This window comes from Helobdella robusta (assembly GCF_000326865.2).
Source record: "Helobdella robusta unplaced genomic scaffold HELROscaffold_4, whole genome shotgun sequence".
Lineage (NCBI taxonomy): Eukaryota > Metazoa > Annelida > Clitellata > Rhynchobdellida > Glossiphoniidae > Helobdella > Helobdella robusta.
This window is the reverse complement of record NW_008704902.1, coordinates 2,026,404-2,087,151: the sequence shown is the minus strand read 5'-3', so window position 1 is coordinate 2,087,151 and position 60,748 is coordinate 2,026,404. Positions and strand designations below refer to the sequence as shown.

The window sequence follows — 60,748 nt, the reverse complement described above, 5'->3', positions numbered from 1 at the left end:
TATATATATATATATATATATATATATATATATATATATATATATATATATATATATATATATATATATATATATATATATATATATATATATTTACAATATTCTATAAATTCTACCGAAGTTTTTTGGTGAACGTTCACCAAAAAACTTTAGTGAGAAAAATCGAAAAAACGAACTACAAACATATTAACGCCAAACATTTGGTAGAATTTATAGAATATTGTAAAAATCATGGTCTATTACCAACATATATATATTTAAAAATAAATTCACTAGACAAATTTCAAACATGCCGTAGTCTTCCCGATTTTATAAAAAGTCAAGTGTGATGGTAATTATGTCGCAAACTACTGACCGATATCGAACCTTCTGTTCATTTCAAAAATCATGGAACGTGTTGTTCTCAAGATTCTGCTAAACCATTAGACAAACAACATTCTAATGCCTTTGCATCAATCAGGTTGCAGGCGGTTTCATTCAACAGAAACTGCACTACTGCATGTCATATCAAATTTGTTTGCTGTTACAGACGCTCAGAACATATCATTACTATCGTTTCTGGAAATGTTTTTTAACAAAGTTAAAATTTGTTAAAATCATAATTATGGCCGAACAGATAATGCACATAAATGGTTCAGATCGTACCTATCAAATCGCACACAACAGGTTTCATTTAAAAGTTCACTGTCTGAAATTTCAATTACTGCATCAAGGGTACCTAAATTAAACGAATGCAAAACTCAGTTGCTTCCGATTGGAACATGGCAGCATTTGTCGAAGATTGATTTCAGCTCTGTTAAAATATGAGATATTGATATATCATTTATCTATACAGTTTTCAACTTAGGTGTTCTGCTGCATAGCAAATTGTCAATAAAGGACCACATCAAAAAGATTTGTGCCTCGAGTGTTATCTACCTCAGAAGCATGTATCGAATCAGGCAGTCAATAGATAGATCAATATTGAAACGCTGGTTCGTGCCCTTATTACATCTCGTTTCAATTATTGCAACAGCTTACTTTATAAACTACCAGACAAATCAATCACAATCCTCCAGTCAGTACAAAACCAAGCTGCGAAACTTGTTATTGGTGGCCTAAGATTTGATCATGTGACACCGATCTTGAACGAGCTTCACTGGCTGACGATAAATAAAAGAATAGTCTTCAACATTGCAGTTCTTACGTTCAAATCATTAAATGGTATGCCGCTAGAATACATGACGAGTGAATTCGCCAAAAAACAAGCTACATCGGTTGTTCATCTCAGGTCAGATGATTTGAATTTGCTGTCTGTGCCAGTCACACGCTTGCAAATTGGTTCAAAAGACACTGCAGTTGCTGGTCCCACTGTTTAGAAAAGTCTTCCACCGGCGATTAGAAAATCTGGACTTTCATTGGAATTATTTGGGCAAGAATTGAAAACATTTTGTTTTTTAATGAGAGCTCTCACGCTACAGTTTTATTTAGCGCTAACAAATTGCTCTTAATATATATATATATATATATATATATAATATTATTGTTTACATTTAAGCATATCGGACGCATTTAGATTACTCGTCGTATTTCTTAATTTTCAGCGTTTTTTTTCAAAGTTAAATTGCTAAATTTGTGTTCATTTTATAGACAAAATTAAGGGGATTATGAATATATAATTTATTTTTTGAATAATATAAAATTTAGTTTTAAATTTAATCTTTAATAGTTTGAATTGAAAGGCAAATAATTTAGGCTGGTTATTTACTGTGGCTGTTTATAGTTCTGTACATACACTCCTAAGAGTTGTGAAATTTGTTCTGATTGTAGACTGATACTAACGTTAAAGTCGAACATAAGTGCAGTTTAAATTTGCATGTCCAGTGTTTACGTTTTGAGTTGTTTTAATTGATGGCAGGCAGAAATAAATGTCAGAGTTGCAATGGAAATGCGACTTTAAAGGATTCGTTACAATGTAAATTATGTAGTTCAGTGACTATGCATTGGAAATGTAGTGGAGTAACTGAACCAACAACAAAAGAACTCCTGCAGGCTGTTAATTTCGTCTGGATATGTAAAAACTGCCTTGAACATATTGACATGTTTAGATCGAATAAACAGCTAAGTGAGTTGACAGAGGAGATAAGAAAGTTGCAAGAAAGCAACGTCTCACTCAGTAATCAGGTAAAGATTGTTCAAAAAAAAATTGACAGCAGAGATGATAACGAAAGTATTGATGACAGGATTGTGGTGCTGCAGGAAAATCTTAAAAAATCTTATGCAGATACTCTAAAAGATGTTGTGACTACAAATGTTGTGAAGTTAAATGATGAGGTGATAAACGACTGTTTCCAAGCGTTAAAAAAGGAGATGATCGAGACGAAGGAAGCAGTCAGCGTTGAGTTCAAAAATGTGCAGAAGACACTGGTCGAGGCATCTGAGGCTAAAGAGAAAGAAAGAAATATTATGTTGTTCCGACTGTCAGAACATGGTGATGACAAAAAGCGCATCATTCAAATATTTAAGCATTTGACAGATGATGCTGTAAATGACAAGGATGTCATTAAAATATTAAGATTGGGGAAGAAAAAGAAAACTCAAATAGGCCATTGCTGATTAAAATGGACAACATAAAAATTAAAGCCCTTATAATGAGCAATCTCTCGAGACTAAAACTGTTAAACAATGAATTTGGTAATATTAGCCTCAGCCATGACTTAACCAAAGATCAAAGAATTGAACTAAAGAGTTTGGTGGACGAGGCTAGAAAACAAGAGGCAGCAAGTGGTGATTTTTTGTTCAAGGTGAGGGGTCCTCCAGGAAGATGGAAGATCATGAAATTACCGATGGTCAAGAAATGAATATGAATCCTGCTAGTGGTAGAGCGATGAATTGGTGTGATGCGGTGTCTTATGATGTTTGTGTTGCTTCTGATGTCGTTGATATGGATGATGCAGATGAGGATGAAACTATGCCAATTGTTTTGGATGTTGATGGATCATGTGTGTTAAACAATTTTGATGATGTGGATGCTATTGTAAATTGTGAATACTATATGCCAAATAACATTAGTCATTATTTTGTTTTCTGTGAACTTATCGATTTTTTAAATGTTTCAGCTAACAATAACTCTAATTTATTTTTACTGCATATAAATGTCAGAAGTTTGACTGCGCATGCTGATGATTTGGCACTGTTGATTAATGGTTTTCAATTATATGTTAATATCCCTCAAATTGTTGCTTTAAGTGAAACATGGCTAAATGATGACACTAACTATGGCCCTATACTATCGTATTTTCCATGCCATAGTCTAGTTGCGAAAAATAGGGTGGGTAAAAGGGGTGGGGGTACTGGTTTTTTAATTGATAAAAACTTAGCGTACGAAAATTTAAATTGTAATTTTTCTCTCAGTTCCGACCTGTTTGAATGGGTCGGAATTAAATTTGCCTCTGACAATAAAAAAAATATAATCATTTGTATTTATAGGCCACCAAATTATAAATTGGATAATTTCTTATCTAAAATGCAGGAATTTTTATATGAACTTTTAAAAGACGATGTCGGTAGTGATGTTTTTATACTTGGGGATTTTAACATTGATTTGGCTGTAAAAAACCAGGCATCATTATCGTTTTTAAATCTTATGGCTCAATTTAATTTGCATCCAATTATCAACCAACCGACTAGAATAACATCAAGCTATTCGTCAACGATCGATAATGTTTTTACTAATTATGGCATCGGCGGCTGCCCTAAAGGAATTCTATACAGCGATGTTTCTGACCATTTACCTATTTTTCTTTGCATACCATTGAATGCTAAGGCTGTCGGTGGCAAAAACCCTTACATTAAAACCCGTTTGATTAATTCTGAGAACCTAAAAAAAAAGCAAATTGTTTATTACAGAATATCCAGTGGAACATGTCTGATTACGGGTCCGATTTTGAATCAAATTTTAAGAAATTCCTAAAGACTTATTTAAACTGCATCAATCTAGCTTTGCCATTGGTGAATAAAAAAAATTGCTTCCGAAGGCCATGGATGAATATCGATCTTTATAATCTTTCCTTGTATAAAAATGTTCTTTACAAAAGGCATCTACACAATCCATCCCCTGCAAATAAAAATGCATATAATAAGGTTAAAAATAAATTTATAAATGTCAAAAGATTCACGGAAAAAAAATATTTTGAAAATAAATTAAAAAATCAACCTGGAACAAAACACAGATGGAGGATAATTAATGAAATTTTGGGGTCAAAAAAATCATGCAATAAATTGTTCTCAAATGATGCCGGTGAAACTGCTAAATTGAGCACCGTTACAGGGTTGAATAAATTTTTTGTTGAGATAGGTAAAAATATCAATAAAATTTTAGGCGATGGTCAGTTGATCTCAAATGTCGGTCCATATTGGTTTCTAATAACCCAATATTTATTCCACGAGACACAACTCCGGATGAGATTGTCTCGGTCGTTGGCAATTTGAATTTGAAAAATAGTTTTGATTGTGATTTTCTTTCTACTAAGATCCTCAAACATACTGTTTTTTATGTTGCTAGTCAAATCTCAAAACTATTTAACGATTCTATTAAAATGGGCAAATTCCCTGATGATTTAAAAATGGCTAAAGTAATACCGTTTTTAAAGGTGGTGACCCGACTCTTTTTGAAAATTACCGTCCAATCTCAATACTGCCGGTTTTTTCCAAGATTCTTGAAAAGCTAATGTTCAATCGTATGTGGGATTATCTGATTGAGCATAGCGTGATCAATAGACATCAGTATGGTTTTGTCCCAAAATCTTCAACTGAGAAGGCCATTGCCGAGTTGCATTTGTCTCTCTTGGAGGGTTTCGATAAGAAAAAATTTAGCCTGGGTGTTTTCATTGACCTAAAAAAGGCTTTTGATGTAATTGATCACGAAATTTTGCTACAAAAGTTGTCGATGTACGGTTTTCGTGGAGTTGTGTTTGACTGGTTCAGGTCGTATTTATCTGATCGGAGTCAGTTTGTTTCAGTTGATAATGTAGTGTCTCCTCCGTTTAAAATTCAAACAGGGGTGCCCCAAGGTTCGATACTCGGCCCCCTATTATTTATAATTTTTGTAAATGATATTTTTTCAATATCAGATAAATGTACTACAATCCTGTTCGCCGACGACACCAATATTTTTTTGAGTACTTAAGTAAATCATGTTATATTATATTTGGCCCTAAAATAAGTACTAATAACAAAATTCTAGAAAAAAATAAATTGTTCATTCAGGGCACTGTGCTCCCAAGAGTGCAATCGATAAAATTTTTGGGGGTTATACTTCAAAGTGATTTAAAATGGACCAATCACGTTAACAAAATAGTCAAGAAATTGTATCAAGTTATTGGAATATTATTTAAAGCGAGAAACAGATTGGATACTGAAACAATGATGATGCTTTATTATTCTTTTCTATATCCCTATCTGCTGTATGGGAATGTTTTCTGGGGATCCGCAAGTAAATATCTAATCAATAAGATCATTGTGCTGCAAAAGAGTTTTATACGCCTGTGTTTCTCCTTAAGTTATCGTGATCACACCAATCATTTGTTCCGAAGTCATAAAATTCTTAAGTTTGATCAATTACACAATTACATTCTTCTGATTTTTCTTTATAAAATTCTTTCTTATAACGATTATAAGCACCTAAATGTTTTTTGTAAGATCACATCGGCCACCAGACAACATGGTATGTTGATGTCAAAAAAAGTTAGAACTTCTACTTACGATAGAAGTTGGGTTGCTAAGGGAGTTAGACTTTGGAACGTTTTAGCTATGCAATTGCAACTTACAATTGAACACTTTAAGCATTATGCTAAGAGCGAAGTTATGTCCATGTCCGTCGATGTTTAAGATGTTATTATATATATGTATGTGTGTGTATATGTGTGTATGTGTGTGTATGTATATATATATTTTTATTATGTTTAATTCTATTTAACGACTTGTCTACTTTGTGTTTTGTACATTGCACACGAACTTTAATTAGTTAAGGTGGTCTGCACAAGTAGTTTGTTACTTTTTTGTTCTCCTGACTTATTTTTTCTGTCAAATAAAATTTGGATTAAAAAAAAATATATATGTGTGTGTGTGTGTGTGAGTGTGTGTAAATATATATATATATATATATATATATATATATATATAATCATCATGTACGTTTATAGGCGCTAGACCCTGGGAGGCAGAGCCGCCCAGTGTTTGTTCCAGGGTTCGCTGGTAAAAACACCGAGTTGGCCTTTGTTATATAAATGTATTAATATGTATATATATATACATATATATATATATATATGTATATGATAAAAAGTCTAATATAAACATCAACTTAGTGCAAATGCAAAAATGATATTGAAAAAACAACAATCATAGTGAGATATATGATTCAATTAAGAGGAAACATAATGAGAGCATTGTAATGCATGGTGCTATCTCTTGTTAACACACACACACACACACACACAAAATAGTTTTTACAATGCAGTTTTGTTTGCTTTTATTTTTATGTCATATTTTTGATTTTCGTAATTTTTAAACTCGAGTACCTACTGGTTCATTTGTCCGTGCTGTTCATAACATTTATTCATTTCGGGTTGTCTCATTTCAATTCTTAACTAAATTTTATATTTGAAGTTGAAGGTCACACATTTACTTAGTAACATCAACAAAAATTATCATATATAACATAAGGCATAGTAATAAGTACGAAGCGTAGAATGAATTAATAGAATTTAATGGCGCCTGTTACAACAACGATAAAACGTCAAATAGATTACATATTGATTTTCAAAATACAACAGATGGTATTTTTTAATTTTTTTCTCTAGACGCCAGTTAAAACACATCAGAGACAACAATTTTTAATAGCAACCATTAGTAACATAAATATTATTGTACATTAGATATGCTTGTTATAATACATAGGATACAGGTATATTAAAAAAATGTGTAAAAACACGAGACCAACACGCACATGTTCAATAACTTACGGCTTTGATTAATCTCGATTTATCTAGAGAACCCCTGTATCTCCCAAGTGCACGCTCGTCTTGTGAACGAATGCAGCAACACACATATGTGCAAATATTGCGTGAAACTTTCAACAAATTTGTTTACGTTCATGGGATTACGTTTTTCGTAAGCTTGAAACTATTAAAATAATTTTAAATTTGAATAATATGATTTTAAAAATGATATCACGTGATAGTGTCAAGAATACAGATCTATTTAATTAAGTTAACCTAGAAAGAAATCATCAATTTCAATTAAGTTCACTTTTTACGCCATCTCCTCTGAAACAAAAGAACTTTCTTTATTTTAATCAAAAGTGACAAATGTGGTCTACATTTGAAAGCACGAAACGTGGATCATCATTTGGTCAGCCCACCTTAACGCTTCAGCTTGGTAGGCATGTTTTTGTGTTTGGTTTATATGATGTGTTGTGTTATGTTATATGAGTGTGTATGCATATGTGTGTGTCTGTGTGTGTGTCTGTGCATGTGTGTGAATCTACGGTTGATATATTGTTGAAAACCCACATGAACAATAAAAAGAGAGCGTTGATGAATCTACGAAAGAAATTGTGCAGAAAGCAGGCTGATGAACGATGAAATTCGGATGACATTTAAATGTCAGGCCGACAACTGATGCAAATCATTTCCTACTTTAAAATCCTCTTTAAATCATTTTCTCCAGTAAACTTTTTTATTGAAAAATTTACAACAGCAACGTCACAACAACGTTAACAACATCACAACAACGCAACGACTTGATATTGCAACTTGACAATAACTCAAGATGGCAACATGTTAACACCGTGCATTTTATAAAACAATACGCACGTATTAGTACCTAAAATGAAAAGAATGAGTAAGTTTTATCAAGAATAATCAAATGTAGCATGAAAAAAGGTGATAAAATGTATTACATCATTTATCAGCATCATTTATCAGCATTTAAGTGCCTCCCGACGTCTTCTTAAATTTTTATTTAATTTTTTTTTTATTTATTTTTATATTTTGTTTCTAGCCATCATTTACCTAGCGCAGAGCGTTTTGATGTGTTTTTAGATTCGTTACTTTTTAATGAAGGACTGCATGCGATTGTTTAAGTAGAATTATTTTTGCGTGGTGTGTTTCTTTATATCTTGTAGCACAAGTTTTGGCTGTCGCTGCTGTAGTAACGCTAGTAGTAGTAATAGCAGTTGTCGTAGAAGCTTCAGTTATTGTAGTAATAAAAGTTGGTTTTTGGCTATGCTTTGCCTTGCACAGTTATTTCTATATTAGTGTTCAATACTAAATTTCAATTTTTATTCAATGCATTTTCGTTCATATTCAATAAATTTAATTTTTCTTTCCGAATATATCACTGACAATTATTATATTTGAATGATAGGCAGCGAATTGGGCGCCACATAAATAACTTAAAAATATTTCTAACGTTATTAAATTTGCTTTTACAACATTCATAATTGTCTGTAGAAACTTAGGAAGCAATATTTTACATGTTATTCGACAAGATGATCGATTGCCTCGTCTTTTGAAGTTAAATTGAGATCACATTTTTTGCTCTTTCTAACTTTTTATCATTTTTTGGGGTAATAGCAAAAACGTTTCAACATTTTTGTCGTAATTTAAAACTGTTTGCTTTCATCTGAATGTACTGTACAAAAAAATTTTCGTATAATGCAATTTGTAACCAACAAATATAATAACTTGTAAAATTTTCTTTAAGTTGAAAACTTATTTAACCACAAAAACTAAGAGCTGTATCAGAAAAGTACATTTAGCTTTAGTTTTAATCGGAATTAGTAAAATTTCTAAACAACTAAACTGAACATCTTACTAAACATCCATTTGTTTTGAAAAAATTTTCCAGATCGTTTTTCATGAGTAGAAAAACTCAACCATCCTTATCGCTTCTCATCTTAAAGTCATTAGCTGTTTTTAAAGAAACATTCAACGTATCTAACTTTGAAAAACTACGTTAGAAATTAGTTTATAAATATCCTGATAATATATTAATATATTTACCAAATACGTGTTTGCTAAACAACTATTTTTGCCGCAATTCATTTATTTTTTTAATTTTGAAAACACTAACATTGAGTCAAATATAGTAAAGTCAAATGAAGCATGCAGCGAAAAAAGTTTTTGTGTTGAGATCTCCGTTTTTTTCTGCTCGATGTATTTTCATTTGTTAATTTTGTTTATTGCGGTTGTTCTAGACGTTAAAACGTCAATACGACAACCATTCCAAAACCAACTTTAAACTTCCCTATTAAGCACAAAATAAACTGTTTACGTTCACTAAATAAAACCACGCTCATTTCATTCAAGCCTGCACGCAGTTCATTCTAACGGTTCTTTAAATTTTTATAAAAATAAAATTTTATGGATTTGGTTTTTTTCAATATGAAGAAAACAAACTGTTTTCTTTTTAAATTGAAATGACAAAATTTTAACATAAATTTTTTCGTTTTTGTTGATAAAAGTTTTAAGAAGTTGTTCATTGATATGCATATACCTCACTAAAAAACATCCCCCGATGCTCTGCATATAAACATTTCCAGAAGAATGAAGTCTATTTCTTTGCCTGCTTATCTTTTTATATACTTTCATTTATATGAACCTATCTAAGTTTAGGTCGTTAGGTATAAACATGAAAACATTTTACATTAAAAATTATCAACTCTGTGACAAATGAAAAAATAGTAATGTAATGACAGTTTTTATTTTATTGAATTTTCATAAAAATTTTATTAAATTGTAAATTTGTAACATGTATATTTATACATTGATTGTGTCTGCTACGTGCATCCCAATTTATATCTCTTCACGCGATCAGCCAAACACTTGAAGCTGTTGAATGGCTGAAGAGACGGTGAAGATGAACAAATTGCTCTGTCCCATGTTTTTGATAACAACATATTTTAACGAACATTGATGCTGTTTACCTGGCTACGTGTTTTCATTTCTGGAAGGTTTTTGTTCTTTGCCGTACCTCAGTCATCAACTGCCTGTTTGATGCTCTCCTTTATAAGCATTTTTCAATTTAAAATGTATCTATATTTTTTTATTCTTTAAAAAATCAAACCGACAGACGCAGAGAATAGCATAACAACATGTGAGGCATTGCATGGCAGGTCAAAAACTATTAAAAAAATTGAAACAACATTTTGGACCAAAAAAATTATTTAATGTTTAAAACTAAATAGTTCAATAAAATAACTGAGAAATTAAAAGCAATCGGTTAATAATAATCATCATTGTTATTATAACCTGTAAAATTTCAAAAATATCATTATTAAATTATTAATAATATTAAAATAGAAAATGACAGTAAACTTTTTTTTCAATTTTAAACTCTTGCATGGACCTAAAAAAACGAACAAGTTCAGAAGAATATTAAAAGTTTTTCGTAATACCATAAACATGAGCATGGTCTCACATTTTTCAGTACAACCGACCAACGAACCAAATCAACTGCTGGGCATCGATAGAAAAAAGAATCGCAATAAAGACGCGGTTAATGCAATTTAAAGAAATGAGTTTCTGTCCACAACTCTACGCATAAAAATTAGATGAATATTTATTTATTTATTTTTCACCACATAGCCTCATTTGTTATTTAACAATAAAACGCTTAACAAGTGAACAAATTTCAACACTAAATATTTATTTTAATATTATGTGGAAATCAAAAAAAAATCCTTACCAAACCTCTAGAAAAAGTGAGATGTTAATCCGAAAGTCTCATAGCCTACCTATTAATATCCTATCATCTCTTGAATAGTCAAGCTTATTTTTTATTGTTCATGTTTCTACCAAAATACACTTCAATTCAGAAGCAAGATTTTGTTTCAAACTTTGAAGTAAAATAAATAAAATTTATAATAAACTATCTTACAGAATTATTTATTTGAACATTACATTTAAATTTTTCGGAACATGAACCTTCATGTATATATGCCAGGGTTTAAATATGACAAAGGCATATATATATATATATATATATATGTATATATATATATATATATATATATATATATATATATATATATATATGTTGGAATAAGACCATATTGTATACAGTATTGTATGAATTCTACCGAATTGTTGGCATTAATCAGTTCAAAGTTTGTCTTTTCAATTTTCCTTACTAGAATTTTCTGGGAGTTGCTCAATTTATTGAAAATAGAATTATTATACAAGTTTTGATAATTTGGATAACAACAGTTTGATTAAATTTTCATGATGAACTTGGGTAATAACTCTATTTTCAATAAATTTAACAATTTCCCAAAAATTCTAGTAAGGAAAATCAAAGAGACAAACTTTAAATTGATTAATGCCAACAGTTCGGTAGAATTCATACAATACTGTACACACACACACACACACACACACACACACACACACACACACATATATATATATATATATATATATATATATATTTATAAATTATTTATTTATGAATTATTTATTTATTTATTTATATAGACACACACATGAATATAAATAAACATAAACATGTGTACGTATAAATATAAAGGTAGATGAATTGGATGAGATGGGATGTGTGTACATCTGCGTACCCGCACCTACATTCTAACGCATGTATGCATAATGCACTGCACGCACATCCACCAATACGAACGCAACATGCGCGTACACTTTTATTCGTAAATTTTAATGTACAATTGAGACATTTCATTGTGTAAATATTTCTAGGAACAAACACAAGTATGTGGTGTATGTACTAACTACAAATAGTTAACCGGTTAATAGTTCTACTTCTACTTTCCACTTCTAGGCATGTATGTATGTGCCTTAAGCTTATGCTTAGAATATATATATATATATATATACAATACAAGCCACCATCATTTTTATAAAACAATTATCGGTTGTATAAACTGTTTTTTGAATTTCTTTCAAATAAACAAATTTAACTAACACGTCAAGATACCGTTTGTAAATCAAACCATCGAGATATTAACACAGTTAATGTCAGTGCGTCGGAGTCAGATAAAAATATCACTCCTTCAAAATCCCCGATTCCGACCCTCAAATTCTTGTTCTTGCAATTCAGTATTCATTGTTATTACCCTATTATTAAATTGTACCTACAGAATAGGTACAATATAACTAACTTGAAGACTTTCATCGTTGTTACAAATTTGAAGTGAACTTTTTAACCAGATATGAAGGTTTGCAAGTCCTGGGATGACCGAGAAGTGGAGGACTTGAAATATTTTATTTTTATTTCTAGAATGAAAAAGCTATTTTTATTAGAAGTTTTTCACAAATTTATTGCCAACAAATAAAATTAGTTCAGCGAAGATTGTAGTAACTTGTTAAAGTTAAATAAAATTTATTAAGAGTAGATTTGCACGTTGACGAATGGCACGATAGTTACGTAATTTATTAAACAAGTAGGAGAATGTTCTATTGCAAACATTGTCTCAGCTTTATTTCAAGCAGCAAAATTTTTTAACTTTGTTTTATTCCAAATATTTTATTATTATTATTTTTATTTATAATAGCTTGTGACGATCTTTCGAAAACGTATACATGCAAAAAACTCGCTTTGTGGAGGGAGACGCTGATTACTTGCATATGAAAAAAAATGCATGAATGCAAACTTCAGTAAGAGCCAGAGAGTGTTTGATTCATGGGATGTAATTTTATACGGATTCTCTTTGTATCCGATTCATTGTGTTCGGCTTCTGTATAAATATTCTCTCGTTTTATCTGCAACATCCTGCATTTGCGGTTGGCCGCTTGAAATACACCAACCACCTCATCCGGATATCGCCACGTAATAAACACATAACATGCTTTTCTCTTTCCAGTTTTATTCTAACGAGCTGATTTGTATTCTGTTGACGCTTTTACGTTTTTATGCAAAAATTTAGCCAGCGAAAAAAAAAATTTAAAAACGTTAAATGCACTCCTCTAGCATTTATAAAAAATTGCTGTCAATAACTGGCAGTACTTGCCTGTAAACAAACCAAAATAAGAGCTTGTGGAATAATTTCCAAAACAATGAAGAGAAAATGACTAGCATAAAAATAATGAAACATGTACTTTTTACGCGTTTTCAGTCTACCTGGAAAGCGTAAATTAAAAAAAGCTCTTTATCAATTGGTAATTATAAACAGAACAAAGGATGAACCTTGCACGGACCTCCCACGGTTGTGTAACAAAAAAATTTTAATACCATCACGCCAGGATTGTTAACATCAGGCGAGCTCTAGTTTTTTCATTAAAGTTGACTGCGGTGCCTCCACTTTTGTTCATTCATTATTTAAGGAAATTTGTAGCGGCGCTTCTTGCGAAACTGAAATAAAATGGCTACTGGCTACTTTTTAATTTCTGCTATTAGATCTACGTTTTGATAAATAATTAACAAATAATCTTTTTGCCATTGTATCTCAGATAAAAAGAATTAATTTGATTTTAAATTTTTTTATCGCATTATTGTCATGTTCTTTTTTTCTTTTTTCCATCGCAACTTTAGCATGTTGTTATGCATTATTGTTGGTCTATTTTTACACATTTTTGTGATGAATGCTTTGCTATTAACGTTGTGAAATGGTGATGTCTATGCGTTCACCTAATTGTTCAAGGGTTTCCTTTAGACTTTTATAATGCAGTGATGTTGATGGTACATCAGCACAACTTCGTAACAGTTTATTAGTTGCGGTAACTATCGAGTGATAAATAATGACAACTTTGCCAAATAAAATTTTACGAATTAAGTAAAAATGTTGAATAGAATTTTGACTTATGGTTTCTGTAAATATTGTTTATTTATGGATTTATTTTACGGCATCTTAAGAAAGTTTTCTCTAAAGTAACAAAAGTTGTGGCGCTAGTAATTTTTGACCCAACTGTTTTTGCATCAGTGTCGGCAGAATCTAAATAATTTTTTTGTGAGTGTGTTTGTTTCTTATCATGAATCTTACAAGAAGTCGCTAAGAATATCATCACACATATTCACAAATACAGTAAATGCAGTAGGCCAATGGATGACAGCCAATAAACTTAAACTGAATTTGAAAAGTTCTTACTCGTTTATTTGTCATGAATTTATGAAAAAATAGAAAATTTTTTTCGAAGAAATATTTGAAGAATGGCGAAGTCAATCTGCCATCAAATTATAACAAACAAAAAAGATTCATAACGTGAATTTACCAAAGAACCATTGACAATTAAAATCAAATAAACATAATAGCAAAAAAACGATAAAGAAAATATGATGGCGAAGTATTCATAAATACATTATCTGGCATTACAACATGTACGAAACCAACAACAATCAAAAGAACCACCACCATTTCAATTCTTCACAGTCAATAAATTGAACTAAACAATTGTTTTATTAATTTACTCATTTATCTCTCAACAATAGTATCATTTGAAAATATGGCAGAAATGAACGTTATATATATTTGTAGCACGTATAAACACATACATATATTATTATTTATTATTATTATTTCGAAGAAATATTTGAAGAGTGGCGACCTCAAACTGCCATTAAATTATAACAAACAACAAAGATTAAAAACGTAAATTTACCAACATAAATTTACCAAAGAACTAGTGACAATTGAAATTAACCATAATAGTAGAAATCGATAATAGATACGATGTCGTACTTTATAAAATGTAAAAGTATAATTTTATTTTATAATTGTAAGTAATTTGTGAACATAGGACGTGATACACGTTTTTAATATTGGCCATTTATTACAAAAATCCAGAAACCGTCAACAAAATTTTGCTCATGAATAGTAAAATGTAACGTACATATTTTTATTTTTAAAAGTAATTAATGACAATCTGCTCCATAAAAAAAATCAGCGAATCGAAATATATAAAAAGTTAAATTCATACCGAAATCAATAAACATTATTAACTTCCCATTTTCTTCGGAAAATTTACATGAAGCCTGACAACGATGGGACAAAATCCTAAAATGATCTCCGTCACTTTAATTTAAACAGATGTCCGTCCATCAATTACCTGTGTGTTGTGTGAAGAAATTTCAATAAAACTGTACAACGTGAGAATGGACACACATCCAGGCATTTATTGTTACATTGTAAACAAAAGCGCTTATAAAAAAGATTAACGCGAAACTCTTGAAACGACACAATGTGGACATTCTGAAACCGAGGCGAAAGAAAATGATTAAAATGAAGTTTGTTACATGTTTTATAGAAAATTTTTATTTGCGTGTATCACGTTATTTAGTGTCTGTATCACGGGCCAAACGGGCATCAGGTAATAAGCGTTGTGGACTTGAAAGATTTGAATGGTGGATGGACGCCAAGTGCAAACTGATTGTTGGTACTCCTCAGAATACAAGTAAACTGACACAAGAATACGAGCAAATACATCTTTCGTACTTTACAAAATGTAAAAAAATATACGACAAAAAATTGTAACACGGATAAGGCAACCTGTGTCTGTGTAAAATACAGTAAACAAATAAGGAAATGTGCGCGTGTTTAAAATTGCAATGTGCGTGCAAACATGCACCGTATATGTCCGTGTTGATGCTCAACAATTGTGAATATTTCTACCAACGTTCAAGTTAACATTAATGATATGCTCTAAGTACTACAGTTCAAAAATTTAATTTTTCATGACAAGAAAAAAAAATTTAGCACATCTTATACACTTACGAAAGACGATTAAAATAATAGAGTACAAGTAGCAAAGTTTAATATACCAAGAAAACCTTACACTCCTTATGGTATTTTAAATTTTCTGAATTGCCCGTGATTAATGACTCACATATAATAAGCCGACATTAGAAACATTTGACACGTTAAACAGAGGTATAAGCAGCAATGGAAAGTCTCTCAAAGGACTTATTTCCATACGACCTATACTTGTTTTCAAATGCAAAGTTTAAGTACCAAAAATCTTTTCCAATGATCTTTATGTTACCGTTTATAAATTCTATATTAAAAAACCCGTGAAGTTACATCTCTTCAAAATCAATAGGCCTGTAATCATGACATAGTCAACACCATCAGCATTTAATTCAATTTATACCGGCGTTTTCATTATCTTGATTTAAAAAATCATGTTTTCAAACCATTATTATTGTAAATTAAAAACATTACAAAATTAACAAAACGTAGGTTTAAAACATAAAATTCACAAAAATATTATATATATATATATATATATATATATATATATATATATATATATATATACACACACAACACTCACACATGAACATACTTGTGTGTTCATGTGTGAGTGTTGTGTGTGTGTGTGTTATGTATATACGTGCGTGTGTCTGTAGTTATTTCATCTCTGGATCTCTGGCAGAGTTACTACATATATTACCACTCTTTACAAATGTTACAATATTGCTCTCATTAGCTTAGTTAACGTTTAAACTTTCTAAATATTCAATCACTAAAAATGGATAACTATTGAAACTGTTTAGTTGCGTTACATTAAGAAATGAAATCTAAGAATAATAAAGAAGGCATGAACTAACAATAACAAAAACAGCTGAACAATAAAGAGCCTGCTGTTTCCCAGTGAATGATTGTAGTTGAATGATTCAGAGCAGTCAATGTCAGACATGAGTGTGGCGTATGAATGAACATTATAACAAAAACAACGCAAACATGCAATCTCTAGTTGTCAACTTATTTGTAAATTGAACAAATTTGATCAGTTAGGGTTGTTATCCAGTTTCTTATAAACCTTCAACATAGATTACCAGTTAAATAATCCTTTAAAATTTTAAATTGAACATTTTGTAAGGTTTGTGAGTCAGAAAAAAAAATACAGTTTTAAAATAAAGTAACCAAAAACTATCCCATGTATGAGGAGGAAAGGAACATTGCTAACATGAAAACAATGAAACAACAAAAAAACAAAACAACAAAAAACAAAAAAACAAAACAACAAAAAACACAAAAACAAATTTGAGTGAATTAGACAATCAGCACCAGCCAATCCAACCAAGAACAAATATGGTACATATTCAATGATACAAGCAGCATTGTAGTGTAGCGTTGTTTTGCAGCACAACCAACAAATCTGTACACAAACAAGTGTGTTGCGGCATGGGGATGGAAGCACTTTTTTGCGCATATGATGGTCAGAAGAACATGTGATTGAGTTCATACATTCACTGTTAACAACTTATTTCAAACATCAACACCAACTGAAATTAACGTTATTAAGGACTTCTAACACTAAACTAAATTTATACAAATCATTAAAATGATAAACGAAAATTTGAACAAATGAAAGAAGTAACAAAAAAGCAAAACATAATTTATCAGTGATCCATTTTTTCAGACTTAATAGGAGTAAGGGCGGTAACAAAAGATTCTTTATTATTATTATTATTATTATTATTATTATTATTATTATTATTATTATTACTACTACCACAGTTTTCAGTATCATTTGTCCTGATGGCACTGAGGACATTATCAAGTGGCAGGGACATGATGGGCGTGATGAGGAGTTGTGATGGTTGACCTGCAAATGGTGAGAAGCCAGACATTGGGGTCAGTGCCGCCTGTCCATCAATTATTGAATCAAGTCCAATTGCTAAGAAAGTTGGAGTCGTGGCGCTGGTGGTATTGACGCTCGAGCTGGTCATCATTAAGGCAGAATGTGAAGTTTGAGTAGGCAAATAATTTGGTCTCACAGCTGTTAGCGGTCTTGATGAAGCTAATTTTTGTTGAAGCTGTTGTAGTTGATCTTGCTGCTGCTGTAAAAACTCATTTATCAATCTAGCATCAAGTAAATTATTGTCGCTGTTTGTGGGATTAATAATGTGTGTGTCTGATGTCGAAGTAACATTTCTTGCACTTTCACTTAAAAGAGAATTTGCAACTACTGAACAATCATTAGAATTGTTATTGAAACTTTCTGATAAAACATTGTTGCATGGCAATATTAAAAACTGTTTTCCATTCTCTGATTTCAAAGCAAGTGTTGGATTGTTGTCACTGATGAAGTTTGGTCTTTTACTGTTAATATCAACTTTTAACAGAGTTTCATCATCTTCTGACTTGACTTGCATGGATGCATTAGACCTCAAGTCATCTTCATTATCAAGGGCCAGTGTGTTGGAAGTCTTGCGAGTGTTGCTTGCAGAATATTTTGGTTTCATGTTGCAATACAACAGATGAGAGTCCATTATGAACTCCAGTTCCTCCTTTTGCTTCTCGTAATTTTGAATTTCCTCCTTCAACTTTTGTTGTACTGCTTCAAGTTTTTTTGTTTCCTATAAAAATAATAATATTCAATAATAAACATAAACAAAAATTATTTTTTGAAGAAATTTTATCATTTAGGCTGTTAATATAGTAGATAAAAAATCATTTAAATATTTTATTTAATCTTCAAAAGTAATTTAAGAAACAGAAAAGTATTATAAGCAACTGAGAGCAGAATATAACTGACAAATAACTGAAAGGGTCAACTTTTCCACAACCTACAGCTTTATGTCAACCCCACCACACCATCTCCTACCATCATCTACCATATTTTACCATCACTATAATCTGCCTGCATTTGACAACCTATATTTTTAGCCTTCTATTACAGCACATTTTAGCAATTTCACCTTCTAAACCTGTCTCAAGAACGGAACCGAACCTGATCCAGTTTTCAGTTGAAGCCAGCAAGATATTTTATTTAATTTTTTTTTACATCCACTGGGTCTAGTTTTATTTTATTTAGGTTAGAACACATATAAGTAAAAATAACTTTAAAAACTGAAAAAATTTAAAGAATTATGTTACTTCTAAGAGACTATTTGTCTGGTCGACTCTTTTTTGTCGACATTTAGCAGCTGCCATCTTGTTTCTTTCACGTCTGATTCTTCTTCTCTCATCTTCTTCAAAATTCTAATCAAAATCACAACCGAAAATCATTTTTTACAACACGGAAAAGTTTTTAAAAAAAATTCAACAGGTAACAAAATATGAAATAAGGTTATTAAAATTAATTATTACTGTAAAAAAAATTAACCAAACCTTGGTTCCATGATTATTTGAACGAGAATGTTTAGCATTGGTAGGCACTGCAGACGTAGAAGATGAATTTGAATGTTGCTGGACAAATGTACCTGAATCAGTGCTGCTGTGATCTGAAGCAGCTGAGTAATCCAATGCATTGTCAGAATCATTTTGAGAATTGTGCTTGTTTGATAAATCACAATCTCCATCATCTGATATGTTTCCACTATTGAAATTACGCTTCATTATGTATGAAGGTATGTGAATGAGATCATCAATTGAATATAAAAAGTACTAATTGTTGTACTACTCCAATTCAATTAATAACTTGCTCATTTAGAATTTTCAATTTTAGATTTAGTTAGATTTTTTTAATATTAATTTTTGTTTATTTAACAGACCACTAACTACAAGCCAAAGTTGAGAGTAAAGTAAAACTATTTAAGTATTTTTATTTATAAATATAATTAAATTTAAAATAGATGGTAGAATAGTAATTTATAAACATAAGATTAGCTATTAACTAAGTAAAAGTACATCATAGCGTTTTATTTAATTAATTTAAATCTAAGTTTCAAAGCAAGCATGCAAGGAAAGTAAGTAAAGTAAATCTTCTCAATTCTCTTCTCAGACTTGAATGTTGAATTGAGGAGTGGATGAGTGGTTGTGATAATGAGGTTTCATAATCTTTTATATGTCATCGGTTTTAATTGTACCAAATGAAACTTTCTGATAGTTAAATTTATTTATTTGCGAGCAAAAATATCAGATAAGTAACACTGTATAATAAAAATCAACAACAAAATCCACCGACCAGAATAAAGTTCCAAAATAAAATTAATCACGAAAGATAGTAAATACAGTTTATGAAACATTTAAAAGTTGTCGTAATAAAAAGTTATGGAATCTCCTGGGCCATATATATAGAAAATATTCTATATGTCGTGGCGTAAAAATGTATAATTTGGTAATGGAAATCTCCTAAATATAAAAAGGTATAATCTGTTATTGGAAAATTTAAAGTTTTTTAAAAACAATATTTTGAATCGACCAAGTAGTTTTATTGTTATATTTTATACTAAGCATTATAAAGCCCTGTACAAAACCCTTGTCGGACCTCATCTGGAGTAGTGTGCTCCAGCATGAAGCCTATATATGCAGAAAGATAAGAAAGTTTTAGAAAAAGTACAACGTAGAGCCACAAGAATGATTAGAGGTTAGAGGAATCGGGAAAATGGAATACGATGAGATTGAAAAAATGCGACTTAACATCATTAGAAAAATAAAGATGCAGAGAAGAGGAGATCTAATCCAAACATACAAATTGATCACGAACAAAGAAACAACACCATACTCGAGATTTTTCAGGCTAGTAAACAGTGATAAACTACGAGGACACAAATTTAAGATTTTCAAAAACTCGGATGGAAAAATAAAGAGCAGATTTTTCAGCAGTAGAGTGGTCAACGCATGGAACGAGCTAAGCGATGATGCAGTCTCTGTGAATTCACTCAACAGCTTCAAAGCCAAATTCGGACAGATAGGATATTAGGAGATCTAATTAGTCTTACACAGATTATAATCTTCTGAACCACTTTAAACCCCGTTAATAATAATATAAATAATAATAATTCTATTTTTTGGAATATGGAGCTGATAAAGTGAATTAAGCTGGTAGTCTCTTAATAGATTCATATAGTACTCAATCTCCTGAACATGAAAATGTATATTTTGGTAACGGAGATTCCGAAGATTTTTTTATAGTATCATGAATCAATCGAAAAGTGTTCTTTTTGCATTACTAAGCACGAACGTTAATTTTTTGGAATGTGGCGTTACTGTAATGAATTAAACTGATAGTTTTTATACTAGATCCATGTAGCACTCAATCTCCTAAACATGAAAATTTGGTGATAGAAATTTTGACGTTTTTGATATATTGAATTTTTAATTGGTCAAAAATATAGCATTTTTAATCACCACTATAGTCTATTTTTTCTGAATGTGAAGCTGATTATTTGAGCTGGAGCATATATAGTGCATTAAGCTGGTAGTCTCTTTATAGATCCTAATCTGCTGAATATGAAAATTTATAATTTGGTAGAAGAAATCCTTACGGTTTAGATATGTAGTATCTTGAATATTTAATAGCCATCATGATGCACTACTGAACACACCGTTTTTCAATTTTTTTTAAATGTAGCGCTGATAAAATGAATCAAGCAGGTAGTTTCTCACTAAATACATATAGACTCATCCTTTGAAACAAGTTTTGCATTTTGTTAAAAAAAAGAAGCTGGATGACCAGATATGAGTCTCGTGGTCGAGTGGTTAGCGTGTCCGTCTACTACCCCCACGTCCCGGGTCCGAATCCTGTAGTTTCTGCAGTATTATCCGGTTAGCCGACCTCCGGCCAACCCAGCCGTCCATCCTTCCTAGGTCGGTAAATGTGGGTACGACGTAAGTTGTCGCATTTTGGCCGGCTAGATGGCTCAATGGTTCAAATGCAGGCAGAGACAAACATCTCAATGGCTATCATATACTCAGCGTATATGATGTTGTGTGCTTTCGGCGAAGATGGCTGCTTCAATTCAGTGAATGAAGATATGAAGATCACAATAAAAAATAATATATATATTTATATCAATCAATCAATCAATCAATCAATCGATAGGAAACTTATATGCACCAATTAAATGTTCTCAAAGGCGCTATCGTAATTATATAAACATAGAAGTCCTCAATAAAATTAATAAGAAAATAAAATTAACTAAAATTATCAAAGTTTAACAGTGAACAAACATGTTTTTAGTTCTTTTTTAAATGTTCTAATATATATATATATATATATATATATATATATATATATATATATATATATATATATATATATATATATTGGTAACAGACTGTTGTTAACGCAACATTTCAAAAATTCAACACTACTTTCAACATTGTTCAACTTTTTTATATTTCTTTTTAATTTATTAATTTCAGAGAAATTAGACATTTTATTATTTTTTAAAAAATTTTTATTAAATAAATTTGCAAATAGCTATTTCGAGCTATAAATAACTCATCTTGCCGTTAAAATTTTTTAAAATCGCGTTTTATATTGTTTATAGTTATTAAATTTATTTTATTGGTTTTTTGTTTTAATTAAATAATTTATATAAATTAATAATTACTTGTACCTTCTTATCAAATATCTTACATATTTTATATATAATGCACTGAAGATGAGTTATCTATAACTCGAAATAGCTATTTGCAAATTTATTTAATAAAAATTTTAAAAAAACAATAAAATGTATATATATATATACAACAATATAAATAAATATACAACAAAAAATGACAACCTCACTTCCAGCTCGGCGCTTAACCAACAACGAAAACAAAGAAGTAATTGTAAATAGTGACAAAGAAGAATATGATGCTATCGATGAAGAAAAGGAGACCAAAGAAGATGACCAGCCAATAAAGAAACCTGACACCTAATTCGCATCAAAGTTCAATTTTAAAACACCAAAGTTAATTTTTTACAACGTCAAAGTTCATTTTGACAAAGTCAATATTTCCCTATATATACAGCAAGGAGCACTGATGATGATTCATTCGGAATCGAAATATGGCCTTATTTGCAGCATGAATTCAAAAAATAAGTTTATTTTGAATTTTAATAAACTAAACGTTCACCAAAAACTTTAGTGAGAAAAATCGAAAAAACGTATATATATATGTTGGTAATAGACCATAATTTTTACAATATTCTATAAATTTGAACGAACTACAAACATATTAACGCCAAACATTCGGTAGAATTTATAGAATATTGTAAATATATATATATATATATATATTATCATATATAATATATATATATATATATTATCTATATCTATATAGATAATATATCCGTAGCATTGTAAGTGGTTCTGCGTATGTCAGAGCTGCAATAATAAAGATTAAAAAGAAAATATACGGTTACGTTAACGTTAAACCGCTTCACTTAAAGATTTTTTGATTTCGCTCACATCATTTGCAGTAAATAAAATATTTTCAGTCACCAAAAAAAGATATCTGCAATTATTTAAACCATTCGTTTTTACGTTGATGAATGGTTTGAAATTTAATGAGTCACTTTATTTTTCATTTACATCGTTTCAAAATTGGTAAACTACTGTCAAAAAATGATGAAATAATATTTTAAAAATATGTACCGCCATGGTCGTTCACCAAAATTAAGCCATTTAACAATTTAACATTTAATCCTTTTCCGTTTCCCACACCATTCAGGATACTCCTCTAATTATTAATTTCTTTATTCCCAGCTTTTTAGGAAACAAATATAACGAAAAACAATTGAGCTTCGTTTTAAAAGTACAACTGTACCACTTCTCGCCGATTTAGTTGCCATGTGGGCTAGGCTGCACTGACAAAACACATTTTTAAATTATATTTAGTTATATACGCATAGTATATACTTGGCTATATATATATATATATATTTATTTATAATTATATAATTAACATATATACATATGTATTATAAGTACGTGATATAGCATGCATCACCGCAACATAGCATTCCATCACATTAGCTTGTATATGAGCAAGTAAGTATAGTGGTCTGACACGCACACATTCACATGGTTCATATGAGGAATGCTTCGGTTGGGTTTGTTTAATTTAAAGGCATCGCTGCGAAACAGCTGATTGTTGTATGTTTATATTGTTGTTTATCGTTATTTTAATTCGGCATTAATTGTTTGTTAAACAATTATGATGTTTCTATTTGCTTTATTCGTTTTGTCATATTTGAATCTGCTCCGAGGAGAAAATCTAGATAAGGCGTCAGGTTGTTATTATTTATCTCTTTCTAAATATTATTTTGCATCAGTTTTTTATATTTTTTGTATAAAAAGATTAAATTTTAGTACAAATAAAACTTGATACAATTAAAAACAGACCACACAATTAAAGTTTGTAACTCCAACGTTCAAATTGCTCGACGATTTTGATTAATTCATTCCTTGTTTGTTCAGCTGGCAATTGTTTACCGACATTAACATAATTTTTGAACAAAAGCAGATAGTTTGAAATTTGTTGATATAGAATCTTTACATTTTTTCAATAGAACGGTTTTCAGTGACTGTATCTGCTTTTAGAGTCTGTTGTCTTTTGTTAATATAATTTTTACAAGATTGGTTTAAAGATGATGTATGATGATTTTATAAGCGATGTAAATATGATGGCCACTGCTACTCCGACTTCTTTACAGAATTAACAGAAATAAAAATGTCTTTCGAAACAAAACACAGTTGTCAAAGAAAAAACAAACTTTATGAGCAGGTTGGCTTTTTGAGAGGGTGCAATGGTTAAAGTTTCCTTCCTGCTTTGCATTGACCAGCTTCGAATGCAAAAAGAATTTCTACCTACCTATCGTATGCATGTGTAAGATGCGAGGTTTAATGTTGTTGATACGTGTAAATGTAAATCATACAGACGAGATTGAAGCCTTGTGCTTTTTTACATTAAGCAATATAACAACGTCTGATGTTGTTTATTTATGGTTTTGTTAGAATTTCCTCGCGTAATCTTCGTCCATCCAAGTGAAAATTTATCTAACTATGCAGAATTTCATGTAAAACGCAGAGTAAATTGGTCAACTTTATATCTTAAATCTAAGTAAAATTTTAACATTTAAAGTTTTAAACACATTAAAAAAAATTCTACCTCTGAGTTTCCATTTTTACTGTAAAAATTTTCAAGTATAATTTTTAGATTAATTTATACAAAAAAAAACAAATTCAATACTTTGTATTTTTTCCAACAAAAATTATTAATGGAAATCACAACTTCGTATTTTACAAAAGTTGGATAAATGGTGCTTAATTTATTTGAGCGTCTGGATCTTGGTTGCATTGACCAGGTTCAAATGTACAAATTCTGGTCACAATATTTGACATATTTCTTCCTTTCGCGTCAAACAGTATAAGTATAACCGAATAAATCTTATTTTAGTGCGATCTCTGGCTCTGGAAAATCATCATTTGATCCACAATTACAAACCATGTGTTGATAACCGCCAATTTAACTAATTATATTTTACTCTAAGAATTAATTATTATCTTGCTGGGCTATATTATTTTAGCTCTATTTCTATCCATATTTCTCATAAATTCGTCTATTTATATTCTCATTCTCACGTTATAAAGTTTGTTTAGCAGCCAAACTTCAAAAATGTTTGTCACGTTATGAAATTGTTTGTCTTTTGAATTATATGTAATTCAATTAATGAGATTCGAATTTAAAATATTCTTCATTCCTTCATTCTGCTCTTTTTAGATCAGCTTGCAACAACTATGGATGACATTACAGCCAAACTCTTATCACATTATTATTTTGGTATTATATCATATCATCCTGTTATGTCGTCATTTGGCTATGTTATATTTTATTTTTCATTATTAGTGTACTTCTAATTTCACTGCCTTTCACGTGAGACAAATTTACGATAACGGTATTCGTGGTTTTTTCTGCATTTAAAAATATTGAAAACAAATTTTATTTTGAATATTTTTCTGCCAAAAAATACCTTACTGTGTAATTAACCAAAAAAACGTTAAAGCTCAAAAGTAAAATTTGATAGAAAATTACCTCGACAATAAACGGAATTTTTTTTAATTGGTTTGATAGAACACTTTACCCTAATTAGATAACAACTTTTAGTAGCTGCTCAAATAGGAATAAAACTAAGCGAAATTGTTGTCTAAAGATAATTGTTATTTATGAAACAGAAAGTACTACGATAATTTTTTGGTAGGTTTTTGTATTAATATTTATTTGCTCATCCTATCTTCATCTATTCAATTTTAATGTTTCTTCATTGAATTATACTTGGTTTATTTTTCCAACCCTTTAGCAGTGAAGAAATTTATTTAAAATAGAATTTCCACTTATTTTCAGTTAAAAACATTTTTCGCAAGAAGTTCGAATTGACAAAGGCTCACTGAAATAGCACACAAAACGATAGCACATTCAAATTAATGCATGACACATGCTCGATTGAATTAGTTCAGCTTGTATTTTAAAGCATTGACGAAAAATTGAACTTAACCTGTACCAAACTTCTAACAGTATCCATTTTGAGATACAATTTATGTTTTCAGTCCATTGTTTTTTACAAGTTAAAATAATTTGCTCAGCTGAATTTGATATGGGATAGCAAAGATAGCGTACACTGATTTCCTTAAATCAATACGATTCGTTTTTAACAAGCTTATTTTTATCTATTGGTAAATCGTGAAAATTTTTTTAAAAATCATTTAGCATTGAAACTGAAAGGCTAGAAACGTTCGGAAAATTTTGAAGTTTTTTAGGATTTTTAGTCTTGAAAAAGGACTTAAGTTAGAAAAAAGGAAAAAAACTTAAGTTGAAAAAGACGAAAAATGGAAAAGTTCAAAAAACGCTGAATCAAAAAATAAACTGTTCTTTTAAAAAGTACATGAAAGCCTAGTTTAATGAGAAAAAGAAATAAATATTCGACGTTTAGTAATTTTAAGTTTTCAAGATAATATTCAGTTTTCTACACCAAAATTTTTTGGCGTAAATGTTCGTTTTTTTTGAAAATTTGATTTTTTTTTGACATGCCTTTCGCATAAATGAAAAAAAACTCAGAAAAATAATAATAAAGAAAAACAGTAAACATTTCCCATTATGAAATAATTTATCGTTATCACTTTCTATGTAGAAATGTTAATGTTAGTTGAAGTCAAATGACACTAAAATTTAAAATGAAAATCTGAATTTACTGGTACTCGCTACATAGCCGTCGTGACATTGAACATTTCAAAGAACGTATTAAAATAATGATCCTGTTTACAGAATGCAGTGCGACACAGAGGTAGATAATAAATAGTTTCAAATGCTAGAATGATGGGAAACGAGAATGCAATTACTACAGCTAACAAAACAAACAGCCAACATCCTGAATGTATAGAATGTGTAGTTATTACTTACTACAAAATGGATGCGCAAACAAGTTCGCACCGACATTGTTATCAGTTTTTAAAACGCAGTACGCCACCACTGTATCACGTGTTGTTATAATTATTATATATTTTTTGCTTTGATTGCTTTGTGAATTTTCAATTAATGTTATCCTGGCTAATATTAGTAATATGCGTGGATTTAGATGTTATTAGTTTTGCGTGTGATGTTCATAAAATTGAAATATTAAAATTTTTTAACCAAACTCCCATACATAATCGCCATAATATAAGTATAGTACTTCAAATTTTGTTAATGTCTCAGTTGATATTCTAGCTTTTCAAAATACTTTACGGAAATATCTGAAATTATCCACTCTTATAAATGTACATTTGTAAATTTTTTAAAATCGATAGTTGGATTTCCACACGATTTGTTTACGCTCTTGTATTGAAGTCTCGCTGTGTCTGTTACATACTCAGAATTTTGTAAGAACAAAAATTTGTCAATGTTTTTGCTTTGGAGATTGTGGCTTTTCGTCTTTTCAATTTTCTTCCATAGATTTTCATCAATTTAACGTGTAATATCTAAACTTTTAATAAAATTAACAGCTAGCTAACGTTAATTGTTTACGACTTCAAGAATTATAAAATAGAAAAAAGATTATACATAGACTGCCTCTGTCCTCTGTGAAATTTAGTTTAAATGAAATAGAAAAAACTTTTTATCAAATTAATTTTATTTATTTATTAAATAGTAAATAAAATTATTATTAATACCAGCTGAGCTAATTCTAAGAGCAAGCAACTGTTCTGGTGAGTTCATCCATATGCACTGTCCAGACGGTCATGAAATTCGAATACTGAGCATGCAGAAAGGCTACTCATCGTGCAGACGCATGTGGAAAACTAAATGCTGTCCGAATGGGAATGATGAAAAAAAAAATTCAGACTACGACCGCAAAAAACAAATTGAAAATGCATGTTCTAAAAGAAGTTCTTGCTTAATTAATGTCCAAAAGTATGGAATTATATCAAGGTGCGACTATGAAATTGTAACATGGACATGCTTGAGTGACGTCACCTCTCTTCCATCAACATCTCCATTCCTCCCTCCATCAACATCTTCATCACTTTCTCCGACATTCCCTCGCAATGCAATAGGTTGATTCTAGATTTTTCAACTTTTTTGTGTTTCAGAAATAAAGAGTATTCATAAAAGTTTTATTGCGGGTGAACATGGTTGGTTGTTTTTTAGATGTTGATCTTAGATATATTTTAAATTTTAATAGTTGAAAATGTTTCAAAACAGTTCAAGATCTGTCACTACATTCCGAACCTGTCTTTGAAGCACAAAAATTCGTCACTGGTTCTGGAGAATATGTCGTAAATAACCATTGTAAGATTTTTTTAATGTTTCAAATATCTCGTTAATAGGCACCTAAATGTTTCATGAAAATATTTTTTTCGTTAAAATAATTTTGATTGTGCACGCACCTGTTTTCGAAAACGCTCCTTCAATTATACGATCCTGATGAAAATGGTACAGCTTAAGTAAAAATGTTAATTGGAATAGTTTAAAAACTAACTTTGAAATGTTTTTCTACAGCATTATCCTTAAAAAGCATCTAAAAAATTCATAATTTTTAAACTTAAAAGCGAAACTCGAACCTGTGATTTGGTCTGCCACTGCTGGATTGATTTTGATCACCCTCATCATTGCCATCGCTTGCTTGATATCTAAGAGGTCTCTTTCTTTTAATTTAATGAATCTTTCATTTTTGAATCATAAATCAATAGTTGAATGTTTAACCTTCATATTTTATACAGGGCTTCATTATTATATTTTATAGTGTAAAATATAATGTATAATTTATATACCCATACGTGTATAATTTTTCAAGCTAATGACTATCCATCATTCAAATCTGTTAATCAGCAGAAGCACTATATATGAATCAAAAAATAGTTGAAATATATTCCCGAAATGAAAAAATTTCTACCTGCTGTAATTACGAACGGACCAAAATGCACAAATTGATTCCATACCAAGAAACAACTAAATTAATCTTTTTGCCTAAATATTTTTATAAAATTTAATAAACAGTTGACGTAAATATAACAAAAATTACTCAAACGCAAACTAATGTAGCAAAGAACTTTTTTTTAATTTGAACAGGTATAGATTCAAGACGCGCAAGATGGAATTAATCGCTATGACAGCAAACCAAAATGGTTTATATTTGCAGCCAGTGAATTTTTCTGAACTCTTGAATAACGAGCAAAATTTAATGAAATGTGCAAACACAAAAGACATTGACGAGACTTACGATGCAATTGGTCCCCTTGACGAAAAGCTCATTTATGACGATGGATATTTGAAACCTGACAATCTGTTTGTGGCTCAACTCAGCAGCAACATCATTAATCACGGTAATTTGTATTCGGATGTGGAATCCATTAAAGGCAAAGGTAGCATTGAAGAGAAGAATGAAAACATTAAAGAATAGATTGTTGTTTTGTAATAACCTATTTTATAAAATTCATTTATGTGCCCTTAATCTTTATTTTAACAGTATTCAATTATTTAATTAACTTTTTTTCACGAACAATTACGAATTTACAAACTTCACTGATACACATATTTATATACTATACTTGCATGTTTTGTTTAGATTATTCCAACATGGCAGATTTTAAATGCCGAGATTATCTGTTAGAAAAGAGTATTAGCAATATTTTTTAATATAAATATTAATTAACTGAATGTGAGAACAACCTGTTATCAAATTTTTTTACGCTGTTATTTTTATTTTATTTTCCTGTATTTCTAAATTTCATGCACACACACACACACACACACACACACTGACATTCTCTCTCTCTCTCTCTCTCACACACACACACACACACACACACACACATATATATATATATATATATATATATATATATAATGTTAACTTTGCAAATATTTTTATAAACAGTGCCTTGTTTAAATAAAGAAATTATAAATTTACCTATATAGAATAATAATTTACATTATATTAGATATTATAATCTATAACATATAATCTATAGTATACTAATTACAATGTATAATGTAATCATTATATATGATAATCTATATATTATCTATTTAAAACCATCTTACTGACTTATTTGCTTATGTTGTTTCTATAGCAACGTTGACAAGAAATTTTTTTGTTTCGTATAATTTTCATGTAATTTTTTGTTACAAAATGAAGTTAAATAAATATTCTTAGCATGACCACGGATAATTTAGATCTACCCATCTCGGCTATTCTCTGCATTTCGTTTGGGATTTACCTTTTTCTATTGCTGGTGATATTTTTTATTAGGTCTCTTCTAGTTGTTAGTATCATCAAGTATCTTATTCTTATCTTCTTATGCTTATCCATTGTAATTGTATCAATTTATCTATCAATTCTATTTTAAAAAATCTTTCACTTTTAGTTGGTTTATTCTCAATGCATTCAAATCACCATAGGATCTTTATTTAAAATTTTAAAGAACAAAAAAGATCATCGGACTCAAATTATGTGTAAAAGTTAGTATCTTGTCTGTTAGAATAGTGAGGAAGTGGGTGAAGACATCGTTTTTACCTTATGAACAACGATATTGAAATTTTGTGGGGTACGTTGAAAAGTGTTAGGGTTACCATAAACAAACAAATTATGTTGTAAAAGTTAGTATGTCTGCTAGAGTAGATTACCAAAAATTACCCACCAACCAACCAACCAATAAACCAATGTAAAGTGAAAGATTACCCCATTTTAATTATATTCACGTATTACTATTCGTTTAGATTAATTAAATAATAATTTTTAAAAGTTTCCTAACTGAAATTTATGATTAATTTTTTCTGTTTTCTGCAGTCAAAAGGTGTATGCAAAGCCTCGTACAGCTGTTGCGGGATTGAAGGTGAGCCATGCTGTCCATGCTGTTTGGAGTTGAATCAGTCCTGTAATTGTGAATATCCTAACAATTGCCTTGATTCAATATGCCCTGCAAGAAAGGTGAGCAAATCTAAAATACATTAAAAGGATAAATTTAAATCAATTTTTAAATCTGAAAATCACATATTTGAGTTATAAATGAAAAGAAATCGAAAATTGTACATTTATTCAAAGAACTTGTCTTTCTCTGATGTGGTGACCTGCCAGTGTTGCGGACCTGATGCTTGTTGCAATAGTAATGAGCCAGTGTGTGACGTTAGTGAATTATCTTGTGTCTTGTTACTTAATATTCAAATATCAATACTGAATATTATAATATAAATTGTCTCGCTATAATAAATCGAAATGTGTTATTTTCAACTGATTTTCAAAATTATACTTATAATACTTTTTTGTCATTTTCAAATAGAACAAGATTGATTGATTGATTGATTGATTAAAGATTTAAATGCTCAAATGATGTTAAACTGACAAAATAAACTTTTTTTCGTCACTATATACACACTCATGATTTTGTTTATGTGAAATTGTTGACATTGATTTGATTGCCTATTTTTTGAATTAAGTGTAACATTTATATTATTTTTACAACTGAAAAATGCTCACTCGACAGTGTGGAGAGTGTGGTTGTCACTGTCAGACAAACAGTTATAATGATTTTAGCTGCTGCTGTTGTCTGATGACTCCAATTATAAGAAATGAAGACGAAACTAATGAGAAAGGAGATAATGCTGATAACTTAGCAAATACAATGGAACAGACGCTTAGAAGTTTACCGGGAATGAGTATTCAAATGCAACCGAGATCTATAGCTAGACAATCTACTATTCAATTATATTAATAAATGTAAATTTGTGGTTTGCATTAAAACTAAATTCTGACTACAACTTTGTCCGTAATTTGTACAACTTATTTTTATTTTAGCTCAAGTTTTTTCACGATTTAATCCATTTTATTTTTACGCTATTCTCGGTTATTTTTATTTTCTTTCACATTTCATCTTTTGTTTTATTTTACTTTTCATCCACTCCTTCAAAATGAACTACTTTTCACAAAAATTATACTTATATATATTATACTTATATACTGATATATATATGTATAAATAACTCATTCATTACCATTTCACGACAGTCTGCCTTTTGTTCATGCAACTGTAAGTGCCAGTCCTGTGAGGAAATAAACTGCCTCTGCTGCACCATACAGCTCAGCAAACGGCGTGCACCTCTGGAAGTCACGTGATGATGATGATGAGAAGGAGGAGGAGGATAACATTTTCCGTTTTCAACTTTTTATTTTAGATTCTAAAAAATTTAAAAAAACAACTTCTACTGAAATATCGAAAATACTATTTAACATTCTGCAAGTAGTATTTTTCTACTGTACTCTTTGATAGCGCTCACTTGGAATTGGAAAATTCAAATTAAATTAAAAATTGATTATTGAATATAACAAGTTTCAATGCGCTAGAAAGTCATGATTGGAGCTTCGTATTAAAAGCAGTTAAAAAACTTTGTAGGTAGGACATGAGTTTGTGTGTAATCAAGTGTAATCAAAAGAAGCACGCCCAACATCGGTTTTAAATTTCTTTTGTCGATTGTATGCTCTCAACTCGCATTATTTTTCATCATAAAAAAATTATTCCAACGTTTAATTGCATCTGCAAAGGTCGACCACACGAAATTTGGTCAGGGTTAACTTGATGAGATGAGTGTATATGAGGGCAACAGAACAGCTTATTTTTTTTTATTTAAACAAATCACGGGCAACTGCCAATTGCCGATTTACAGAGAAAAAATTACATTTAAACCACAATATAAAAAAGAAATAATTCTATTATAACATATTAAAAAAAACAAAAGAAAGAAAAAATATATTCAGATACCATAAGATCAAAAAATATACACATACCCACATACAAACACACACATATATACAATCATATATATATATATATATATAATATATATAAAACCAATAAACTATAATATTCAGTCATCGTCACTATACTCATTTATTCTTTGAGTCTCCTTCCTTTAGTTAAAGTTTGTAATTTATTACGAAAATTTTGCGTTGTTGATAGCAATATTTGTTGTTCTTGTCCTGTAGTTTGTAATTTATTTCCTTTGTAATAACATGAAAAAGTTGCGCAACGTTCCACCCTCATATATATAGAATTACTCGACTCGGTCACCACCTCGCTATTTCAAATTAGATTTACATTTGTTTTTTAAAAGTCGTCTCTTGCAAAGTAGTGTTGCCTTATGAATTTAGTTAACTTTTTCAGTTCGTTTCGGCAGCTTTATTCGTAATAATTGTAGTATGCAAGTTTTAATTCATTTGAAAAATCTTTTTTTCTGAGAAGTTTTAATTTTGTTTTTTCACTAATTTAGTGACTAATTTAATAGGCCAGATTGCTTAGTTATTTTTTTATTTTGCTTGCAGTAGGCAGGAGGATGAATATGGTCAGTGCTATAAGGCGTGCGGATTTGCACGGCGAACACGCCGTTAAGATGCTATAAGGCCGCATAGCCGAATTGAATGTGTTAATGCTATAAACTATAAATCGTGGGGCCGTAATGCTAAGAAGGCGTGTGAATCGCAGGTGAATATGATGCTTGATATTATAAATTGTGAGGCACCCGCACATCGAATTCGACGTTGAAATGCTATAAGGTGTGCGAATCATGAGCAAGCGAATACGTTTGAACGGTGTAAATCGTGAGAATCGCCCAATACCAATAGATTTATTGGATGAATAATGAATACTGAATGGAATTGCATGGCATAGCAGCAAACAAATGTTTTTATTTTTACCAGAATTTCATTAACAAATATGTCATATTCATAATTTGTTATAAAAAAGCTAATTTAATTTTAATATTTATTAATTTATGTTATTTTATTTTTATAAAAAAAATTTTGGTTATAAAAATAAAAATGTTGACAAATCTAATGATCATATGTGCAACACACACAACTGTATTATCAATAACAACACTTTGTAATAACTCATTACTTGAATTTATGCATGTGTGTATCTAAAATTCTAAACTGTGATGATGAATATGTTTCACAGAAATTATTGAATTATTAATAATTTTATTCACTCATAAAATTACATTTCATGTTTTCTTGTAGCATCTGTCTAGTTTCTCAACAAACACATCGTCAATAAAAAGATGAATGAAAATGATGAAATGGATCAATGTGATGAAATAATAGCTTTGAAAAGTATATATGGTCGAAGTTTCCATTGTGACGTTGATAAAAAACCGTATGAAGGCCGATTACATGTTGAAATTAATTTTCCAGATAGTTCATCACCCATAACAGTGTCCTGCAACATTCTAGATAAGGGTGATTAACAAGTTTTCACATTGTATATTTATTTTTATTAATCTAGTTTTTAATCAAATTTATAATTATTGTATTGACAATAGTTAAATTTTGTATGTAATGATTTATTGTTTTATAATAATTTAATAAAAAAATCGTTTCAGAAAATGTTGTTGTACTGAACCGTTTGTCCCCAATTTATTTAACCTTTACATTACCCCCCGACTACCCATCTAAGTGTCCACCAACATACACACTGTCCTGCCTATGGCTGACAGCAGAACAGGTTTGTATGGCCAATGTACTTACTATGTTTGTATGTGTTATGGCCTATCCAGAGTTTTTAAGATTCATATAATTTTTCATTTCATATTATTTAGATTGCTGTTACTGCAGATGATTTCTCATTTGAACAAGCCTTTACAGTAGGTAGAAGTGATGTATTAAATGTTACATACTACAATCTAGCTAGAGTTTTTAAAATCTAAATTATTCCATTGCTATTTCACTCTGAATAGTATATATTTATATAAATCTATATATGAGAGGTATTGCACTAAACTGCTCTCTTCAACATTTTTTTGGGCTGACATTTTGTAAATGTTGAGATCGACATGACTGACTATTAGACTGAGTTAACTTTTTCATTCGTTCCGATTAAAATAAAATCTGTATCACTCACAATTCTCTGCTTATTTGTTTGTATCGGACAGCTCTCTAGTCTCAGCAAGCTTACTTAAAAGTTGCTGTACATTTATTTACATTGGACTCAGCATGATTTTATTGCACATTTTGAATCCAATTTTGTGTTACTACTCATCACGTGGTCCATTGTTGATGCTAAATATATAATTTAATTCATCGTATTGATAAATCTTAATTATATCGTTATTGCATTACTATTGTCATATTAATTTGTTAATTACAAAACAGCAAACAAATTTCAAGCTAAAAACAAAAATATTATACTATGTACATCTTAATAAGTAGCCTAATCAAATGTTAACCTGACTAAATTTTTACTTTGTAACTTCGTTCAAAAAATTTCTTTTAAGGATAATAAAGATTATAAGTTTTTTTATTATTCTGTATTTGCTTTGTATTCAAAATTTAGTTTTGCCATTTAAAACAATTCTTTTGCTGCATTATCTTTACCGTGTAGTTTGTAATCTTCATTTTTTTTTGTTGCATTCACTGTCTCATGTCAACCTCAATCTTTTGCATCATCATTGGCAGATCAAGTCCTTACGCGCTGCACTTGATGCTATGTGGGAAACGAACAACAACTTCGTCATACTCTACAACTGGCTGACTGTGCTCCAAACGGAAACATCAAACATTTTGAAGCTTAAATTTCCTCTTTTACAAAGTGAAGATAAAATTTTAAAACTCACGGAATATGATTTGAAGAGGTACTTTGAAATTGTTTTGATGACTAAGAGCTCTTCAATAAGTATTTATCTACGCTGACTCAATGTTAAATATAAATTTTGCTTTCACAACATTATTTCGGTCCTGAGTTTTTTATAGATTATATATACTCTTAAAATTTTATTACATTTTTTGTCAATAATTTTAGTTTAAAACATATGCTCATAATTTTAAAACCTTCAATTTAACTTCGATTGACTATTATTACTGCACTTAAAACAAATGTTGAAGGAGGGAAAAAGAATTTTGTTGTGGCATTCACGATTGCCAGATTTGTTTCTGTGAAAAATCAGGGTACATGTGCCTCAAGTTGTCAGGATGTGGTCACATTTTCTGCAAAGATTGTTTAAAAAGCTTTTTGGATGTACAAATCAAAGATGGAAATGTGAAGTCACTGCAGTGCCTTGCTGAGAAGTGCTCCACTGAAATTAATCATTCCATGGTTAGATATGCTATAATTCTTTCCATTTACAATTTTACAATTCTTTTGTTGTTGTTGATCATGTTTTGGGCTAATTTTTATAATAGTTTGAGCTTTACAATCGTGATATTGCTAATTTGTTATAGTATAGATTGAAAATGTAGATTGTTATAACCCTAACTATAATGTTAATTGTTTAAATATATTGATCAGGTTAAGAGTTTAGTGGATGCAGAAACATTTGAAAGGTATGACAGACTCCTTTTGAAGGCGTCTCTTGAGTCCATGTCTGACATTGCATACTGCCCTCGTCCATGGTGTGCCTGCCCCGTCATAATGGACAGGAAGAATGGCATGGGATCATGTCAGGCTTGTCAGTACACATTCTGCATCTACTGCAAGATGGGTTACCATGGTGTCGAGAAATGTAGATTGAAATCAGGTTAGTAACAACATAAAATTTCAATAAAGCAAAATATATACATTAAAATTGCATACGAAATCATATATGATAATTTATTAAATTCGAAAAATTCGAAATAGCAATGTTTTTGAAGCCATTAAGGTAGAGAAAGTCATAACGTTTCGATATCTAGGGGATGTTCTGGATTGTACTGGAACAGCGGAAGCTACCGTTCAAGCATGCATACGTGCAGCCTGAAATAAATGGCATCTCCTTGCCTCTATATTGATGCGGCGTGACATCCCACTAACACTATGATCAAGACTTTATAAATCTGTGATAGGTCCGGTGTTGTTTTATGGTGCAGAAACATGGCCAATGACAACCAAACTGGAACAACAACTTAACCGAACCAATATGAAAGTGTTCCGATGGATGCAACGAATTATTCTGAAGGACCACATCAAATTTACCGAAATCCTTTGCCGTGCTGGTTTAGATGATATAAAAGACGAATGCCGGCAACACCGTCTGAGGTGGTTTGGTTATGTCAAACGAAGTGGAAACAGTGCCATAACTTCTCTTGCAGATGTTGAAGTACCTGGCACACGTCCCAAAGGCCGTCCAAAGAAGTCCTGGTCGCAAACAATCGAGCAAGACATGAAAGCTCTAAATTTAAATGAAATGGATACATCTGATTGCCTAATTTGGCGAAAAAATTGATGGCAAAGAAAACAACGTCCTACCTCGGAAGAACTGGGTCTCTGGACGCTAAACGATGATTGATTGATTAACCAAGTTTTGTATGAATTTTTAAAATTCAAGCAAATGTTATTTAATTAATGTTCGAAATTTCTTTTACGATTAACGTTGTACTCGGTACTGTAGTGAAGTAACGGAATCAATATTGCTGCTGTGAGTGGAAAACATTCTTGATAAAATTTGGTTCACTGTTCATTTACCAATTTACATAAATTGAATTTTGATATTTCTATACGAGCCTTTTTACATTTATGATACAAAAGTATTCGTAATATAAAGATTAAAATCCTTGGATAAACACTACAGAGGAAATGAAGAGGTTATACAGCAAGTACATGGAAGCCACAAAATCTGAACAACTTGAGCTTGAGAAAATATATGGCAAGAAGATGTTCATGGACATTTTGAGCCAAGTGGAAACCGACAATTGGCTTGAGACCAACAGCAAAAAATGCCCGAATTGCAAATCTAACATTGAGGTTAGTCAAAAAATTTTTGTATATACCATAAAAAAACTTAACACCAATTAATGCCACCATCTATTAAAATTATTTTACAACATTAGCGCTTTCATATTTGAATAATTTTCTTTGTGAGTGATTTTTACACTACATTAAAAAACTTTAATAATGTAATTTAGAACTTAATATTGTTTGCATTTTAGAAAAATGAAGGATGCAACAAAATGACCTGCACAAAATGTAAATCTTTCTTTTGCTGGCTCTGCTTGAAACAGCTAGACAACTTCAACCCGTACAGTCATTATTCTGATGTGAAATCCAAGTGTTACAACCAGCTATATCCTCCCGGTGGTTTTCCTGAAAATAATGCCGACGACGACTTCTTTTACGATTTCAGTGACGGAGAAATTGATGAATTTGACTAACAGAATTTTTAATCATTTGTCATTTCTACAGTTCATAATTAATCACATTTTCCTAAATAGTCTACATATTAATTCATAGTTATAATCAATCAGAATATGCCAAAAATTATTTTCTATTTCGTCAAGTATTTTTAACTTTGCTTCTGCTACGTTGTAAGCCACTGCGGTCAAAATATGTAAATTCGAGTGTTGTATCAATCATATTATTTGATATTGAATTTGAGAATGTTTTTCAGGTTGCAAAAAGTATAGGATATAGGATAATTACATTTTTCTCAAGAATTTCGAAAAAAATCAAAAAAACAAAAAAATTTTTGTCTGGAGAAACTTTTTTTTTGTTTATTCTTTATAATGCGTTTCGCTTTGTCGTTTCTGTCGCGTTATGGGCCGCTGCAGTCGAGATCCGTAAATAGCGTTGTGTCGGTCAAATAGCGTTTCGTTAAGCTTTTAAGCAGAAAGGTACTATCCACCAGTGTCCTGATTGGAGATTTTTGTCGGAGTCGGATTTTTTTGAGGGGTCGTAGTCGTCAGATATTTTTCATCCGAGACACTGCTATCTAAACCACACGACGCAGATACACATTACTACCATGGATATATCATATATATAATCGTATATCCATGATTACTACTAAGGAAGCGATAAAAAATACAGTTCAAAGGAATAAGCAAAAAAAGACTGGTTTTAACATGGGCAGCCTTTGGTTGAAAAACCGCACAAAAAAATCTTGACACATCGAAGAAGGTGTCAATTTGAAATTGAACGTATGGAAACGTGTTCGGTTCCCATTCTCTTATATGGAACCTAACCCATATACTGAAAACTGAGATTATCTTACAGCAGCTTAACTATATGCAATGATAGAAACTTACTATGCTTCGTTGTTCTTCAACATCTAAATACCAAGTTTGACTGGTCTATGGTTTCACGGACGATAATTCGTTTTGTTTATCCATGTGTATGTGTGTTGCTTTCCATTGGTGATGGTAAAAAATTGTAATTTAAAATTTATAATATAATCGTAGTAGTGATTGAATCCGGTTCAATTGTAAGTTTGGTTAAATTTTTAATAAGAATTTATTTTAAAATGTGCTTTTGAAGCTTTTGAAACATAAAATAAAACTGATCATCATTAGTTTTTTAAATTAAAACTTATTAAAAATTAAAATTAAAGATGAACTTTGCTGATAACCTTGAATTTGATTAAAATTGAATTGCATTAATAATTAAAACAACTTTTTCATTAATTATTTCTTCTTAATTATAATAATTAACTTAATTATTAATAACTTTTTTCAAAGTTAAAATTAATAGAAAAGGAAATACTATTTGAAAGAAATTGAAGAAGTCTCCAATTCAAAGGAACTGTAGTGTAAAAAACAGGAAAAAGTGAATTTAAATTTTTAACAAATGAATTTTATTTGATAATAAAATATGATATCAATCTGGAATTTTAAAATTGGAATATTAAATCCAATTCATTAATTGATTAATTCAACTATTTTTTATAGTCAGAAAGTTAAGTTTATAAATAGTAAATAATCTGATCTAAATTCTAATGTAAGGCAAATGCTTGTATTTTAAATTAAATTGTGTAACCTTAAAAAATAAAAGTGGCCACTTAAGTATTTGATTTTTTAAAATTTTTTCTTCAATGATTAATTAATGATTATAATGTTAGTTAATGTTTAACTTATCTATACTTATAATCTTCATTCATTGGTGACCTTTGACCTTAACTACTAAATTTTCTTGAAGGTTTTATTGGATTTACTTAGTCCTGTATTGTTATGACCTATCTGTTCATTGTATAATGTTATCATATTAAACTTAATTTTATTTAATAGAAATGTTCGACAAATTTTCAATTAAATACGATGAGTAATAATACATGCTAAATATACAAACATATGCATGATTCAGATGGGTCTGACCAAAGAGTTTTTACGCTATGCGCCAGATGGAATGTGCAACATCGTTGCATCGACCTGGTCGAACTTCACAATTGTTAACAAGCCAAGCCAGAAGGGACCTCTCTGTGCTGTCGGGGCATGTGAAAATGTTGTTGTCTGGGATATGAGAAAGGGTGAAAAGGTGTTTACAAATTTCCTTCTTAGTCTCTTCACTTGGACATTTTTTCAGACAACAGTCCTAAGTATCAATTTCCTTTTGCTCTATTTCATTAAATCTTGATTGCCGATGAATTGTTAAACCACCACCCAGCACTCCACACTGCTCAGTGAAGACAAGCACCAGGTGACATACGTGGCCAGCAGTCCAGATAACCACTACCTCGCTGCTGGCTATGCAAATGGTTCTGTCAGGATTTTTGATTTGGTTACAACTGAATGCATCGTTACATTCAACGGCCATAAAAAACCAGTTTCTTGTTTGAACTTCGATGGAGACAGCCTTCAGCTAGCAAGTGGTGGCATGGTTAGTTTTTATTCTTTGATTTTGCTAGTTGCAGTGATTTCATTCTTTACTTATCATCCACCTCGTTTCGTTAGGACACAGATGTTGTCCTGTGGGATGTTGTCGATGAGTCAGGGATGTTTCGATTGAAAGGACACACAGGGGTCATCACTCAGGTCAGGTTCTTCCAAAATAAAGGCATTCTCATCACCAGGTTCATTTTTTTTATTAAAAAAAATTTGTAATGCGTTCAATTTATTGCTACTCTATCTAGAAAAAGCCTACCGAATCTGCTTACATTAACTTGTGAAATTCTTGTTCGTTAAAAAACATTTAAAAAAACATTTATTTAACAGTTCAAAAGATAGGCAGATAAAATTTTGGGACCTGCAGACTCAACATTGTTTCAAAACCATCATGGAAAATGATGAGGAGGTCTGTGTGTCAATGAATCATTTTCATCTTTTTATAGCATTTTGTTTCAAATCTCCATAACCTTGCAATTTTTCTGTTAATATTTTCCATAAACACGTTGAAACATGTTAAACAGATGAACCAGTAAAACGACCTTAACCTTTGTTATATTTTTCTCCTTTGATGGCAGATATACGACTTCATCCTGCTTACGAACGCCTCCCTGATGGTGACGGGCATAAAAAACAGTCACCTGTCTGTCTGGAGCCTCACGTTCAAGGTAGTTAATGACGATCATCTTGCTTCTTTTTCTTCTTCCTAGATGTGTAGTAAGCGGTTAGAAATTTTTAAATTGTGTAAGGTGTGACAAAATATTCTCCACAATTCACAAGCAAATGCTTCAATTCATCAAACTCCTTCCAGGTGGTAAAATTTTGAATATTCATTTTTATGAACTTCCTTTTCTTTCCAATATTTCAATCCCACCAACTGCAGCGTGACGTAACGTTCAATTATTTTTTAACATAAGGACTCGACTGAGATGTCCGAGGCTACAGCTGCTGGTGCGGATGCTGCGAAACCTCGTAGCAAGCTTTCCAGAGTTGACCATGCTGATGTCGGAGAAGCAAGAATGGGCAATGATGATGAAGATGTCTGCATGGTTAGTTCACTTTTTTCTCACTGGTCTTTCTTTCACCCATCTAAGTCAATTTTTATTTTCATTTATTTTGAGTTAGTTAATTTTATAATTGATGTAATTAAAAGGACAACATTGTGCTGGTGAAGTTGGGCGAGATCAAGAGAGTGGGCAAAGGTCGCTTGGTTTCCATGTGTGTTTATGCTGACATGTACTTTGGTTGCCATGTATGTTCATTTTTTTCAAATTTTCATTTTAGTATAAAGAATTTTCACAAATTGGGTCATTTAAATCTGATAACGTGACATTCACTAGCAAGACAGCAACTTCAACTCATCACATCAACACATCACTTCATCAAATACACATGGCCGCTGATCACGCTGGATTACACTACAACTTTCGAAATAAACTACAGGGAACTTATTCAGAGGTGGAATTGTTCAAAATCTGCACAGATGAAGAGAGGGAAAAGCATAGAAAGAAGAGAGAGAAGAAGAGGAGATTGAAACTGTTTGTTTTGGATTTATTTTATTTCATAATTTTTTCAATGATTTTATTTCTCTATTTTCCCTTTTGAATGAGAAGCGCTGCTGTTATAAACCGTTTGTAATTGGTTAATCACCTGCCTATATTTGATGCAACTTTCTCACATCTAATCTTTTTTGTTTCTTTTAGATCTGTATTTGTTGATGTTAAGCTTTTATTTGTTTATGTTAGACAGTCCTATATTTGTTTATGCCAGGCAATCTCACGACCCATCAGTCAGTGACGCTCAGCCACCAGATGATGGGAGCTTCGACTTTGATACATTGTACAAAAGAGTTGGGTACTACAAACTTCAAAATCCAATAAGGACCTTCCAATTTTTTGAAATTAATGGTACCAACGCAAAAGTAAGCTTATTGAATCTCTACTATAATTTTTAATTTAAGGATAATCTTTACCTTTTAATTTTTTTTTCGCAAATAAATAAAAAAATGAATATTTGCAACATAAAACTGAACAATATTTGATGGAACCTTCTCCATCTCCACAGATCATGGTCATGTACCGCAATAATTCATTCGCCAAGTTTGACCTTGACATTTCAACATCATCGAAAGTTGGTGCCGCATCAACATCAACAGCAGACCAAATCCCTTCATCACATTGTCTCATAGGTTACGGTCACTACAAGGAGCCAAGATGCTTGGCATTCAGTTCTGATAACTTCTCTTTCTTATCAGCTTCTGTTGATGCTATTAAAGTTTGGAATAGGTTATTTGGATGGTTGGATGGTTGGTTGAGTGTTTGGTTGGTTTGCTGATTGGCTGGTTGATGAGTTACTTCATTGATTTGATAAATGTTTGGATGCTTAAGATAGGATTATTTTGCTCAGAGAACTCTTTTTTTAAATGCTTTTTTGAAAGTAAAAGTTACAAAATGATCAGTTGGTTTTATTTTCAGCTTTAATTTTGGTTGGACATTTCACGGATAAGTTTGGCTGATTATTTACGCACCTCAAACTATTTCTTTTCTTCAAATTTTAGGTTTCTATTTAAAAACTTTTAATTTCTCATTTCATGATTTAAATAATTTTATCACCATGGTTTGCTCTTCAGATCAAGTTTGCAATGCTTTCGAACCATCCCCTGCTCAGACGTCACCTGCTGCATGTTTGCGCTCGAGGACAGGCAGGCCATTGTCGGCAAGAAGGTGCACGCTCCTGGTGATGTTGATGAGGATGATGATGAGGATGGTGATGTTGATGAGGATGATGATGAGGATGGTGAGGAGAATGAGGATGATGATGAGGATGATGATGGCGATCTTGGTTTGATGATGTCATAAATGTCGTCATCAAAACCAGCGTGATTTAAATGAAGATGATGACGACAAAGTTGTGAAATGTACTAATGTATACTTGTGCCTTCCTTGTTGGCTGTGTGCAATGGTTGAGTGAATAAAGTGTGTGCGTGCGTGCGTGTTTTTGTTTATGATTACTAAAGCTATAAGTGTCAACAACTAAGAAAATTGCAAAAAATTTGTCTGGAAATTTGCAGACGGGAGAGCTCGAGATGTACGAAATCTCTTCCAATCAGTTGGTCGAACAAACCAGAGAACACACTGGCTGCATCAATGCCATGTCTCTGGCACCTAACAAGGTTACTCATTCATTCATTCATTCATTCGTTTGTTCGTTCGTTCATTCGTTCGTTCTTTCATTTGTTTACTCTTTCTTGCATTCACACTGAATATATCTAAATTATTGTTATAACCGTGCTACCGAACGCACTAGATTCTAGCGTATTCTAGAATGTTCTAGTGACTGGAACGTTCTAGAGTATGCTGGAATCGGACCATCGGGAAGAATCTAGAAACGACGCTTGCGAAGAGTATATAAGCGCACGTCGCAAGATATTTGTGATTGGTGATATTCGTGATTGGGATATTCGTGATTAGTGATATTCGTGATTAGTGATATTCGTGATTAGTGATATTCGTGATTAGTGAAATTCGTGATTTTGTGTATAGCGATTCGGTGAATTATTTAAAGCGATATTTGAATTGTTTGTTGACGTTGTCATAGCGATAGATTTTGAAAGATTTAAAAGTTAATTGTTGCGTTAGTGCGAATTTACTGGAAATAAACGATTAGTTGATTTCTTCTGTAAATAAAGTTTAATAACTAATAATAGTTGATTTCTTCTGTAAATAAAGTTTAATAACTAATAATAGTTGATTTCTTCTGTAAATAAAGTTTAATAACTGTTTGGAGTATTTTATTCAATCGAAGATTTGAACCCGTCGCATCGTAAACCGGTTACGACAGCGAGTATTATAACATTATTAATTATTTTATTATTTCATTTCAATTTTGTGAGTTTGTTGATAATCGAACCTAAACTTCATCAATGAATGACAATATCCATTCTTGGATAACGGATTGGATAACGACATCTTTAAGAATGAATAATAAATTGTTATTTACGAGAGATTCAACCAACAAACACTGATTGCAGTTGGGCTTCATAACTGGCGCCACTGACAGGCAAGTTATCTTCTGGGAGTTTGAATTCAACAATGAATCGAAACAGGACCAACAGTCAAGGTCCGCTCTTCTAGTTTCTAATCATATTATTTAAATTAAATTCTCTATTTTTATAATTATTAACTCGACTATTGAGTCAGTGATAAAAGAAAGTGTCAAAATTATAAGAATAACCATTTTCTATTGCATGGACATTAGTAACGTCTTTAATCACGATTTAAGCAAGCAGTTGCAAATAATTATTCGATATTTATTTACTTCTGTGAAACTCTTATATATTCATCTGACAATGATTTGTAACACAAGCAAATTGTACATTACAGCAAAGCACTTACTGTAGCTGCAAAGAGGAAGTTGCAGACCGTTGATGAAGTGCTGTGCCTCAAGTACAGGTTAATATTCTCCAGATTGACATTTATTATCTTTTAATACCCACCCACCTTATATCGCGATAATGAGACTTGGTGACAAAACAAACGTCTCGGAAGTCTAGTGCCCTAAAATGGCTTTTGAAAATATCGTAGGAACGTTTTAAAAAAAATTTGTATGCGTTTATTTCTGTTTTCCATGGGTTGATCATTATGGGTTGTGGTTGTGTAGAGATCTTTTAGTTTTTTATTATTTTAGAAGATTCGCATCTTCTTCATTATCTAAATTGTAAACAGGTTGATAGGTTAAATGATATGATAAAATAACGGTATGATAAAAAATGCATGTGGCCTATACTAAAATGATGAAATTTGGAGTTCGTCGATCGGCTATGTTTAAACTAATTGTGTTATGTAATGTTATGTTATGTTTTGGAACTCTCTAGAGTTACACGTTGAGTTTTTAGATCCCTTTCTAGCATGTTCTTATAGAAGATGCGTGTTTCAGCGTGTGTTTATAATAATGAATCCAAGTGAATGAATCGCGTATGTGCTGATTATTTGTTGCTAAATTAAAGATTCAAATTTCGTTTGTTACGTCTGACGAATTCGTGGAGTTTATTTTAAAAAAAAACGACGATGAAGATGATGATAAGAAGATGATGGTGGCGTGGTTGATAAACATGTGATGACGTTCGGTGACGAAATGCAAAATATTTGATGATGTTGATGATAACTTCCCAGTTCTGACCAGAAATACATTGCTGTCGGCTGTCTGAATATGAAGGCCTACATCTACTTCACTGATTCCTTGAAGGTTGGTTCATCGTTTTGATTGATTGATTGATTGATTGATTGATTGATTGATTGATGCATGACCAAAACGCCCAAACAAATAAACACCTCCCAAAGATGCTACACACGTTGTACTCTCACAACATGCCTGTAACTTGTATCGACATGTCGACCGACACGCACTTCATCGCCACTGGGTCCTCTGATAAGGACGTCAAACTTTGGAGCATGGACTTTGGTGAGTGTAGGAAGATTATCAAGGTGGCCCATGACGACAAGTAAGTCACTGATGGTGATTGTGGGGTGATGCTATATAAGGATGACGTTATTAGCGATGTTGATGATGCAAAAGTTGGTACTGGTGACGACGAGCAGATAATGAACATGGGTGGTCGGGAGGAAAATGTGTAAATATTTGTTGTACTGGAGTTAGATTCATTGTTCTTTTCATTTGCCATAGTCCTGTGCTTTGAATCTATTTGTTCAATCATTTAAATGTAAAAAATTTTCACCCAGAATCACGTGTCTGCAGTTTGTGCCGAAGACTCATCTCTTCTTTACCTGCAGTGTTGACATGAAAGTCAAAAAGTGGGATGCTGATTCCTTCCAGCTCGTCATGACACTTGAGGTGATCTCTCTCTCTCCCTCCTCCTTTCTCTCTCTCTCTCTCTCTCTCTCTCCCTCCTCCTCCTCTCTCTTTCTCTATCTCTCTCTCTCTCTCTTTCTCATACTTTTCAACATCTTCCTTTCTTTTTCATCTTCCTTTCTTCGTCATCTTCCTTTCTTCGTCATCTTCCTTTCTTCTTCATCTTCCTATCTTCTTCATTTCATTCCACACTCATTTCATGTTCTGTTTTGTTGCTTATATGGATATTTCTCGTTAATTATATTACATTGCCTTGATTGTGTTTTGTTTGTTATCGCCGTCTCGATTGTTTTTAATTCTGATTTTCTCTTCATGATTTTTAAAAATTGGCACTTTTAATATTTCTTTGCTAAGAGGAATTCAGCTTAAAATGAGAGGAAATAATTTTTATAATGTTGTAATAGACAGGTGATTGTTTATTAACGGTTTACGTTAAGAGGAATAATATCGTCACTGTGGCCTGGACTAGCGCGAAACATTTCTCGCATCATCTAATGTGATAAATGTTTTGTTGACTTTGTAGACGCGAGTAGGGGAATCAAAAATAATCCATTTCAAATGTGAAGTTCGGTCACATTTCATTGTTGCCACACACACGGTTTTTTACGACAACTCGCTTACATAATTTTTTAATAACAACATCATCCTTTGAAGCAAGAGCAAAATAGAGAATGACTTTTAACCTTTTAATGGTAGGGTCACCAGGCTGCTGTCCACCACTTATCAATCAGTCCCAATGGTAAGTATGTGGTCAGTGCATCTGCAGACATGTCCATCCGGCTGTGGCACAAAACTGAAGAAATACTTATTCTTGATGAGGAAAAGGAAATGGTTGGTTGGTTGGTTGCTGTCTGATTGGTTGTCCATTCAGTTGATTGATTGGCTGTTTGTTTGATTGGTTGGCTGGTTGATTGGCTGGTTGTCTATTCAGTTGATTGATTGGTTTGCTAACTGATTGAAATATTTCATTTCTACATCAGAACACTTGAAACTAAATATTGGTTATTAGTCGTTATTATTTTTTCAATAATAATAAGAATAACAATAAGAATAATAATTTTTTTTATAATCGTTATAATAATATTGTTGTTTTGCAGGTCAGAGAGAAGGAAGAGGAGGAGGCTATGAGGGAAAATATTCAGGTCTGCCTTTTGATTTTGTTGTGCTGTGTGCTGTTGTGTCTTTCTTTGTTACGATTAGTTTGTGTTCTATTTTGATTTATATTGTTTAATTTGTTGTATTGGTGTTTGTTTGACGTTCATGTTTGTTTTTTGTTGCTCGTTGCACTATTTCTTAATGTGCAAGAGTCGTCAGCTCCAGTAATAACTACTGAGTGTAGTACTCCGTGTGTACTCTCATTTTACTGTAGTCAGTGACGAGTGGAATATTTGTTGATGTTTATAGTTTCATACATATAAATGATGATGATAATAATAATAACAACAATGATGATGATGATGTATGATGCTGAAGAAGTGATGACGACGTCCGGGACTTTGATGAAGTTGACGACAATAATGATAAAGTAGTAGCAGTAGAAGTAGTAATAAGAGTGGTAGTAGTGGTAGTAGTAATAGTAGTTGTTGTTGATGGTGATAATGATGATGATGCAGGTGCCAGGCGAATCTGTTGATGAAGTTGGCATTTCTGGCAAGAAAACTTTCCACACCCTATCTGCTGTTAGTTTTATTTGTTTTTTTGGCTTTTTTATTTGATCAATTTGGAGAGCATGCACTCAGTTTAATTTCATTAATTTTTTGTTTCAGTAAAAAATATTCTCTAGCAGATTGATCATTATTTTGTTAACATTTGATAACTTCACTCAACATACAACTACAGACAGAAAAGTTATGTGAAGCTCTTGACTTGTATAAGGAAGAAAAAAAGAAAATTTTAGATTATGAGAGTCTTTGTAAGCAGTCAGGCAAAAAGGTTAGCAATGTACATTACTTAATTTTGCTTCTACCGCGTGCATAATTTTAACAACCGACCATTCCTGTCTGGTGGTGGTTCACCTACATCAATCACTCACCCACTAGCTACGTAGTTTTTGTTAGAGTTGTCGGCAATAGTTAACAGATTCCACAAATTTTTCATGAACTTTAACACGCAGCCACAAATAATTCGAATCACTCTGAAATAATTTGAAAGATCTTAATGACTAATTCTCAGTCAGTCAATCATGTTCTTCATTTAACCTCCTTTAATCTTAAAAAGCAAACTTTGCAATTATGCCATTACCCAGCATTTAAATTTATGCAATTTTTTATTAATTAGAACTAAAAGCAATCTCATTAAAGTTGAAATAACTAAAAAATGAAGTTGGTCGATATTTGAAATTGATATTTGTCTCCAGATAAAGCCACCAGCAGTTCACCTACTCTTCCAAGCCTTCAAAGTTACAGTACCTGAAGATTATCTACTTGAAGTCATCAAGAAAATCAAGTCAAAGTAGGTTTTGACGATAAATTATAAAAAAATTGATAACTAAATGAACAAATATTTGATTTACAATTTTTCATAATTGCAGTGACGTTGAAGAGTGCCTGTTGATCACACCATTCTCCTACATCATGCAGCTGGTTCCACTACTCGCTGACTTCCTCAATAAAGGTCGTGAAGTTGAGCTCGTTTCAAGATGTCTCTTCTTCATTCTAAGGTTGCATCATCTTTTTGGATTCAGTGTTTTGCTGTTTTTTCTTAAGCGCTTGTTATGAAACTATCTGAAATCTAGAATTTGATTGATTATTATCCGAGTTTATTCGTACACACAATATTGCACGTCAACAATTTATTTGCCCCCATGTTTAAACGATTACACTTTATAATTACAACAACAGGATACACGCGGGTCAGATCGTCAGTAACCAGTTGTTTTCTTCTGTTCTGGAGAACGTCAATGAAGAATCCCTCGTTCACATTAAGCTAATTAAGGTTTCTGTTTCTCATATTCTTATTTATTTTTTACTGACTAAAATGTGTATTTTTTGATTCGGTTATAGGACATGTTGGGCTACAATTTGATGGGATTAAAGTTTTTGCAGCAAAAATTAGAAGAAGGCAATTCGTTGAGTATTTTTGCTGAGGCTGTCCAACAAAATAAACAAAAGAAGAGAAGGAGAAAGAAGGCTCTCTTGGTTGTTAAATCGTAAGAAGAAGCCAATGCATATCCTATTTCCTTATTCTCATGATAACTTGCTTGTTAGAATTATTGGACAAAACTATAATTATGTGTACAGTGTAAATCTTCTTTTGTAAATACGTATTTATAAATAACATTTATATCTTCTGATGGGTTTTTTATTTGAAATGTTTGATAAATTTTTTTGCCGAACAAATTTGGAAAATTAATTTTGTTTTATTTATCAAAAGCATGTCTTGTTTATGACATTAAACTGACCCTCACTGCCTTGTCAGTGATGTTGGATCATCAAAGGCTAGGCCCACCGCTTATAACTGTGGTTGCGTAAGGAAGGGCGTCCTGCGTAAAAATTAGCCAAATAAATTACTTATGATGGAATGGCGTCGAGGGGTATTTCGGTTTCATCATAGGTAGCCAAACGGCAACCCCCGATCTCGGGGAAAATGTCGTCTAAACGTGTGTTGTTGTTTTATTTATCAAAAGCAAAAAAAGACTAAAAAATATAGTTAGTGCTTAATGACAGCAGACAGGGAAATTATTCTTCGTAATCATATCACAATACTAAATTTTTTGGATGCATGTGAGGTGAATTATAAGGCATTTGAATGTACGTGAGGTTTGAGCTTTTGATCGAGACACCACTGAAGAGATGAAGGGTTCTGTAAAATTAGGCTGAGTTTTGATCTAAATACTAATTAGTACTTTTCTCCGTTTTTAGCCATTTCTTGAATTGTTGGGTTATTTCTTTCTATGTTACGGAGGACTTGCGTGTTTTCTACTATAAGTGAGAGAGATCTTTTCTTTACACTTAAAAAAAAGAAATAAATTTAATAATTACTAAATAATGAATAATTCTGTCACAAAAAACCAAAATGTTACTTTGGAATGTAGAGGTAAGGAAGGGAGAGTTTCTTCATTGGGGATTTCATATCATCCTTTCGGCTGCTCCAGTCGTGGCTAGCTTTGCGCTTCGAGTCTTGAAATTTATTAAACAGTTGAATTTTTTATTTCAGTAAAGTTTGAGACTACCCACTTAATAAGTCAAATTGTCGAAACAGTTTCGTCTTTCTAAATTTTGTCAGTGCGGAAAAATTAATCAAACTGCGTTTTCTTTCACCCCTTGGCTGAAAAATTTATTAAATTTTTAGTAACTTATAAGCATTTCAATAATTAGATTTAAAAGATCACTATTAACTGTAACAAGGTGAGAATCGTCGAGTCTGGAGTTATAGGATGATGCAATGGAACCTTCTTCCTCCATGTCCGAAAGAGATGTTTGTGTCTCCCACATCTCGTTAATGTACCACAAACCGTTCACCAACAGTCGTTCGTTAAAAGTTCTACTTACTGTACCTTTATCCTCGTTGTCTAAAACAACGTCGACGATACTATTTTTCTGCAAAGAAATTAGCCGAATTACACATATGCAGCTTGAAAATTTCATAATCAGCTCAAATTCTCACTTTATTTAACGAATAACATTTTTCCTTCATCGTTTTCTCCCATGCCATTCTCCGGATTTTTGATTTTTCTTTTCTCATCTGGAAATTAACTATTTAGAAATAGGCTCATTGCTTCTCTAAAAATCGTTTATAAAAACTCACCTGGTCTTTGTAATATTCTCCAAAGTTGTTCACTATGATTGGAATAGGCATGGCTATCACGAGCACTCCACAGATGCAACAGAGACTTCCAACTAGTTTACCCCAAGGAGTTTGTGGATAAATGTCACCGTAACCAACCGTTGTCATAGTTATGGCTGCCCACCAAAATGTTTCTGGAATGCTAAGAAACTTAGTTCCATGGAAATCCTTTTCAGCAAAATATGCCAAACTTGAAAATATTAAAATTCCGATGGAGATGAAACTGACTAGTAGGCCTAATTCTTTGTAACTTCTATGCATGGTGTAGCCTAAAGATTGAAGTCCTATAGAATGCCGGGCAAGTTTTAAAATTCTAAAAATTCTCATTATTCTGAAAATTTGAACAAGTCGTTTAATATTGTTGAACTGTTCTTGACCTTTGTACTTTTCTTCTGAAAGAAACAAACTGACGTAATACGGCAACATCGCCAACAGATCAATCAGATTTAATGGACCTTTCAGAAATTTACTCTTTTCAGGTGCGGCCCAAAGCCGTGTAACGTATTCGATTGTAAACCAACATATACAAGCTGCCTCAACCTGTGAAATATGCATTTTTATTTTCGATTTTGTAAAGAAAATTGTACATCTTATCGATTCCAGCATAATGTCAAACAAACGTACCCTCACTAAATGTTCATTTTCGGTATGATTTTCACCCTGAAAGTATGGCACCGTGTTTAAAGTTAGTGCTACTGTTGACAGTAATATAAAGAAAACAGATACCATTGCCACAACCTGAAATAAATAACCAATCTTTATAATTTATTATGATATTTTAAAACAAATATAGATAAATATTTGCTGCCATTTCTGATGTAAGTGAAGAGATCAATATAAATATAATCAAATAGGACTGATAATTTATAGCTTTTTAATGCTCTTGATCCGGAGGCATTAAGTTTGCTCCTAACCAAATCGCAATCATATAGATGGCAACGGTGATAGTATTATACGATATATATATATATATGTATATATATATATATATATTGTATAATATTATATATGTATACACACACACATATATATATATATATATATATATATATATTTATATATATATATAGTTATTTATTCATTCATTTGTTAATTTTTTCATTTGTTAGACATATTTGATATTGTTCTTCATTTACGATCACAACTTTTTACTTCGAATAATAGAATCTGATTATAGAATAGGGAAACATTGAATGTTGAAAAGTAAATTAATCTAATGCGACGTTACAACCTCACATGGAATGTGGATAGGGTATTTCAAAATTGTCAACAGGGAAACTTAATTATGATTGAATGCTTGCGTTGCGTTGTTAAAATTGGTTGGTTAGGTCGAATCTAAACTCATCTATTCAAATCTTTTTCGAAACTAACTAAACTAACGCTAATTCAAAGTTAGAGTTAATTTAAAAAAAACTTTTAGAATAACAAATGACTTTATAGATATTGTTAAATTAATTTATATGAGTTATCATATATAACACATATATTAAATCATTTTTAATTACATAGTTATTAGAATATTTTAAAAATTGATTAACTCTTGCAGCTTTTGAAAACTTAGGCTTTTCCATTATGTTCCAAATTCTTTTCTTGTAACTTTCATAAATATCACAAAATTTGTTTCTGCAGCTGGTGTTGTTAACTTGATTCGAGTCGATGTGATCATTTTGGTGATGTTGTTCATCTACACTGGCGTCACCACCATTGTCGTCGTCATCGTTGTTAGAAAGATATTCATTTTCTTTTTTACAATCATCAAACACCTGCTCCCTTCTTTGAAAGTATCTACATTAGTTAAACAAGAGACTTATTTAATTACGTTTCATTTTACACGGGTCGTTAATTACAATGAGATGAGCAAATTGAAACATTTTTCTTTTTTAATTTTAAGTATAAAAGGCATTAAAATTTTTAATTCATATTATCTACTATTTGAAGGTTTAAAACAAGAACAATGATTAAAAATTTTAAATTCAAGTGTTTCTTCCTACTAAATTAAACGATAATAAAAATTAGTTTTAAAACTGACTTTTGTTGACAGCAAGACTCCAAATACAACTCATCAATGCCCCAATATGCGAGGTCCTCTGCAAATGCAAGTATACAACTTTCATCGGCTATCAAATGTAACTTGCCAGTTCTGTAGAAATTGACAATAACATCAAAAGATTTTGGGTGTCTGTCGAAAAAGAATTCAGTTTCGCCTTTGCTTAGGTTGAAGTCATCACAAAGATCTTTGATTTGTTTGATGGTGGTGCATCTACAAAGTTTGCCCAATCTGGCGTGTGGGAGGCGGCCTAAGCAAGCCCACGAAATTTTATGTTTCTCGCCTCCGACGTTCACTGTGACGTACCCCGACGGAGGCTGTTGTTGATGAAGTGGCGATTGTTGCGGCGATGATCGAGATTTTCGTCGATGGCGATGCGATTGTTGCGATGGCAGATGAAAGGATGATTGCTGGCTGAATTGAGAAAATTCATTTAAAGGTAACGATTGTGAAAGTTGATGCATGTATGCTGGATGTGAATCAAGTTGACGACCAGATTTTAAAGTTGTCATGTGTTGCAGGACTTGAGACAAAAGCACTGAAGGTGACGTCATCTTTCGAGGCTGCTGATGATGACGAAGATGATGATGATGATGCAGATGTGGCGAGGTTAATACTGGCTGGTTTATCCATCTGACTTCTTGTTGAGATTTATTGGAATCAACTTTATCACAAAAATTTGTTATCGGAGTTGCAGGCGAATCTTTCGAGCTGATTTGTGGCAGTGAACCGTGCTGGCTGCTGTGCATCACGTTGCAATGACATCTCTTTCGCGGTGGTAGCGCTTCTAATGTGTCCGGCCGAGTCGCCAAGAAACTCGTGCTACTGGACGAGATGTGATGTACGTGTATAACTTATGTTTAAATTTACGTATTCACTCATTATTCATTTATATACATTATTTAGTTTAATCGTTTGTGAGGCAAATTAATGTAGCCATTAATATTAATGCACGCAGGGTTGAACATCTAACCTAATTAAAAAACATAATGTGTAAAAAATAAGGTAGTGCTCGGTATCTTCGATGAGATAAGAGTAATCAACGATTGGGCACACACATAATGTTGCCGCATTGACTGATAATTTATTACTGCTTATCTTCACCGCCGGCCGGCCTGCTAATGTAATGAACCAACAAATATGCTAGGAATTAATATTTCCTATATTGCTCATTTCTGTTTGCCTTACGTGCGCGCTCTTTTCCGCCTCATAAAAAACTTATAAATAAATTACATCAATGTTTTAGATTTGATAAGGTGTGTGTGTACTAAAAATACGTGTGTGTACGCATGTGCGTCAACATTAAGAAAATTCGCTACTTTAATTTATGTATCACAAAGTTTGTGTCTCTGTTGATTCTGTTTAGTAATGCAATCATTGCGTGAGCGTTGTTTAAAAAAACAAGATGTAGAATATGAAATATAAACTGTCTGTCAGCGACGATTGGGAGGGAAGAGGAGCGATGCAATTATTGCAACTTGCTTCATTATGCATACGCAATTTCTATGCTATCATTCGCTATCAACCTCACACATGATCTAAACCTTTGTGTGTGTGTATATATTATATATATACAAGCGTGTGTAGGTGTAGATGTGTGCATATGTATGTGCAGTTGTACGCTTGTGCATGAGAGCTAAATAAACAGAAGCTTCGTGAGTATCAGAACATTAATTGCGATTCATGGTCCTCTAATATGTGGTAGCTGTTGTTGTAGCACCTAGGCAAACATTGACTGAGTGGTCGGTTGGTTGGTTGGTTGGTTATGACGTGTGCACACCTGGAAACGTCTGCTGTGGGCGAACGTGCAATTCATTACCCTGCTACATTTTCCTGCTGCATTACATTTAATCAATCAATCAGATAGATACATTTATACCGCGTGCATATCAATAATTCAATGGCGCTCTAGCTAAACAAGCAAATTAAAGTGTCTCCAACTAGATAAATAAAAACAACACATTTATGCACTGCATTAGATTTACACCTCATTAGAATGACATAAAATAGGACAAACGTAAGGCTCAAATTTGAATGAAATTCTTATGCTCCAAAACAAAATATCTAAATTTGCCTTTCAATATTTAGAAAAAAAATTACGGATTTCACGAAATATTTTATTGGAGAGTTTAATAGGACAGTTAATTGTTAATAAAGTTTTCTAAATTCGTCCTGCACACACCGCGTAAGACTACGGGAGTACGAAAGACATTTGAGCGCCAACCCCAGTTGCCGTTTGGAAATTGATTCAAAACATTCAAAACTGAACAAACTTTAATTGAAAACATCGACAGCGTGAGGAAATTTAAAGAAACGTTTTAAAACTGTTACCTCGATATTATTTATTTTTATTGATGTTGAAATATTTTTTCATTTCGTTAAAAAATTGTTTATAAAATTGCGTTTATTATTTATAAAGGCCATTTTTCATAAGAGGTTTGCAAGACTACAACTGCTCATTTTATGTTTCAAGTGAAAGTGAGCATATCCGCACCACGAAACAAGCGCACAACGTACAACCTCCAAACATGCCGTTGAACCGTAAAAATTAATAGTTATGTAAAATATATGTTATTTTGATTTGTCATGTTCACTGATGCAAAGGAATTTTTGAAAGGATTAACAGCTCTTATTAAAGCAATTTTGTATATGCTACAGACAGATAAATCTGCAGTGTGTTGAAATAAATATCGGTGAGGTCTGACTGAATCAATGTAACCAAAAGGTAATGGAAATCAATAGAAATGATGTTGTGTGCGTGTGCGTGCGTGCGCGTGTGTTAACATGGTTGTAATGTTTGCGAAAGCGTATGACTTTATTTTGATCACATGTGAGCGTATGTTGTTAAATATAAACTTATAAACTTTACCGACTATGATGTTTGCGCATGGCGAGGTAGTTGCTGCAATGAAGAATGCATTTGTTGTAATTGTTGTTGTTGATGTTATAATTTCCACCAACAAGATTTTGTCGGTTTATTATTAATCCGTTTTTTCATTGTGCCCAATTCCCTAATCCGATTGCGAATTTTAAATTTTTATAGTATGGGTGAACCTCTCTTTTTTCATCATTTTCGTGATAAACAGCATATTTCTTATTTTTGGCGACTGTTTTGCTATAAACAAGTGGCCGTTAATAAAAATGAAAAATTAATCTATCGTCTCACTTTCAATATTTATATCCAAATAAAATGTTTCAATAATTCCCACTCGCTAGTCAGACAACTCTGAACCGCATTGCATCCACGCAAATGTTTGATCGCATGTTGAAGTATGGCACTGCATCATTCAAAAACTTAAGCAATAAGAATCAATGAAGTGATACACAATTAAAAAATAAAATTACCTAACAAATATTTATTCCAACAAAAGATAATTTTTTCGACATTGTCTGAAAAGTTTCATAAATTAGTTAACGTAACGCAACGATGAACAAACAAGCTCTGATGAGTAAAGAAATTAATTTTAGGCTTGCTTAAATGCTCACATCAGAGATGCACATTTACAATCACACCTTTGAATTTGCAACCTTATGAACAAAAAGCCCAAAGCAAACAATCAATAAGAATGATGCATGTTAACATTAAATGGCAATTAAGTTTTCGGCCATTCTGAGAGTTGTTATTGACGATCTGACGAAAAATTTATCATCAGTTATCTGATTTAGTCATCTGCGTCGTACCGGTTATGGTTAAACATTTTCATTTTGTAATATTTTTTTATAAATTAGTTACTGTTAATTGGTGAAAATCAAATTATCGTTCATGAAATGTTGTCAAATTAAATTTCATGTGACAGATTCCACATTGCCATTTATAAATTGGCAATGCATCTACTGAAAATTTCAAAGTTATATTTATAGACCTCATACTCGGACAACATTGGGTAGGTAAGTATTCGTACTCCATCCAACCTCTGAGGAATATCTTAGAGAGAATAATAATAATAATAATAATAATAATAATAATAATAATAATAATTGTTCCATAAAAAATGCATAACAAAATTAACCAATCAGCAAATTCGGTTGAATGAGTAATGCGTGTTAAGATAAGAAGGACGAAGATGAAAGTTCCCGCGGAGATACGATACCGATGAGATCTCATAAATTGTCTACCAAATGCTCACTGGATTAAAAAATTATAAAACAACTTGTTTCGAAAGACAAAATAATTCAGTTTTGTAATGATGAATAAAAGTTAATGATGAGACGTTGGATTTTAAATTTTTAAGCTAGAAGAATGGGCCCTTGAATTAAAATTTTGAAAATTGCATGCTAAGTTAAATAGCATCAGTTTCTCAGCATGAGAGTTTTGGTTACAGCAGTCAGCATCCATAACAGCAGAAATAAATTCGAAATGATAAAAAATTTAACAGGCAGAAAAAATAAACAGATAGGGTGTACAAAACTAAGAGAAAGTAAAATAGTTGTAATGGAAAGTAGAAATAAGTTTAAATCATAAATGCGTCATCGTCTTTAGGAAAGTATTACAAATCAATTTTACAAACCTAACACTAATTAAATTTATACGAGGTATATTGAAACGTTCACAGAAAATGTCAAATCAAATTTATAATTTAATACAATCAGATTAAAATGTCAAACCAACGTTTTAATACATTCAGATTAACTCTGTACAAACATTTAAGAAAAATTTTTCAAATTCGAGATTTATTGAAAAATATTTCAACAAGTTGTTTCATCTATTAAACAACTTTCGATTTTTTTCTCTGTACATTCTTTCGGCAGCTGCAAACAGAGCTTACAAGTTTTTTCTTCAAATTTCCACTTTTGCATGTAAATTATTTCAAGTGTTCGTTTAATGTATACATTTTTTTAAACGACCATCATTTACAAAAATATTTGAAAATAAGTTATAAAATGAGTGAAAAATTTGGCGTAAACCCAAACTTTAAAAAAAAAATGAAAAAATTTGTGAAGACAAAATTCAAGAAATTTTAAACATAATAAAAAACATCATAGAGTTAAACCACAACAACAACAATAACAACAACAACAACGACGACGACGACAACAACAACGACAACAACAACAACAACAACAAATCGAACGTTTTGTCTCAACGAAAATGTCAGTGTATTTGCTCCAATCAACTTTTGAATGTTCGTACTTACTTACGCACCCAGCATAATTTTATTTTGCTCTCAATAATTACAACGGTAATTATTTTAACGTGAACTTAAATGAAGCAAAATCTTCCAATACGGTACGAGGTATGACTATGCGACTAAAAAACATATCCAATATGAAATAAAAATACATGGGAATAAGTGCATATGCTTGATATGTTGTTTTAGTAGGTTTTCTTGATGTAGGTAGGTCTTTCTTCTACAATGCTTCTACCGACTTATAAAATACACTTGCTTGATCTTAACTTAACTAAATGAAATGTGCATACGTATAACTGTTGGCTAAATAATACAATATACCAATTTAAAAATATAATTTAAAATCTGTCTCACTACTTTTCACTCACTCCTTTTCACTCACTCACTCACTCTTCTTCATTCTATCACTTTTTCTTCCTTTCCCTCGTTATATATATATATATATATATATATATATATATATATAAACAAGAAAATATTGAATACCAATAGCGTATTTGATGTAAAACACGCAGAACGCACACATAATAAGATTTATATCAAATAAGTAAATAACATATGTTACAATGTGCGTTCTATCAAACGTATGACGTTAAACACACTATACATATATTCATATACATATGTATATATATTATGTATATATTTATATATATACATATATATATAAATATTTGTATTTATATATTTATATGAGCTTATTTTCATTTAACGATAAAAAATTGACGAAAGTTTGTAAACAAATGCCTGAAAAATGATGGAAATAGATCAGAGCATGGAAAACATGGAAAACATTGACTACAAGAGGCGTTGCATATGATGTTTACTAATTTTTAACCATTAATTAACCATTAGTATACAATATGTGCTAATAACAATATATTGGCCTCGAATATAAAGCATTGTGTAGATACAATTGCACACATCATATAATCTTTTTGTCATCTTATTTTTATACATTTGTACACATAATAAACCTATGCCACTATATTTGCTCTGTGTGGTATGGTCGCTCGTATTATGTAAAGTTTCATCGAGCCATGATCAAATTGAGTTTTTTAGAATTTAACCACACACACGCGATCATATGAGACTGCTAGACAGGGTAATGATTTACTCTTACTCTCAATAGTAATGCTATGACCGACTCTTCATCAAAATCCGTATTTCTCTATTAAGTAGTTTGAATGAAACATCAGAGAATCAGAACTTCACCAACACAGATCGTGTGAGGAAAGATTCAAAAGAGAAAATCTTAGATAGCAGAACATTCAGGTAAACGACTTAGACATCGAACAATAATATGATAATTCATGATGCATATTTGTATATATGCAATTTATCATGGACTGCCCACGCATGCAAGTTTTTATATATTTCATAATTTATAATTATATAAGCTTTTATATAAATGCGTACACTATTTATTATAGATTTACATCTGAATTTAATTTTACTATTCATTCGAAAATATTTTTATAGCGTCAAGCTTGAAAACATGAAAAAAATTGATGCATTGTAAGTATATTCTAAATCTAATCCAATAATAAATTAAGACCAACGAAACAAATGTGTAGTGTAGACATTGTCAAGTAAGTGAATTTTGGTTGCAACTATTATACGGGCATTTCCTATTTAATTTTTAGAATCGTTTGAAAATTAATTTTCATAAAATTTAATTTACTGAAGTTGTTTTAAAAATATTAAGAACAAAAGAAGCAGCATTGACTAATGACTACAATTTTAAATTTTGACGACGCCTACTCACTTTGTCTGATCTTCAATCATATCATCCAGACCAACCCTTCAACTAACTAACTAACATAGTCGGTCATTTTTCTGCCTCACGGCCGAGAAAATTTTGCGAAACTTGTACACAACAACTTCAACAAACGGCAGAATTATTACACATTATTGTTATTGTTATTATTTTTTTGACGATGAAGAAGAGGAGGAAGAGGAGGAAGATGATGATCTTCTGATTCATACACAACACAAAACAGCGCACATATCTTCTAGTACTTCGTAGATAGCATAGCTTTACTATAAATATTATTTGTACAAGTATGCCATATGTAGTGCGCCTTTCAACGCGCCAGTCTGCTTCATACAAATATATATTAACTTTAAATAAATATATATATATATATAATTATATATATATATATATATATATATATATGCATACATACATACATACACACACACACACACAC

At 31.4% G+C, this 60,748-nt stretch overlaps 8 protein-coding genes across 8 annotated transcripts; 6 read left to right on the top strand and 2 right to left on the bottom strand.

The window, feature by feature from the left end:
• Positions 1 to 1,890: 1,890 nt before the first annotated feature.
• On the top strand, positions 1,891 to 2,595 carry HELRODRAFT_162250 (hypothetical protein; the record flags this gene model as incomplete). Its single annotated transcript, XM_009024509.1, has 1 exon — positions 1,891 to 2,595. The coding sequence occupies one exon, from the start codon at positions 1,891 to 1,893 to the stop codon at positions 2,593 to 2,595; it is 705 nt and encodes a 234-aa protein (XP_009022757.1).
• A 208-nt stretch (positions 2,596 to 2,803) lies between these two features.
• Positions 2,804 to 3,952, top strand: HELRODRAFT_162249 (hypothetical protein; the record flags this gene model as incomplete). The annotated part of the gene is made up of 1 exon (XM_009024508.1): positions 2,804 to 3,952. One exon carries the CDS (start codon positions 2,804 to 2,806, stop codon positions 3,950 to 3,952), a length of 1,149 nt encoding a protein of 382 aa, XP_009022756.1.
• A 13,397-nt stretch (positions 3,953 to 17,349) lies between these two features.
• On the bottom strand, positions 17,350 to 19,291 carry HELRODRAFT_162248 (hypothetical protein; the record flags this gene model as incomplete). The annotated part of the gene is made up of 3 exons (XM_009024507.1): positions 17,350 to 18,309; positions 18,830 to 18,934; positions 19,064 to 19,291. The coding sequence occupies 3 exons, from the start codon at positions 19,289 to 19,291 to the stop codon at positions 17,350 to 17,352; spliced, it is 1,293 nt and encodes a 430-aa protein (XP_009022755.1).
• A 7,695-nt stretch (positions 19,292 to 26,986) lies between these two features.
• Positions 26,987 to 29,549, top strand: HELRODRAFT_162247 (hypothetical protein; the record flags this gene model as incomplete). Its single annotated transcript, XM_009024506.1, has 5 exons — positions 26,987 to 27,092; positions 27,823 to 28,203; positions 28,352 to 28,438; positions 28,699 to 28,786; positions 29,219 to 29,549. The coding sequence occupies 5 exons, from the start codon at positions 26,987 to 26,989 to the stop codon at positions 29,547 to 29,549; spliced, it is 993 nt and encodes a 330-aa protein (XP_009022754.1).
• Positions 29,550 to 30,306: 757 nt separating this feature from the next.
• On the top strand, positions 30,307 to 32,261 carry HELRODRAFT_162246 (hypothetical protein; the record flags this gene model as incomplete). Its single annotated transcript, XM_009024505.1, has 4 exons — positions 30,307 to 30,414; positions 30,939 to 31,079; positions 31,194 to 31,274; positions 32,154 to 32,261. The coding sequence occupies 4 exons, from the start codon at positions 30,307 to 30,309 to the stop codon at positions 32,259 to 32,261; spliced, it is 438 nt and encodes a 145-aa protein (XP_009022753.1).
• Positions 32,262 to 34,219: 1,958 nt separating this feature from the next.
• Positions 34,220 to 38,261, top strand: HELRODRAFT_162245 (hypothetical protein; the record flags this gene model as incomplete). Its single annotated transcript, XM_009024504.1, has 7 exons — positions 34,220 to 34,379; positions 34,523 to 34,644; positions 35,595 to 35,770; positions 36,021 to 36,231; positions 36,424 to 36,652; positions 37,682 to 37,854; positions 38,040 to 38,261. 7 exons carry the CDS (start codon positions 34,220 to 34,222, stop codon positions 38,259 to 38,261), a joined length of 1,293 nt encoding a protein of 430 aa, XP_009022752.1.
• A 1,924-nt stretch (positions 38,262 to 40,185) lies between these two features.
• Positions 40,186 to 49,723, top strand: HELRODRAFT_66838 (hypothetical protein; the record flags this gene model as incomplete). The annotated part of the gene is made up of 25 exons (XM_009024232.1): positions 40,186 to 40,356; positions 40,486 to 40,698; positions 40,773 to 40,891; positions 41,034 to 41,112; positions 41,282 to 41,371; positions 41,633 to 41,752; positions 41,857 to 41,955; positions 42,147 to 42,241; positions 42,474 to 42,624; positions 42,768 to 42,988; positions 43,333 to 43,426; positions 43,774 to 43,875; positions 44,734 to 44,822; positions 45,086 to 45,154; positions 45,875 to 45,947; positions 46,043 to 46,203; positions 46,442 to 46,553; positions 47,268 to 47,402; positions 47,669 to 47,713; positions 48,185 to 48,250; positions 48,411 to 48,503; positions 48,928 to 49,022; positions 49,102 to 49,230; positions 49,412 to 49,505; positions 49,574 to 49,723. The coding sequence occupies 25 exons, from the start codon at positions 40,186 to 40,188 to the stop codon at positions 49,721 to 49,723; spliced, it is 2,865 nt and encodes a 954-aa protein (XP_009022480.1).
• A 1,558-nt stretch (positions 49,724 to 51,281) lies between these two features.
• Positions 51,282 to 53,867, bottom strand: HELRODRAFT_66677 (hypothetical protein; the record flags this gene model as incomplete). The annotated part of the gene is made up of 5 exons (XM_009024203.1): positions 51,282 to 51,896; positions 51,981 to 52,094; positions 52,895 to 52,998; positions 53,056 to 53,141; positions 53,386 to 53,867. 5 exons carry the CDS (start codon positions 53,865 to 53,867, stop codon positions 51,282 to 51,284), a joined length of 1,401 nt encoding a protein of 466 aa, XP_009022451.1.
• Positions 53,868 to 60,748: the final 6,881 nt, after the last annotated feature.